Raw genomic sequence first — 60,948 nt, 5'->3', positions numbered from 1 at the left:
CTGCTGTGGGTGATGAGATACTCTTCTGCAAAGAGATAGTTTGAGCAGAATCCCAAATACCTAGAGTTATCCGTATTCAAATGCAGATGTTGCAGGTGTTTAAAGCATAGTTGAAACAAATAGGAATCCCTCTTTTTGCTTTGTTATTGTTCATCTTTTCCACTAGGCTAGAAACTCCACAAGAGCAGGGACCTGGTCTGTCTTGTTAGTGTGCTTAGACTGGTGCCATGCAGAGTGGACTCTCAATGAATGCTTTTTGAATGAATGAAGGGAGCCCAGATCTATCAGAAATGGAGCGATAGCTCCTTCTTGTTTCCTCACATCACACATGGGCATCAGCTGACCTTTGTGGCAGGAAGTGGAGTTGCTGAATGGAACTTGCTATAATAAGCAACTACTCAATTAAGTGCTGTCTCAAGAAGTACTTTGAATTGATCTGCCTGGAATTCTAGCATTAAGAAGGATAAACACACATTGGCCCTGACTTGACTTAACCCCTTGGTTCCAGGAAATCCACACATTCCTGAGTTTATCTTTCAGATAAACTAAGTAATCTGAGATGTAGAGCCTATGGCAATGGTCTTGGATGAATGAGTAATGCAACAAGTTACAAAGTTCTTAAAAGAAAGTTTGAGGATATGTCCTTATTCTCTTGGGCTTCTCCAGCCTCTATTCATTGCATATGGTGGGGGGCGGGGGGGGAGGAAGGATTTATATAAAGCAATAATCAGTTATTCTTTTTTTCCTTTGTTCCTACCCCTCTCACTTTATTTTTTGAGAGAAAGAATGAAGAGCATAGGACTGGAGAGGTGGCAGATTTCTAATGAAATCACAATTCTTTTCTAAAAGAAAATGATAACACTACAACCATAAGGCAAACCAGTAGGGGGTATTAAAGATAAAATTACCACTCAGAAGTCAATGGAAATGTAGTTATAGGCAATTATTGCATGTTCTCTGTGTCCTTTGTAAGCGAATTGACCTTTAAAAATAAAATTGCTCTTGATTGTGTTTTATAAATCTCATTTTCTGTGCTTCTGAGATTGTTTCCAACTGTTATCTGTATATTTTTTAAATCTCCAAATATACTGTTATAAATAATAGTAACCAAAATTTCTTGGATTATTAACTTTCCCTTATATTTTTAAAATATTCATGTTGTATATCTCACCATGAATAAGCAAATCATGCTATTGCCATAAAATGGAATATTATGTAGCCATTAAATAGTACTTTTAAAGAAAATTTTAAGATATATGGTAATGTTCATTATATAATCTTATATTAAAAAACAGGATAGAAAACTGCATATAGAGAATGTTCTTCATCTGTGTTTTGTTTAAAATAGTGATTGTGGGATTATGAGTGTGATTATGGGTGAGTTTTATTTTCTTAATTATATAACTATTTCTCTGTAATTTCCATATTCTGTTCGATAAATGTCACTCTTATAATCAGAAAAAAAATTATTAAAATGCTCAGATATCTTTTCAATAGAATTTAATTTGTCTTTAAAGTATCTTTAGAGGTAGATAGGGAATAGATACAATTTTTCTATTTTAAAATGGATATACTGAGGTGTCATGAAGTGCCCTGCTTCAAATCACAAAATTCATGACAGAGAACTGGAATCTAAAAGAGAAGCCAGGACTTCCCTGGTGGCGCAGTTTAAGAATCCGCCTGCCAATGCAGGGGACACGGGATTGATCCCTTGTCCGGGAGGATTCCACATGCCACAGAGCAGCTAAGCCCGTGCGCCACAACTACTGAAGCCCACGCGCTCTAGGGCCCATGTTCTGCAACTACTGAGCCCACATGCTGCAGCTACTGAAGCCCGCACTCCTAGAGCCCGAGCTCCAAAACAAGAGAAGCCACCGCAAGTGAGAAGCGCGCTCACCACAGCGAAGAGTAGCCCCCGCTCGCTGCAACTATAGAAAACCTGCACGCAGCAACGAAGACCTAACGCAGCCAAAAAAATTTTTTTAATTAAAAAAATAACAAGAGAAGCCAACCTCTTGGGTTTGTATAAGCTCCAGGGCTGGTCTCTCCGCGGAGCCTCTTGGTGGCTGGCTCTCGGGGACTGCCTTCCTCTCTGCACTGACAGCACCTGGAGGAGACCCCGAGGCTGAGCAGAGGCTCTCCTTCCCTGGGTCAGCCCTCTCCAGCCTTTTGCCAAGGGAAGGGAAGAATCCGGAAATGTATCTCTGGATTACCACAATTTCCAAATAACTGGATCTACGTGGTTGAGATCACTTCAGATAGAAATGCTATCATCAGCAAAGGCCAACATTCCATGTTGTAAATTACTGGAAGCCTAACTTTTGAATCATCGTGCTCTTCTCACCTTGAACACCTCTTAAGAACAGGGACTGTGTGTATTCCTTTCCAGAGTCTCCTAGGCAAATTCCTCATACAGTGATATTACACTTGCCGTGGAATCTTTCTAAATACTCATTAACTCATTGACCATCAGCCTTAGAACATTGTACCTTGAGGGCACTAGATCACATTCAGACTTGGTGGACGGTAGGTGCAATACGCAATGTCTTATTACCATGTGTGATGACTCATTCATCAGTGTGGGATCTCTAAATTTCCACTTGGAGAAGCAATAAATTTTATGATTTGCTTTCAGGTGGCTCTTTTTTTTTTTTTTTTTTTTGAAGTGCCAAATGACAGCTATTTCTTTCCTTTGGTCATGGCTCTTGATAAACAAACAAAAAATATTGATGACCTGGGCTCACCTATAAAGATTTGGCTTCAACTGGGTGCCAGCGGGAGCCCAGGCACTGGTTTGTTTGTTTGTTTGTTTGTTTTTTAAATCTTCCTTGATAATTCTAATGCTTATCCAGGGTTGAGAACTACTAATTTAAACTCTGAATCTTTGCCTCTATGACATATTTAGTATCTCTGATTTATCTGATGCCAAGACTTTGGTCAAGAATGCAACATCCAATTAGAACACAGATTCCATGGGTAAGATCAGACTTAGGACTTTCCATGTGGTTTCCAGAAATGTACTGCAGCAACAACCAAGTAATTCTGGATATTTTATATTTGTCTAACACCCCAGTACCTTCCAAAGAAGCACCTAGGAGAGGCGTGTTTTCTTAAATCTATAGCTCAGTTTAGGGAGAATGACTTCTTTGCAATAGTGAGTCTTCCAATCCATGAACATTATTTATTCCTGCATTTATTTAGGTCTTGTTATCAGTCAGGGTCCAGTGAATTGCTGAAAACCAGACCAGTACTTTGAACAGACAAATTTTAATATAAAAAATCTTTTACAACTAGTAAAAAGGTGAGTAACTATTCAAAAGGGTAGAAGATGCCTCTAAGGGGTACAGAAGGAGCCACTGCAGAGAGCAGCTGTGACCTCTGGGGCAGACGGATAGCGAATGTGAAGACACTTGGAAACTTCAAAGGACCCCCTTAAAAGGGCCTGAGATTCAGACTTCTTTGGAGGTGTGGCTGCCATAGAAACATGCAGTCCACCAGTGATGGAAAAACAGGAGGGTGTGAGCTACAGCTGAGTTGTAGGAATAGCCTGCCACTGAGTGGAGGGGGAAGTTGCTAGAGGCATGGGCTGAACAGCTGGTCTCAGGACTTCTGTTATGATGGTAGAAGTGGTGATAATGGGTAACAGTCACTCATTCCCAGCCTTAGGGTGAAAATGTTCAATATTTCACCAGATCTGTTTTCTTGATGTTTTTAGAGGCTGTGGGCAACACCCAGGCAAAATCACAATATGGTTCTACGAGAAAAAGGCAACCTTTTATTATCAGTGGGGTATGATTTATGGGAAGAAGGGCAGCTTTAAATAGGAAAATAAGGTTACCAAAGAAATCTCTGACCCCTGCATTGAAAAAGGTAGGAATTTTGCTGCTATACCAGCAACTCTTGCCCTCAGGGCACTGGGGCTTATAGGTCCCACCAGCCCCCCTGCAAAAGGATCTAAAATCAGTACTTCACTGTCCACCACCACTATTCCAAAGTGCGCGGATCTGATTTTCTGTACATTAAGCATGATCCAGATGCGGGTAGATGGAGTTCTTCTGATTAGAATTTTCAGAGGAGCCAGGAGGAGAGGCTGCTCTGTGGAAAGGCAGGGCTGTGGGTAGCTGGATGCTGTAGCAGCAGAGAGAGAAACAAGAGTGGGCGAAGGAACAAGGAGATCTGAGACACTGTCCATTTGGCAAGAAACAGGAGAGTAAAGAGACAATAATGCCTCAGAGGCTGTAAAATATTAGTGATTCTAGATCAATATCAAAAGAGCCCTATCAGACAGAAACTAGTTTTGAAGAGGAAATTGGAGCTTAACTGCTTCAGGACAGGATATGGTGGATGAAATAATCTTATGGCACCTTTTCAAATTTAGGCAAGTGCCCCTTTATTGGATTAAGAAAAGAGATCTGAGCCAGGCCAAGGAAGCAGAAGGGAGCCTGCTGGGAGTTGGACCAGGCTACTGGAGGCGGCTCTGGCTGCCTCAGACTCCCCCCTCGGCCTCCACTATCTGCCCAAGCCTTACCCCAGCTCCACTCCCAGGCCCTTGCCCCCATGCTACTGCCCTCCATGTTCTCTTCAGCATGCTCCTCCATCAGTTGGCAGAAGGAAGAGAAAAGTCTGAGGATGTTGGAGCCAAGATGGCCATGGAGTGGAGCTTGTCACCCAGCAGCTCGACGAAACCCCATACAGGTGTGATGCAGAGTCCAGGAAACTGTCATTGGACAGAGAGCAGGCTTCCCGGGAAAGGAGTTAGAGGAGTCTCGTCCTGAGCCTGGGACCCCTGCAAGAGATTTTAATTTAATTTTACCTTGACACCATTCAAGGCTTCCTTGAATTCTCTCAAATTCAAAACAATAGTGTGCATATTTGTCTGTGTGTGTGTGTGTGTGTCTGTGTGTGTGTGTGTGTATTCAGACGTAGCTCCACTGAGACATGAGTGAAAAGAGGTCGAGCGAGATTTTTAAGATGAAACTATATGAGTACCCGGAGCATCATGGAAAATTCTATTTTCAAAAAGCTGATCCTTTAAATTGCATGTTTTGGATAACCTTCAGTTCTTGGTTTGGAAGCAAAACATCTCTGTCCTTAAGTAGATGTTTCCGAGTTGTCCTAAAGCTAAGGAGACAGCACGGTGTAGTGGAAAGAGAAGGGGCTGGGGTCTCGATTTGACATTAAGCAGGTGGTTTGTGACCCTGGGAAAAGCACATGCAGCCTCACAGACTCAATTCCTCTGTAAAAGAGGAGAGCAGACTAGGTTATCTGTAGTGTAGAATTCTCATTTCATAAGCTCAGTGTCCCTTGTAAAACCCAAACTGCCTGCGAGCGAGATTTCTGTCCAATGCAGAGCTCCCCTCCCAACTCAAGCATCCCGTGCTGCCTGACCATGGCTCCTAATTGTACTCAGTGCTAGACATTTCAGATACAGGGAAACAGACTTGAAGGAAAGTACAAGGACTTGCTCAAGACCACCCAAGTTCCCGGCATTCTGTTTCCTTTTATATCTTGTCCTTGCTAACCGTCCTGCTTGACACCAGCTCTGCTGTGCACGAAAACAGAAGGTGAGGGGGCTTCCCTGGTGGCGCAGTGGTTGAGAATCTGCCTGCCAGTGCAGGGGACACAGGTTCGAGCCCTGGTCTGGGAAGATCCCACATGCCGTGGAGCGGCTGGGCCCGTGAACCACAATTACTGAGCCTGCGCGTCTGGAGCCTGTGCTCCGCAACAAGAGAGGCCGCGATAATGATAGGCCCGCGCACCGCGATGAAGAATGGCCCCCGCTCGCCGCAACTAGAGAGAGCCCTGGCGCAGAGGCGAGGACCCAACACAGCCAAAAATAAATAAATTAATTTAAAAACAAAACAAAACAAAAAAAAAACAGAAGGTGAGGCTGCGAGTTGTATGCAAAGCTAGTGACTCTTTTCCTGGCATGCGGGCATCTCAGGTCAGGGAACGGGACGGCAACCCCATTCGTGCTGCTTGATGGTGCCTCCCTTTGGGGAACAGGAGTGGCTGGCAACCGTGAAGCCTGCTGAGAAGGGCAGGGCATGGCATCCAACCCATAGATGGACACCTGATATTCCTCCCAGGCTGCCCACCCCTCTTTCCACTATTTGAGGAGTTGGAGACACTCAGCCTCCTGAATCCTCTAAGAGAGCAAGGTGATTTCAGTCATACGTATTTCTATCACGTGGATGTCCAAACAGGAAGACAAAGAAAACTGGCTTTTCATTTTTTGTTTTTTTAAGGCAGCATATGACCAGGAATGGATGAGACCAACATGACTGCTTTCATTCTAAATGTCTGCATTTAGAATCTACCTAAGAAATCTACCATGCATTGAGGTAACCTGATAGAAAACTGCTTTCGCTCTTCAGGAATTAAGGTTTCTGTATTGTGCATGGACCACGAGCTTGCCTTTAGAAGTCAATGCAAGACTTCAGCTGACACTTCCATACCTGTCAGGAGCCACTGATGAGAACCAGGTGGGCTACTTCAAGCAGAATTCAATTACCCAGATGGCAACTGTTTCTTAATGCAAAACTTTAACATCACCTTTTTTTTTTTTTTCTTCCATTATGAAAAAAGCAAAGGGGGAAGAGAATACATTGAGTTTGAGCACTCTGGTTGATGAGGTTAAAGGCATGAGAGGGAAGTGGATCCCTGGGCCCCCCTAGCTCCCTGCAGCTCCAGCCTGCCGCGTGGTGCCTGACAGACTCAGCTGCTTTTTCCGGGATCGGGAGTGATGGCCCCGAAACACAGCATTCTCTTGGGCCTGTTCTTAGGAAGAGGACGAACTCTCCCTTGCCAATTAGCAACTGCATTAGCAGATGGTATCTTTCTTTCTTTCTTTCTTTTGTTTTGTTTTTTGTTTTTTTAAGTAAAAAGGAAAAAATAAGAAAAGGCTTTGATGGTTTTAAGTTGCACTTGGAGACAATGCTTTCTTTTTCCCAAGGAGGTTGTGCTGTATCAACCCCTGCAGTCCAGAACATGGATAGTCAAGCTTCTTATTCTGAAGGTGAAAATTTCTCCATGAGGCCAGTGCTGCAATGCTTTAGTGCAGGACTTATTTCCCTGGTTCTCACCTGTGGTTTGGTGATAACTAGACCAGTTCAGATAGGTGGAGTGTTGCCTTACCCTTGCTCACCTAGCTCCTGCACTCTGTACTCTGCTTTCTGCTACAAGCTGGCTGTGTATCCGCAGACAGGCCCGCTGTTGGATACAGGAGGTTGGTGAGGGGGGAGAGGAAAGCCAGCAAAAAGCAGACTCTGTTCTCACTCCCTCCTCCTCTAGACAAATTTTTCATGGATGCCTTCATCCTTCCTTGAACCTTGTTTGTCCCAGGCTGAGTAGGAATTTGAAATCAAGACAAGATCATTCCTTACACTTTTTGAACAGTTACTATGCGACAGGCGTGATGTTTCCTTAAGAGTGTCATGTCAATTGACTCTCACAGCAGCCTGGTGATATGGTTACAGATAAAATAGACTCAGAAGCTTCATGTGAGGAGGAAGATGCAATTGCTTGAAGGAATTATTCGATTGGGATCCTGTTATTGGATCAACTGTTTTGGGTCCACCCCCTTTAGCATCATTGCCGCCCCTCCCCACCACCTCCGTCATCACCACCCCACCAGCATCTCCACCCTGCCTCTACTGCCATGCCCACTACCAGACACGAAGTGTCAAATCAACAGAGTTGTCAAAGAAATAAAGAGCTGAAATTTGTTGACACAGGGACATCTTTTATTTGAACTGTCTTGACCACGGAAGCCAAATTATTCACTCATTTGGCCTCTTACTCTATCGTCACTATCCTTGAGATTCCTGGTCCTTATATGTGAGATGGGGACCCAGGCAGCTTAAATTTTCTTTAGTCAGTGGAACTGCATCAAGAACTGGTCTCTGGGAGAAGTGGAAGCCAACAAAGTCCTTGGTCTATTTGGAATTCGGCATAGCAAAAAAATATTAGGAAAACTGGGTAAACTGCCGGTACCGTCCCTGCAAATTGAACCATCTTCCAAGGTCAGAGACTTGTATACTAGCAGATTGTTAAAATTATGTCCAAATCCCAGTTTTCCACCATGTCCAGCCACTTGAAATCCTCTGTTTGGGAGAAGCGGTGCATGATTGGGATTATAATGGGGATCAAGACACGCATGTGTGTACACAAAAGAGGAAGAAAATAAAATTAACATGCCATCTCAAAGCTATATGGGGCAACGTGGATGTCTTGAGATTCTGAAATCAATAATACCATCAGAAGAGCTTTGGTAAATGCAGATTGTGAAAGCTTATCCCACGGTTCTGGTACTACCAGCGGAATATTTCCAAAGCACAAATCTGATCATGCCACCTCCCTGCTTAAAATCCTGCAGTGTCTCCCTGTGGCCTACAGGATAAAGTCCAAGTCCTTAGAATGGGCATCCAAGTGCTCCACAATCTGGACCCTGCTCACCTCTCCAGGCTTATCTCCTGCTGCGTTCTCTCTCACAGCCTACGCTCTAGCGATTTTAAACTACCGGCCAGTCTTCCAACAGACTAAGTTTGTTTAGGTGCTGAGGGTCTTAACCATGCTGCTGCTTTTGCTTGCAACCGACCTCCGCTACACAAACACATACACACATGCGCCCGCACGAGGCTCCACTTAATGAACTCCCATCCGTCTTTCAAGATCCAGCCAAGGGAGCCTTTCCAGCTCCGCAGGCAGAACTGACCACTTCTTCCTTTATGCCCCCATGATACGCTGCATAGATATAGCACCTCTCACTGTGCTGCTAACATCTCTTTGCCTGTCTTTCTCTATGCCAAATGGTGAACTCTTTGAGGGTAGAGAATGCGTCTTAGTTGTCATTTTATGCCAGCACCAAACACCACGTTAGGCTCAGAGTAGATGCCCAGTAATGGCTATTCTTGGGGTTTTTCTGTTTTGTTTTGTTTTTTGTTTTGTTTGTTTTTTGCATGAACTAGCTCTTACTTCTGTTAAACAGTGTAGAGTGCCAGAGGTAGGGGTTGGAGAAGGGAAGAAAGAGAGGGGACTTTCTTAGGGGCTTATCAGTAAGAGTTCACATGTAGAGGTTACCCATCAACCAAATGGCAGACTCCAGAGTAAAACCTAAGCTGTTAAAAATGAATTGAGCTGGTTACTATTTTTGTACCTGACCTACTTTTGTGTTACTTTCTACAAAAACTCCCAGACTCTTGTAAATGAACCAAACCACTTTTGGATGGTTTTGTATTCTCTCCTATTATGGTGGCTTTTCACTCCGCTGAAGGGAAAATCTGCACAGTCCCTGAAACCCAATTTTAGTGCAAAGTCATCTATGGAAGAGTGCTGTTCTCAGTGGAACCAGCTTTCACAGAACTTTCTCGATTGTTTTTCCATGCAAGATTTAAAGGCCAAGAATAGCAAATCTATCTATCCCAATGGTAGCACTCATTTCCTTAGTGCTCATGCTGTATTCCCCTGAGAACAAGAAGAGTTCGATGACAGTTATCTGCTGCCTCTTCTCTGCCTTCAGCTTGCCCATGCTGGCTTGTAAGCCTGTCTGAGGCCACGTCTCTACTGCCTGGGTGCAGATAGGACTCTGGCAATAGACTATTTTAAGTTCCAGATCCCTTGTTTGTTGCCATTTAATTTTTGTTTGCAATGCCCCAGTGGTTGTTGATTTATAGAGAACAAGGGATGAGTTTTTACATGAGTTTTACAAGGGATGAGTTTTTACATTCCAGGATATTGTAACATTTAATAATGTTTTGAACTGGGGTGAGGGGAGTAGCAGTGTACTGTGGGGAGAGTGCTAGAAAAGAAGACTCAACCTGACTCTGAATTTCAGGACTCAGTGTAAAACACCTGGGGAACAACTTTATAATTGTTTCATTTACAAAGACTGCTATTAATAAGAGCAAATTATTTAAGTGGCAGTTGTATTAAAGGAATGCTGAGGAAAAGACTGAGGACTTGACTCTGTGTGTTTAATAACAGCCTCCAAGACAGGGACCAAGAAAACGTTGACTTTTCTAAATATCCAGAGGCAAAACCTAAGGGCTTCAAAAATCATTAACAGAAGAAAATATGTTTACAAGCATACTAAAGAGCTTTTATAGGGAGTTAAGAGATGACTGGAAAACGGAGTCGGAGGAAAAGTTTCAGGGGTCAGAATTCTTTAGCTGACGGATTTCTGATGGTCAGTGGTCTGCCTAGAACTGTGCTTTTAAAGCAGGAGGTAATATGTCTGCTGCTAGACAGGAAAAAAGAGATTTGCAATGGCGGGATAGACATTGGCTAGGAGGAACTTTGGAATGGTGACAAGGGTTGGCTTTAATACAGTGATAGTGGCAGCCAAGTGGCTTCCTGGGGTACCAAGGGAATGGTAAAAGATAAAGATGCATGCTTAAGATTGTTTCCATGAAACCTTTAGTGCAAGCTGGGCCAAAGAGACTTCTGTCCTTCCAGATCCCTAGCTCATTGATCTCGCAAATGTTTGCTTCCAGTGGAAAATGCTAACTTCATGTAGGTTCCAACTCTTATTCTAAAGCCCTTAATTGCAATGGCATGTTTATTCATTTCAGCAAGTACTTACTCAAAGTGCTAGCACACTTGGCTCAAAATACTGACTTGCATCATATTTTTCAGACATCTGCTGACTATTCACAATGACTGGGCCAGCCCTCCGTGGTGTGTCAAATCCTCCTCAAAGCCATCCACACTTGGCAGCCTTGAGGGCTGTAAATGCTGAGTCTCTGGACCAATCAGTTTAATTGTTTCCCAAGCTAGGAGCTTAATAAGAGCTGATAGAATAAGAGGTAGATAGAATAGAGAGGCAGAATTTGCCCCACCTTCTCTTCTGGAAGTTTCTTTTATCCTCAGCACTGCTCTGGGAGTTTGAAAAGATGCACAATCGTTCTGCCAGTGTCCTGGGACTATCCAGTACCAATCACTCCCTGGGCCTCAGTTTCTTCATGTCAAATAAGGGGAATGTTTGCTCTCCAAGGTTCCATTCAGAAACCTCTCCCAAGAGGAGGAAAGAAGCCTGTCCCCCAAAAAGGATATTTCCCCCTTTGGTCACCTATGTCCCAAAGCATCTCTCTCACATCTGAGACTTCTGCACCTCAATTCTGGCCACAATGTCCCTTTGTCTTAATTTTATAGGCGTGTTCAGGGCTCCAGAGTACAACTCGGCAGGCGTTCTTTACATCATTCTTTCCCATAAAAAGTTTTCAGCTCCTGCTTCCTTATCATGTTTTTTCCCTTCACCTCTTAAAATTTGTCCTCAACACCTGGCAATAAACTTTACCCCTAAAAACACCCCTGAAAATTGCCCAGAAGTGCCTAGGCCATAACACTTGGCTGTAGCATTTGTAGAAACATCAACTTTAGAGGAGTAATAGCAAGGCCCTTTCTGACATTCTGACCCGTTTTTGTCGAATTATGTTTCTTTCAACAGGACTGCAATGAAAAATGGATTATCAAATGACTTGAAAATGGAATGCGATTTGCCTCTAGAGGTGGGATCAGGTGGGCCAGAACAGTGGTGGAGGAGTGTTTGTTGATCTGTATCAGTCATTTTTATAAAAGAAATGGTTCTCTGCCTCATGTTGATGCACACGGTAGACTGATGAAGAGTAGGAATAGGCAGAAAAGGCTCTTGCCGAGAGGAGAGGCACATGGAAACCCTCTCTCTGTATTTGTGAGGACAGCCATGTTGAAAGCAATTAGTGTTCTTCCACCAAAACTTCCTTGGTGCTATGCTCAGAGACCACATTTTACAAGCAGGAAGATGGGTTCCCATCTTGCAATTTTGAGGCCAGGCTCCCCCATTGCTAGCTGAGTGGCCTTGTTAGAAGAAAGTCCTCAAACCTCCAGTTTCCCACGCTGGAAAATGCGGCTAAAGCCCTTTACCTTTCGGACTTGTGAGAATTCTAGCGGATTTTATATGTACAAGTGCTATGTGGAGGCGAAAGCAAACTTTGGATTTTAATATTTATTTTTATGCCTTTTCCCCTCTCTGGCATATAGCTAGAACTTTGAGGTCCTCCTGAAAGGACCTTCGGTAATCTTCAGCTACCAAATGAACAGCTGTAGAGACCAAGGGAAATGCCTTGATTTATCAGGTTTATGTTGTTGAATGGGAAAAAAAATGATAATTTTACTTATGAACGGAGGAAAAGGTGATCCGCTAGCAGGAGAAACCTACATTGTTCAGACTTTTGCTTTCTACATTTTGTTGTTGTTCTTGCTGTGCTTTTTCCATTCAGACCAGGGCCCAGGGGATAATGAATCTCAAATAAGCTGAGAGATCTTTAGCAAGCAAAAGCCTCCTACAGGTTAGCGGTAATGGTGGATGTAGGGCATGTAAATAAAGCATTTCCTAGACCCTTGGAGACAGAGCCCTGATAACTCTTCTTCATAAATTCCTTCTGTTGAATAAGCAGCATTGGGAACTCTGTTCTGGATTTGGGGGTTCTTTCCCCAGCAGTCACGAATTTGAATTCAGTTGGCAATTCCTCTGGTCTTCAGCCCGCACTGATTTAACCAAGCTTGAAGGTCGCTGGAGGAGGCACCAGCCCTTAATGCATTCTTGGGCAAGAGGAAAGAAACAGTTTCTTCTAAGAAGGAACAAGACTTAGGCTAATGGTCTAACTGATAACACAGTTGCTACTTTTTCCCCCTTTGTTTTTCTTTCTTCCTCCCTCCTTCCCGTTTCTTTCAAGTTTCACATCTTCACTCATGTTAAATTAATACTTGGAGTTGATAGGGCCGGTTTTAACTTGCTTAGGAAGTTAATGTTTTCCTTGTTTCTAGTCGGAATTCCCAGAGACATGGAGTGACTTTCTCCTGCAAATCGTGCTTTCCCAGAGTATGCTTGACTTCCCCAAAACATTGTTAATAATACTTCGCTTTTTAACTGTAGGAGACCTTCAGCCATTGCAGCCTCTGCAGAAGCTGTAATGGGAGAAAGCCACACAGCGCAGCCAGGCCAGGGCCCTCTGGGGGGTTCCTGGACTCCTCACCACACTCCAGGCCCAGGTCCCTCACAGCACCAAAGGCTGCGGTGAAAGAGGCCCTGCTGTGCCAGGTGGGGGGCAAGGAGAGGCATGAGACAGGCCCTCAAACATCTCCTCGGAGGAGGAGCCCCTTTTGCTAAGGATATGCATTCCCTGAGGTTTCAGTTATTCCTCCCCCCCAAAAATGATCCCCCAAACTGGAAAAGCAGCTTTCATTCACACAGTAGCGTGAATGAATTCACAGCAGGCCCTTTGGATTATCATTTGGGGGTCTTGAAGCAAAGGAGGGAGAAGGCACTTGGGACCTCCGGCAAGGCCAGCTCAGGCCCTGTGGGGATATGGATAACGGGGATCCCAAGACCACAGGAGGCATTCGGGAGGGCACCAAGAGGCTGGCCGGGGACGCCATCGCAGGTGGGCGCGGGGGCCTGGACTCCGCAGCGGGGCGCAGTCCCTCCTGCGGGCGCTGGCTGCAGGCACATCCGACCCCTCACCCCCATCCCGGTGCTCCCCTTAGTCCCAGAAGAGCTTTCCGATGCCCAGAAAGGCCCCTCCCCGCAAGGTTTCTGCCCCGGGTCCGCGGAGATTCGGGGACCCAGTTCCGTGGACGTCCCCGCACCCACTGAGGACCTTGCGTGCCCTCCAAAGCAGGCCGGCCACGCAGGGCGGCGGGAGGGGGGCGCGGGAGCTGCATGGCCGCCGAGTCCCCGCTGCCCAGCCAGCCGGCGCGCCCGGGAGTGGCGCGGCCTCGGCCTCCCGGGACGTGGGCACGCGCGCCCCAGGGCCCGGCGCCCTCCTGCCGGGAGCCGCGACCGGCCGCAGCCGGCGCGGCCCCGGCCTGGGGGTGGGGCTTGGGGCGGGGGCGGAGCCAGGCCCGCGGCCGGTGTCAGGTTGCTCCGGTAACGGTGACGTGCCGCGGCGTGGGCGGGGCTAGCACGCAGGTTGCATATTTTAGGAAGTGAGGAGGAGGCGCGGGCTCGAGCTGCGGCGGGGTCTGGGGCTCAGAGCAGCGGCGGGAGGAGGCGGACACGTGGCAGCAGCAGCGGTAGCAGCCCCGGCAGCGGCGGCAGAAAAGGCATCGGCCCGAGCCGCCGGCCGTCTTCCCTCCTTCCCGCCCCGCGGCAGCCCTAGCTCCCTTCTCTCCGCTCCCCCGGTCGCGCTTTCTCGGCCGGGAGCCGCTCTCTTCTTTTCTCTCTGATTCTCAAGCAACAGGACCCGGCGCGGGGCACAGACCACCGCCAGTATGGGGAAGGGGGTGAGTGTCCGGGGAGCCAGGGGAGGGGCACGGGGAGCCCTGGAGGGGAGAAGGAGGAAGAGGAGGAAGTCAGGAGGGCGACCACAGCCAGAGGGAGGCGGAGGAGGAGGAAGCGGCGGGGCGCGGAATGGGTTGGCAGAGCGGCGAGGCTTAAAAGACGACGCACTTTGGAAATGGAGGAAGCGCAGTAATGAGGGGCGGGCGGGGGAAGGGAGCGCCGGGGGGACGGAGGGCGGCAGCGCCGGGCAGCGCGCAGACCCTGGAGAGGGGCTGCGGGCCCTCGAGTCCGAGCGCGCCCGGGGTCCGGGGCTCCTGGAGGCGGCGCTCGGGAGCCGCGGGCCCAGGAGGAGGAGGGAGGACGGCTGCTGGGCGGCCCCGGCAAGGAGCGGGCCGCCGGCGGCATCCCCAGCCCGATCCTTCCCTCCCTCCCTCCGCCCGCCCGCCCTCACCTCGCGTCTCTTGCCTTCCTTTTTTTCTCCGCCCTTCTTGCCCAGAGGAAAGGCGTGCTCCTCCCCTTCCCCTGGGGCGCTCTGCTCGGCCCCTTCCCGGGCTGCCGTTCCCGCCGCGGCTCCGGCCCGGCGCTGGGGGGCTTGCGACGCGGGGGCGGCCTTAGGGTCCCAGGCTCCTTCTGGAGGCGCCGGGCTTAGCCAGTTGCCCGCAGAGGCGGCCGCCCTCCGCTAAAGGAAAAAACTGGCTTCCCCTTACTGTGGAGCCGGTCGGGCAGGCTGGTGCCAGAAAGGGTGTGTCTTTGCCCTAGGATGGCCTTTAAGGTATACTTTTGAGAGCTTTAATGGGCCCCTTTCCATAAACATGGGATGCGCCCGGGGCAGCTGGAGCAACTGGAATGGTTATCTTAATGGTGGGGAGAGTGTGTGTAGATTTTTTGGAGGGATGAGCCAGGAAGGAGCACAGGCTGATCCACCAGGGTCTCCGGGTATTATAAACACGAAAAAGGACGGGAAGCCGGGGCAGTACGCGGTAGGAGTGCCGACCTGCGGAAGACGGGTTCCCGAAGGAACGAGAGGGTCCCCTGGGCAGGAGAGGCGAGCGCTGTGGTGATACCAGAACGACGGCTGGTTCCTGCATTTCTGTAACTTGGAGCTGTGATAACCCGTAGCCACGGCAAGAGACTGGGTGCCAGACCCCAACGGGGCCGAAGTCCAGTCGAGAAAAGTTTATACCAAAGAACAATCAGAAGTATCAGTTGATGGGATAAAATGACCAGGTCATGAGAATACTGGTAGGAGAGAATCCGCTCCATTGTGTCCAGGGCTTGCACAGTGCCTTGGCGGTTAGTAGGTCTTTGAAGGTTCTGAGGGCTCCTCGGTGTGGAGTGATGGGCGAAGAGGGACGGTGCATTCTTTGGGGACTCTGAATGGATTTTGAAGGAGGTCATTGAAAGCCTTGGACCTGGTCGAGAAAGTAAGGAGAAGTGGGAATGCACAACTTGCATCTTATAAAAGCACAAAATGTGGAGGGCTGGCTCAGATCAAGTAGCTGAAAAGAGCTGAGTGCCAGCCTCTGTACTTCCAGGATGAAAACTGGGGTAGTGGCCTGTGCTTGTACCACACCATCAAACCCTAAGTCATTCCAGTAAACAAGCTCTTTAAAGCTCATTTTTTTGTCTCTTTCCCCTCAAAAAAAGTTTATTTCTTGAGCCTCACATTACTGACTGGGGGGGGCTGTAGAGATCGTAGATATGTACCCGGGGCTTAGGAAGGTGAAGTGATTTGCTCAAGGTCAAATGGTTGGTTAGTGACACACCAGACGTCCCTGATTCGTGAACAGCCTGTGGTCTCCCAGCCTGAATACTCACTCACTCCTTAACATTGCCTGATACGCAGAACTCTCAAGTTATTTTTCCGATGAAACTGGGGTGTTTGTGAGGCTGGATTAATGGACCAGAGAGATGTTTGAATAACTAAGTTATGTCCATAGATCTATATGTCCCTTTCGTAACCACACACATGCACAGTGGTGGTAAAGCAACAACATACCTGGGTCGTGGAGGTTCAACCTAGATGCCTTATGGATTTTTAATAAAATGCCTAGTAGCTGGCAAACACAAAATTGAATTGTAACTGGTTAGCACAGGCTGATATGCTGCTTATCTGCTGGGTTGTAGTTAGTATTTTGGGTACTCTGATAAATTAAACAAGGGGGGGTGGGTGGGGTGATTCCCCTGGGATAAAGTTACCCCTTTGTCCCCAGTGACTTACCGTGATAGTCCAAATGTTCAGAAGGATATTTTATGCTCAAATGTTGGGATTTTTCCACATGGGGATTAAAATGTGGGTGGAGTGGTGACTAAAGCCCTGCTGATAATTGGTTAACCAGGAAGCCAGTGCTGGCAGCTAATTTTTAAGGTCATTGTTAATTTCTTCCCCTCCCCTTCCCATTACTGTTGGGAGCCCAGGTTTTGACGATATTTCAGGTGATTTTATTTCTCCTTAAAAATCGATCTTCTAAGCTTTTGGTAAAGAAATGGAAGAACAGCTCCTGCTGAATCATTCCTGGATGAAATAGGATTTTGTCCTTTTTTTCATACTGGTTGTTTTTGCCAGTCACTTGGCTTAAATCCACAGCTAGGCCTACCACCCACAATCCTTTAGCTCCCCAAAGGTACGCAAGAAACTTTCTTTTTTCTCAAGTTTACGAAAGATGAGGGGAGGGGGGATGTCACCTGGTCTTTCATTGCAGTTCTCCATTGTTTGAACATTAACTTAGTTACCTAGAAAAGAAACCATAACTTATGGGTAGTGATTTAAAGAGGAGCCTGGAAAAAGGTGCAGGTGAAGGTTGCACAAGGGATACAGATGTCAGCAGAAATCCTGGTTGTATGGTAGCACTATCAGCTGCCCTTTGGGAGCTCAGCTCGAAAGTGTGACTAAATTCCCTCTGGCTGCTATAAAGCTAGTACTTTAGACTGAAAACATCGCACGGCAGCGTCCTCGGAGTGGAAGGTTGCCCAGGCCTGGCCCGAGCAAGTGGAGTGGTTACGGGAGGAACTGGTGACTAGCCCTAGGGACAGAGAAGAAGGTCGGGGATGCATCACACCGTTTGCCCCCATCAAGTGTTCAGTGTATGAGTGACGAACACCCCCCCACCCCCCTCGCCTTTCTGTACCCTGCTCTGAGGGTGTATTCTCTTTGGGTAACTTACTGTTTGTTAATTCGTAGTTTTCTCTGCCAGTAAGTTTGTAACACTCTGGTGACTCACCTTTGGGTGGGAGGGTAGGAAAGGGGGAGGTCTGCATCATAAGTCTGAGAAGATTGAGAGTAGGCTAAGCCTGACAACCCCCGGCCCCAAAAGAGGGCGAGGAATTTTTAAACATCCAGTGAAATGTTTATTCAGGTGAGGAATAAAACTTAAAATATGCAGACCCCTGGAAGTGTTATTCCTAAATTGCACTTAAAAAGTGAATTCAACATTATAAAGCCCAATAGACTGGGTACCCATCCATTCTCCATCCCAGAACCCTTCTAAAGCATTGTTTTCTGATTATTTTAGCAACAAATGAACAGATAAGTGACTTTCTGTTCAGTCAGGCTATGTTCCATTTTTTTTTTTTTTTTTTTTTTTTTTGGCTGCATTGAGTCTTCGTTGCTGCGCGGGGTCTTTCTCTAGCTCCGGCGAGCGGGGGCTACTCTTCGTGCCGGTGCGCGGGCTTCTCATTGTGGTGGCTTCTCTTGCTGTGGAGCACGGGCTGTAGGCATGCGGGCTTCAGTAGTTGTGGCGCACAGGCTCAGTAGTTGTGGCTCGCGGGCTCTATAGAGCACAGGCTCAGTTGTTGTGGTGCACGGGCTTAATTGCTCCGTGGCACGTGGGATCTTCCCGGACCAGGGCTTGAACCCGTGTCTCCAGACGGATTCTTAACCGCTGCCACCAGCGAAGTCCAGGCTATGTTCTTTCACATAGTATATCCAAACTTAAGAATGAAAGAGGCTTTAAGGAAAATAGGTTTCGAAGGATTTTGTATGGAAAAGTAAGTAAAATTAGTTTCTTTAATAAACGGAAAGTTTTTTAAAGCCCTGAAGTGTCAGTTTCTCATCTGGCCCTTAGGTAGAATACTCACCCACGTGAAAGTCACCTGTGTTCCGTTTAGAGAGGGTACAGGGCAAGTGTGAGTGGCAGCTGTTGTTGGGGTTTTAAAGCATTTGGCGTTGAGAGATCTAATCTTTATAAACTATGGGTTTTTGCTGTTCGTCCGCCTTAAGTCTTTTCAAAACTAGAGAACGGTTTTTCTTTCACCTGAAAAAAAAATACTGAAGATTGAAAAGAATGGGAAATATTGAATACTATGAATTACCCTCCAAAGGGAAGCTGAGTGGAAGTGTCACTGGACACTGCTGGGATGCTATTGAACGGCATCTTCGAGTTCTCATTTACTTTCACTTTCCAAGTAAAAGGCTTTACATTTTTAGAGTCTTGGTCAAAGTCTTGCGAAATAAAATGGGCTTTTCAGCCCTCTATGAGGGACAGGAGGGTGAACATTTGTGCTGTGGTGCCTTCTTCTAGTCGCCCAGGGCGCTCTGCCAGCCAGCAGGCCAGAAGAAGAAACACGAGTGTCAGATCAGATGGGCTCACGGTAATCAGAGTTGCTGCTTTTGGCCAGCAAAACACTGGGCAGAATGTTTCCCCACCCCTGCCAGAGCTGTCCAATTCTGGATTCCGCTGAAATTACGTGTCCAGTAAGTGATAATGTGAAGGACAGAGAATTTTAAAATCCACTATTTTTTTTAAAACTCTCCTTCGTTTATATATTTTTGGAAAAGGAGCCATAACCAAGTCAGGTCTGAACTTTCTCACGTTGCTATGAATCGAATGTGTGTGAGAGGAAGTGTATTCTTTGGCTGTAGTCATAGAGAGACTGTTCTTTGCATATGAGTCACCTCCTTAGTTGTGCTTAAATCTGTTGTCAGGAATCCACAAGCAGTTCTTCACATTTATTTGACTAATGTTTCAGATAGCAGATTCTGTCAGTGAGAATAGAAGCACCCCACTCTACCCCCCCAACCCACCCTGCAGTTTTTCTCTCTGGTTTCATTTGGATCCTGAGCCAAGGGAATTTTGGCCAGTGGACCCCATTCCTTAGTTCCTTTGTGACTTTACAATGGATTATACCTGAACATTAGTTATCTCTGTACCTGGTTTTATTCAAACCCTGTTCAGTAACAGCTGTTAGATGTTTTTGGTTGGTGATCTGAAAAGTTGATCCTTGACAGCTTGTGTTTTTGTCTTTGGGACCTGTATTGTTTGGGGGCCTGATAATCAGTATGTTAAGGTTTTGTGGATCATTGGGACTTGGTGCTTGGTTTATCTTTCCAGTTTGTCATCATGGTGAGAGCAGGGCCTCACGCACTTTGGGGTGTTATCTTCTTGTGTTTTTCCTTTATCCGCCACATGATGCTTCCATGGTGCCATATTGGTTTTACTGGTTTCAACTCAGGTGGCATTCCTGTAGGGCCTGTCACTGCCTTTGTCCTCTTCAGCCCTGCAGCTGTTTTACTTCCCACCCTAGGCTTCAAGGTACCAATTGAGGAGTGATCAGGACTTACTGGAAATTGATTCAGTCCCCTTTTAATGCTTGTGCTGGTTATCTAGCCAGAGTCTCTCAAACCAACAACTTCTTTTGAGTAGCACTAGCTAAAAGAGTGGTCTGACAAAATGAAAAAAGGCATGAGGAGGGCAGCAAGTGGGGGGAAACAGGCAGAACATTTTAACTCTTCATACCAAGGTACCTAATGTAGAGGTAGAAAACCCCATTGAAAAGACAAGTTTTTTTTATTTTAGATAACTGAAAAAGCACATTTTTAAAGAGGTCGTACATCTGAAGTATATTGATTATTTAGATGTTTTAGAATCGTTTTGAATGGTTACGGATGTATACTGACTATCGCAGGTAGGGTGGGCTGGCAGGCCCGTTGAAATTTCACATGCAGGCAGATTGGGGAGGAAGGTTAAGCCTTGTTCATTTTGGGCTGAGGGAACCCGCTGGCTAGAGCTGGAGCTGTTTTCTTTGCCCCCTGCTGGCTGATGGGCTGCAGCCCAAGTTTGGAGGGACTGAGCTGGGCTCACAAAGAGACCCACTGCTTTGGCCTGGCTACTTGATATTCCCCAGCTCGCGGCAGGTTTAGGTGAGTGAGAGAAGGACTGTGAAGGCCAGGTGTCTGTCCCTCGGGTCACGTCCTCTTCCTTCTCTGCCCTAAACGCTGCTCTGGGCTGCAGAGCCCTGCAGTGTCACGGCAGTGCCGTCCTCTTTCAGCCCCAGCCGTCTCCAGCCTCAGCTCCCTGGCTGGAAAATCCCTTGTACATAAACTAAACTACTTAATCATTTAGGAGCCATCGGAGGTGTGATGAACTGGGATTGGTCATGTCTTATATCTTTATAAGTTTCAATTGACGATGAAATAAAAAATGCCCCAAACGAGGTGTGTTTTTTTTTTTAAATTCATAAGGAGTTTTCATAGTAAGTGACGAGTGGCAGTGATTTACATGTTCATTAAAACCAAGTTATAATAACCTTTGTGTAGTGCTTTGCAGAGTACCTTCACATACACATTTGTATTTGATAATGATTAATAATATATCATCCCAGGGAGACTGGAAAGCCTACCCGCGCCCCCCTTTTTACGTAAAGGAAAGATGTAGCCCAGACTGGGCAGTGCCTCTAGGCAACCAGTGAGGATCGGAGACCATCCCTCCAACCTCCTGCTAACGTGGAATTTGCCAAATTGGGTTCAGAGGTATCCTTTCTCCAACCCTCTTGGCCAGCTTTGAAATGCACTGCATTGGGGGCAGTTACTTTTACCCTCCTTCTGGCCCCTCTTGATAGTCCAAAGCTTTGTCAGTTTTGGAAACAGTGCTGTTTTTAGCTGTTTTGTTTTTGGATTTGATGGCAGCCCCTTGATTCATCTGACTATCAGAATGCCTCTCTAGAGTCTTTAGTAGTTAACACCAAGTGTTATTCCCATTTTAGGCAATGAGGAAACTGAGGCTGACTGTTCAGGGTCGTCTAGCTGGCACATGGCAGAGCTAGAATGACTTGGGAGTGACTTAAAAGTACCATCCCTAGTCTTGTCCAAAGGGTGTGGACATCTCTGCTTCCAGGTACCCTCCAGACGTTATCAGCAGCAGTTTCTGAAGTCTGAAGACCTCTGACCTCCCGGCTGGCCACAGGGCATTGTGCTGATGTGGTGGGAACCGTGGCCAGACATCACACTGCACAGTTGAGAAAGCCTCTAAGGTCTGATGGGGGCCAGTTGAGATGGGTCCGAAGGCCTCAGGGTAGCTTCAGCTTATGCAGACGTCAAGTGACTCACCTCTAGGATGGAAGCTTGTCTCCTAAACTCATTGCACCTTCTTTGTAAAAATTTTTGGGATGTTTCTCTGCACCTGTCATACCCGCTTCCCACTCCACCCCCTTTAAATTGTTAATTGCTGAAGAAGAGGAAGGAGCATCTCCAGCCCTAGCAGGCCTTGCTCATTGTAAGGGTTTGGTCTATGTTTTTAAAAAAGTGAACGTTGGAGCCTCAACCCTGGGGGCTGAGGGTGGGCGCCCTCCCGACGCTGCACACCAGGCCCACTCTGTGCGTAAATTCACAGACAAACGTGAATGGATGACAACAGAAAATAGCGTTAGAATAGTGGGAATCAGCAATTTTGCACAGGAAGCTTTGGGAGATGTTTACTGACTGTAGTCTCCCTGAAGTTGGGACAGAATTGAACAAATGAGTTCGGTGCTTTGGAAAGTGAAAAAGCTGCTAGTGAACTCTTATTCTCCTCTATCAGGAGAAGTCACTGAAATGAATGAAGCTTTTGCAGAAAATCCAGGGCTTGTCAACAGCTCTTGTTATGAAGATGGTTGGCTGATCAAGATGACACTCAGTAACCCTTCAGAACTAGATGAACTCATGAGTGAAGAAGCATCTGAGAAATGCATAAAATCCATTGAGGAGTGACAATGGAACCCCTAAATAAACTAGTTTGAAACAACTTAAAAAAATAAATAATAAACAAGCGCACCTTGCTCCAGGTTTCAACCTTGGTTCCTCCTGTCAAGAATTTTCTCACCCCGTCTCCTGAGCACCCTTTCCCTCTACCCAGACCAACTGGGGGCAAAACTCATAGTGAACCGTCGAGAGGATGAAATCCCCAGGAAGCACAGGGCGAAGTAATGACACTCTTTATTTTAGGCTGTGTCACACTGGGCAAGCCCCTGCCCTTGTTGTGACCTCCCACTTCCTAAATTAGAATGGGAGAAACAAATGTTCACAAGTGGCCCTTTTGGGGGGGGGTGGTATGACAGTGGCCTTGAGCCTCCATCGTACCCTTCCTCAGAGACGGCACAGCGGTGCCCAAGGGTGCTGTCGCAGGGAGTCTGGTCACTGCCCGTCTTCCATGGAGGAAGGAGAACTGACCTGCATTTCCTAATGGGAACGGTGGGAATTGTGTGCCCAGTGCCCAGAGGAGTGGGCAGGTCATCACAGTAGATTCGGGAGACCATATTATCATTGCCCTTTTCATGACCTTTGTTTTTCCCTGATGCTTTTAAAAGAAATAAAGAAAATGCTGTCTGCCCAATTTTAGGTTGTTCCCTGTCCTACCCTGTACCACCGCACCCCACCCCAAACACACACACGGTTTTTTTTTCTGCTTTGAAACTAGTAATTGAGATTGGTAGGGACTTGAGTAATATTTGGTTCCCATCAAGATAAGCTAGTACTATTGTTTTACTTGTAGGGAAGCACTGAATTGCATAAGCTGCCTGGTCTTCTGGACATTGCTTAGTGAAACAATTAAAATCTTGAAGGAGAAGAAATATCACTTGTTAGCACTTCCCCTGTCTCTTTCACAGATGTCCTGTTTTAAACCACCACCCCTTTTATGCCGTGAAGGGATGAAGAATGGGGAGGGTTATTAGGGAATCTTGATTTCCAGCTACCTTAACCATTGGTAACTGAGAAGCTTCAGGCAGGAGATCTGTTTTGTAAATGGGGATAAAACTCTGGAACATGTCCAAGGTCTAGCCTGCTCCAATAATTCTCTCCCCCTCTTTTGGAGTGGAAAATATTGAAAGTAGGAGAATAATCAAAGCCTACAGATGGTGAGGCAGAGGGCTTTTAACTCGGATTTTCATATATTGAAATTAAATATGTTTTAATGATACTCAACTTGCTTAACGAGAATTTGTGAACTGGATTTAAAAAAATCAATACAAACGCTCCGTGCGAGTCTTTTAGAGATCCCTAGTCAATGTCTTTAACATGAGTTTTCAGTGTTGTGCTTCCTTATTAAATATATGAAGGAAGTCCCACTTTAGTTCCTCTCTGGTGGGAGCCCCGTCCTTTGTTTTGTTTGTCTGTTTGCTTCCAGTGTGTGTGATGATTTTAAGTCTGGCCCCAGGGCTCTCCCAGAGAGGCTCTCACCAACGTGGTTGCTCCATAGTGGAGAGAATGTGGAGAATGTTGACTATCTTTAGACTTGCTTCATTCGTAGCAGATAAGATACAGAAACTAAAGAACACTCTGAAAAAGTTAATGGGCAGGGAACACTGTAAAATGTGACCACACAAGTTGAGCAATGTGAATACTGTACACGTCTCTATGTTTTGGCAACACTAACTAACCTGGGGCCAGGATCGCTTTAGAGTCTTAAGAAGGTATTTTCAAATTCAAGTGAATATAGTATTTATTTGCAACCATATCAGCTGTGACTGAAAGACACCTATATGCTTTGATATTTTAAATTTATTTTATATTCAGCACAGTACAATTTTTTTTTTAAATTTCATTTATTTATTTATTTATGGTTGTGTTGGGTCTTCGTTTCTGTGCGAGGGCTTTCTCCAGTTGCGGCAAGCGGGGGCAAGCGGGGGCCACTCACTGTCTCGGCCTCTCTTGTTGCGGAGCACAGGCTCCAGACGCGCAGGCTCAGTAATTGTGGCTCACGGGCCTAGTTGCTCTGCGGCATGCGGGATCTTCCCAGACCAGGGCTCGAACCCATGTCCCCTGCATTGGCAGGCAGATTCTCAACCACTGCGCCACCAGGGAAGCCCAGCACAGTACACTTTTAATCTAGACAGTGTTTCTACTTGTTGCTTTAGTAGCTGGTGAGGTACTCCTGAAAATCAGAAATTATTAAGGGAGAGCCACAAATGAATACAAATAGCACCACATAGCCTCCACTGTAAGAAAATTGCTAATATAATTGCCTTTCTTTGCCCTTCTTAGGTGATAGTGGCAGTGTGTGGGCTGGGGGCCTCTGGAGTGAGGGGTCTTCTCTCCAGGGACCACTGCCCTTGGGAGCACCAAGTTCAGGCTTTGTGTAGCTGGGCTCAGGCATTGAGCCTCAGGCATTGGAGGAGTGGAACAATCTAAATTTAAACTGTGGAATCAACGTTTTCTCTAAAAATTGTTCCAGTTTTCAAGAGGCGTAGGTGGATCCTGCAATATGTGTGATAATGCACATGCTTTTCCTACATCCTGCTTATGTCAAAACATTTCCAGGGACTTTCATTTGGGGGCTTTATTCTCAGGCTGCAGATTGGGGTGGGGACTCCGTTTTTTGTCTTTCACTTGAAGAATTTGAAGGATCCTTGGGCTGACTTTTTTTTAATAAGATGAAAAGGTCAGTGCTCTTAAGGCAAACCCTAAAGATATTTAAAGTTGATACATAATGACGTCTTTGCAAAGATAAGAATTTAAACATCATAATAAAAGTCATTCGAATTTAGGTGTATATATCATTTAATCCTCTCAAACCTCTAAGGAGGTAGGCGCCATTATCTCCATTCTAGGGAAGAGAACTGAAGAATTTCAGAATTAGTGACTTGCCCAAGGACACACAGCTATTAAGTGGTGGAGCCCAGGGTATGAACCTGTCTGATTCAGAATCCAAGTGCATAAGTACTATACTGTACTCTTAAGTTAGTGATGTGAAGATAGTTTCATTCTTTCAGTGGGGAAGATGGAGGGCCATGGCACGGAAATGTTGACAACACAACCCTCTCCCCCCCATTTACCCCAAATGGAAGCAACGGGCAGGGCCATTCTGAGGCCTGACAGGACTTTCCCATTGGTCTTAGTGCCCTAGGATGCAGATGGCCTGACCTGAGCTAATGATGGCAGTATTAATCCTAGACTGCTGTTGAGTATGCAGCATTAGAACATATATTTCCATGGATATTAGCCCAGTGACTGTTCAAAATGATGGCTCTCCTAAAACTGCTGAAAATCCTTTCTCCACAATCTTGAGTTTCGAAATGCTGTTCCGAATTCACAACCGCACATTTCCCACATTCCTCTATAGGTTGGACGTGATAAATATGAACCCGCAGCTGTTTCAGAGCATGGCGACAAAAAGAAGGCCAAGAAAGAGAGGGATATGGACGAGCTGAAGAAAGAAGTTTCTATGGTAAGTACTAGGAGGAAGGTTGCTCTTTGTTCGTCTTAAAAATTAATTGTATCTTACATCTTTTGAGTGTATGGTACCCCTCCCCCCAGTCATCCTTCAGTCAGAGACTTGCTTCGTTTTCAAAGTAAAGAGATTATAGCAGTCATACAGATTTTACTGAATTGTAGAGGTTGCTATGGAAAAATTTCATTATAAAAGCCATTAGAGGGTTGGACAAGTTACTCAACACTCTGGCATAACCAAAGGTCCACAGAGGAACTGTGGTTGATATTATCGTGGGCCATTGCTTTTGTGTTTCTGCATCCTACTGAACACGGGGAACTTCCAACCTCTGCAGGCTGCGGAGGCGTCCACAGATGCAACCTGTCTATAGTCTGCCTGGTCATCAGAGAAGGTAGATGAGGTCTAGTAGGTCTCTAAGACTGCTGGGTTTCTCTGACGATAGGTGGCAGGCAGTCGGGCTCCCGTCACACAGCTTGGGCCATTCTCCAGTGAAGACCATTCAGTAGGTGGCTGTGTGGTTGCCAAGCCATTGGGCAATGGTGAAAGTATACTAACTTGTGCACTGAAGAAAAACTTGTCTTCTGAGCCTAATGATAGTGAGGAGTAGTGATATTGATGCTTTTTTAAATCTTTCTTTTTTTTTTTTTTTTTAATGGTACAGTGTTTAATTCTCTTCCTTCTGTTTTCCCTTAGGATGACCATAAACTTAGCCTTGATGAGCTTCATCGCAAATACGGAACGGACTTGAGCCGAGTATGTTCTAATTTGTTGTATAGAATCCTGATTTCCCCTATCCCGTTTTCCCCAGTATCACAGGCCTAACCTTAGGGACTCAAGGAGAACAATGAGAGCCACCATCTGAGTGTCTGCTACATGATGTGCACAAAGCTTGGGCCCTTTTTTTTTAAAGATTTTTCATGTGGACCAATTTTTTTCTTTTTTAAGTCTTAATTGAATTTGTTACAACATTGCTTCTGTTTTACGTTTTGGTTTTTTGGCCGCAAGGCATGTAGGGTCTTAGCTCTCCGACCAGAGCTCAAACCCATACCCCCTGCATTGGAAGGCCAAGTCTTAACCACTGGACCACCAGGGAAGTCCCAGAGCCTGGGCTCTTATATGCTGTTTTACTATTTTGTTTCCCTTGAAACTTTTTGGAAGTACACGTTATTTTCCCCATCTTGTAGCAGGTGACAGCCCATAGGTGGGAGTCCCAGGATTTGAAACTGAAAAGCTCCAAAGCCATGCTCATCCCCTGACCTTGTGATTACAAATCTTCCCTTTATTCTTCTACATTTGTTAAATTGAGTTGATTATTTCAACTAGTTGAATCTTGAACGATTCAGATTTTTGCACTTTTATCAGCTAGCTCATTGCTGTATGTCAGAGCCTTTGGTTTATTCTATCATTTATTTGAAGCTTGTTTTCTAAACAGCTCAAAGAAACCTTTAAATAAAGTATGTATTGTGTATCCTTGTTATCGAGGGGATTTTGATACTAACTTTGCCACAAACAATATAAAAGTAAACAGTCAGGCGCAGGGGTGGAGTTTGTTATTTTCTAGACAGTCACTAAAAAGTCTGAGGAATGACTAGAGTGCCAGCTAACATATACCTATTGTTTCAATAAATTATCAAGAAGTTCTGAGAAGTCTGGGGGCCTTAAGCTCTGAGAGGAGGCCTGACTCTAAGACCCAGCAGGTAGTTCCTCTCTGAGCACATCACACGGGTTATCTCACTGAAGTTTTCACTAGATTCCTATGAAGTATGCTCTTTGGGACCCTAAGTTACTTATTCAAATGCTGTGGGTCTGTTTTCTTACTTGTAAAACGGGTTGTGGTGAGAATTAAACAATTATTGGAAGCACTGGATCAATTCAGTGCTCAACAAGTAGAGACAGCTCAGATGGCTGGTGGTGGTGGTGGTGGTTATTCTGTCCAGGGATCACATCACGAACTTGAGGCAGAGGAGGGTCCTAAATAAGTCCTTATTTTCCTTGAACCATTTGATGTTCTTTATCCCTTTCCCTATACTCCCTAGTTAACTACAATATTAAAAATAACATGAAAACAAAATATATATACACACTTCAGGCAAAAATGTGTTTTCTGTCTTTTTTATGAGTTGGTATTCTATGATGAAAGTAATCACATTTTCCCTTCATGGCCGGAGCCTCGTGTCTCTTGTCTGCTGTCATTGCATCTTGGTTTTAAGGCCCATTAGAAAACAGCAGGGCCCAAGTACAGTGGATGCTTCTTCCAGTGAATACTTTTCAACTGACAGGTGTCCAGGGGGTTAGCTCAAATATGCACATGTGTGAACCCTTCCCTGCCAGACAAGTATTTTAATTGCCATCCATAGAATAAAGTTCTATACTGAAGCTTGGCAAGTTAACCCAATAACAGGTTGGATTCTGACAGAGATTTTTTTTTTCCTCCTTTGATATTTATAGAGTGATTTTTTTTCCCCTCCCCCTTCCCTGACAGATTCAATACATAGGAAACTCTTAAGCTCTTAATTTGCAAAACTGAATCGATTAGTTAAGATTGATATCTTTTTGGTAAAAATGCAGTTTGACATGAATCCCTTATCTAAAACTCGGAAGAGACCAGACCAGATTCCAGTCTGTCCGTTTATCAATTTTAAAAGAATTTTAGTTTGGGTGTTGTAGGTTCCTCAGGAAACTTAGGCTGTTGTTTGCCTGAACTGTTGGCGGACATGGGCGGGGGTTAGGCGGGGAATCATCAGAATTTTCCAGCTTCTACATTGCCCTGGGACATTTAGTTTTCTCCCCAACTCTTTTATTGCAGCTTCCCAGCTGTCTGGTGGCTGTATTAGCTTGTAAGTCCTGAAGCAGTTTGTCTTATTTATGTTGCTCTATTTCTCAGGGCTTAACAACTGCCCGAGCTGCTGAGATCCTGGCTCGAGACGGTCCCAATGCCCTCACTCCCCCACCCACGACCCCCGAATGGGTCAAGTTCTGTCGGCAGCTGTTCGGGGGGTTCTCAATGTTACTGTGGATTGGAGCAATTCTTTGTTTCTTGGCCTATGGCATCCAAGCTGCTACAGAAGAGGAACCTCAAAATGATAATGTGAGTGCCATAGTTCCTAATTTGGATTATTAGGTATGCATAAAGTATCCTCTGTCTTTGCCACCTACTTATTTTCAGTTACCACTGGTTACTTGATGGTTTTAAACACTGGGAAAAAGTAGCATCAGCAACGATTGCCTTCAAGGCCCATCCGTTCTTCCTTCTTCGTTTCAAGTTCTCTCTCCCATCTCCTGCCCTGTGTGTAGATGTTCTTCCAAGCTGGGCATGTGCCCTGCATGTTGTTGCTGTGAACAAGCAGCTCTGCTCAGGCCCTGGCTCAGGTCTTGCTGCCACTGAGTGGCAGAGCACAGCTTTTAATATTGGAACATTACACACGTCCAGAAACGTTCGGTAGCCATTCTTCAGAAGTCACAAGTTGTTTTGAAAATATCTTTCTTTAATAAAGCAGGAGAAACTGATTCATGTAGAATATTTCCCAAAGTCTGTCAAGCTAGTGACCAAGTGTCAGTGTGACTCCATTTCTGACACTCTTGTACACCGTCTCTTGGAAGAGAAACATGAAGACATGAGTTTTGTATTTCTGAAGCCTTGATCTCTGTTAAAAGTCTGGTTTTTATTCAGTCGAAAATTAACTGAATGTTCCCAATTCTTTACTAAGAACCATGCATCCTAACTTGTTTGTTCTGTCCCAGCTGTATCTTGGTGTGGTGCTGTCCGCCGTCGTCATCATAACTGGGTGTTTCTCCTACTATCAAGAAGCTAAAAGCTCAAAGATCATGGAGTCCTTCAAAAACATGGTTCCTCAGGTACCTGCCACTTTGTCCTTCCCCATCAGGTGACTTGACAGCCCCAAGAATGTGAGCTGGTGTGAAGCTGAGGTTTTCCAAATATTCAGTGGCTCCATCAGAGAGAGGGGGGGATGCCTTCTCCCCACAACCAAAACCAGATCTGTTTTTCTTATACCCCAAAAAGTGAGTGTCTTCCCTCTGGACGTACACAGCACGATGGCAACATGCGGACTGCCTCTTAGATAACTTGAGCAAGCTTTTGTAACTTGTATAAGTAAACAGATTAATATCTTTGCTATACATTCAGATAATTAGGATTACAGATCATTTGGTAATTTTGACACTACCTTCTTGCTGTTATTCGTTTTTATCTGATGGAATGGTGTAAACTGTATTCTCCTTCCAAAGCAAGCCCTTGTGATTCGAAATGGTGAAAAAATGAGCATAAATGCAGAAGAAGTTGTCGTTGGGGATCTGGTGGAAGTGAAAGGAGGGGATCGAATCCCTGCTGATCTCAGAATCATCTCTGCGAACGGCTGCAAGGTAGGTTTAAACAGAGTCTCCGTAGCTCCGGACAGAGTGGGTTGAGTGGTCCAGTAGCCCGGGACAAGGCTTGTGCTGCTCACGTGGCGCGTCTTACTTTTCTCACGGGCAGGTGGATAACTCCTCACTCACTGGAGAATCAGAACCGCAGACCAGGTCTCCGGATTTCACCAATGAAAACCCGCTGGAGACAAGGAACATTGCCTTTTTTTCAACCAACTGCGTTGAAGGTAGACCGTTTTGAAGCACTCTTCAGCACGGCGTGGCATTTATCTTGGGCATTAACAACCACCACCAAAAAAACCCACGGCCACAATTTCTCTTTTTGTCTTACTGGCCCCATTTCTGACCACTTCAGTTAGGCACAGGGCAGAAGCAATTGACTTGCTGGCAGGAAGACCCAGGAAGCCTCGGGGCTGTTTTTTCCCTCTTCCCTCCACCTCCTGCGTGCCTCTTCTGTTGGCAGTGCTAAGCTAGCATGGGGTTTGGAGCTGCTGTCCTGCTAATGGAGAGAAATCCCTGTGCCAAAGTCCCTATAGTTTAAAACAGACAGCGTATACCACCAAGGAGCTGGCCCTTAAAAACATGTGTATTTCTGTCTCTTTTTTTTAAACCCTGCCAGGTAATTGTGCAGAGTCTGTGGCTTCATTGGTAAAATTTAGTACAATTCCCCCTCCTCCTCCTTTTAAGGTACTGCACGTGGCATTGTCGTGTACACGGGGGATCGCACCGTGATGGGCAGAATCGCCACGCTCGCTTCTGGGCTGGAAGGGGGCCAGACTCCCATCGCTGCGGAAATTGAACACTTTATCCACATCATCACGGGTGTGGCCGTGTTCCTGGGCATGTCGTTCTTCATCCTTTCTCTGATCCTCGAGTACACCTGGCTTGAGGCCGTCATCTTCCTCATCGGCATCATCGTAGCCAACGTGCCAGAGGGTTTGCTGGCCACCGTCACGGTAAGAGGCTTGGGGAAGGCGATGCTCGCTCACTCTTGACGGCCTGCCTGATTGTGAGACTCATCCGCTACCCTTTCCTCAGGGACTGCGGGGGCTGCCGACTTCGGTTTTTTTTTGCATGTGTTTGTACGTGGGTTTTCTTCAGAGCCACCTGGTGGGGTTAGACAGTGAAAAGACCTCAGCATGTTTTCATACGGAAGATAGTAACCCAGAAGCATACTTTTTTTTTTCCTTGAATTTTATCACATGGTCCAGAACAGTGTAGCACAGAAAGGAGAAGAACTTGGGGGTAAGTAGGGAAAACAGACTATGGTAAATCCTGGCTATTTTCACTTTTCTTAATAGTCTGCTTTTTGGAGGGGGGTGGGGGAAGCCCCATATACACGTTACCATTATTATTTCCTCCAACTTCAGAGGAAGCTTGGAGAGATGTAGTTTTAGACAAATTGCTCCCATGTTAGGGGGTAGCCAGAGTTAGTATGGAATGGCCCGCCTGGTTGAGTTTGAAGTAATCTGGCTCCAACGCTTTAGGTGTGCCTGACCCTGACCGCCAAGCGCATGGCCAGGAAGAACTGCTTAGTGAAGAACCTGGAGGCTGTGGAGACCTTGGGGTCCACGTCTACCATCTGCTCAGACAAAACCGGAACTCTGACCCAGAACCGGATGACGGTGGCCCACATGTGGTTCGACAATCAAATCCACGAGGCCGACACGACGGAGAATCAGAGTGGTAAGACCAGGGCCCGGCCCACACCTGAGCCTCACCTGCTTGCTTGCATTTTATCATTTGGTAAAGAGGGTTTTAGATGGTTTGGGTTTTTTGTCTTTTGGGGTTTTGTTTGCATGTCAGTACACACATAGCTGGAAAATGCCGAAAACCTGACTGGTTGCATTCATTGGGAAATGAGGCGTGTCACCTCACATTTCTGTGGGCCCTTAGTACAAAGCTAGCTCATTATTTTCCTCTCTTTTTGCTTCCACCAGGTGTCTCATTCGACAAGACCTCGGCCACCTGGCTCGCTCTGTCCAGAATTGCAGGGCTTTGTAACAGGGCCGTGTTTCAGGCTAACCAGGACAACCTGCCTATCCTGAAGGTAGGCTCAGCAGTTCTGTTAAGGTTGCCTTCGAGGTGTGCAGATGCCACCCAAGAACCACCACCTGAGGGTTCTCTTTAAATAGCACGTGGCCTTTGGGGGCTGTAGAGTAACTGGGACACTTGGAATGGTCCATGGAATGCTTTGCTATGTGTAACTTGAGTTGTGTCGCCTGTAGACCCCAAACTACTTTCAGTACCCTGCGGTCAATATAGGTCAGTAAAGGGGGAATATACAGTAAAAACTGACCAAAGAGGAGTTGGGGGAGGTGGGAGGCAATCTTTACTGGTGAAAAACCTAATTAGTAAAATCCAGCTTTACTACTCTTGAGTTTACGTGGTGATCGCCTAACCTAGCAGACAGTGAGGGCTACTTTTGTGACTTAATAATCGCATTTGCCTATTAGGATACAGCAGATTCCAGTCAATCCCTTAAGCCATTTATTTTCTTAAAATAACAACTCAGCTATTTCTCTTATCTTATTTGTTCTTAGTTGGCTACTAATGACGCAGAAATAAGCTAAGCGTAGCCTCGTGGAATTTGCATGAAATTTGAAATGACTGAGAGATTTTTCTGTGTGGCCCAGTAAAGACTTGGTCCCAGAAAGGTCACGAGCTGCACAAGGTCCTTGCGGACAAGAGGAGCTGCACGGGGCCCTCTGGGCGACTCCCTCTCCCCGAAGCTGCCTATGGTGGTTCTGGGTAGAAACTGGGTTGTCGAAGACCATGTGCCTCCGATGGAACCGAGATGGCTTCTGTTGTGAAGATAGGATTCCTTTATTCTTTAAAGGAGATTCTCTTGGCATTTGAATTGATGTTGTTTTGAGGAAGATGTTGTTGATCTTGGGATAAAACTTGAGATGCCAGCTTCATCGTTTTTCTTACCTCAAAGTGGAAATTTTCTAGGCTTTGAGAACAGGGACTCATAAGTATCCAGTCTTCGCTCATTTCAAAGCTCCAGAAAGGTAGCATGAGAAGTTATTTCAGGGGGTTGGGGCCATGTTATATTAATGGCATTATCAAAAATTTAAAAAAAGGCATGCAGCCCAATTCTGCTTTAGTAACTGGCCTTTATTAAAGTGATCCCACTTATTTCATGCTTCTTACCAAACCTGGCCACATTTCTTATTAAACAGGGCTACTGTATTTGTAAGTGAGCATTAACTTGCTATCTGCACGTGCGGCCTGGCATGCCAAAGTTCTAAAATGTTTATCTGTGTAAGAGTTGGCTGTAGCCGAAAATGTTTTTAGTATGTCAAAATCTAAGTGTAACAGTGTATCACACAAAATATATGTATTACCGAAAATGTATGCATTAACTACAATGGTGGCTGATTACATTACCGTTGGAGCTAATAATAGCTTTCAGTTTGCATCATTCAGGCCCAGACAATCCTGCACAATTGAATTAGTTTAGAATGTAAAGTCCTGTTTTGCCCTTGACACAGACAGCTTGCCCTCTGTATTGAGAACGCAAGGCGTTTTCTTTTTTAAATTGCAGGGCAGTGAAGGGGACCGTAACTATTTACATTCTCACTCTGTATTTTCAGATTCATAACTAGAAATAGGTGGTTGGGAATGGTTGGCTTTGAGACTTCTCAGCAGGCCCAGGGAAGGTAAAAAAGGCCAGAGTAGGTTGGAAGAGTGTCTTGTGCTTCTTCCAAGCGTAGGTGACGCCTTCTCGCACCGGTTTCGGGGGCGGGGGGTGGCCTCTGGGTGGGGTGGGAGGCCAGGAGGCCGGCAAGGAAGAGGTTGGAGTTTAGGGGCTATGACGCCGTGGTCACTTGCCACAACTGTGCTCCTCCTCGCCCAGCTCCCCTCTCCTCCTGACGGGTGGGAAGACATTCTGAGTCTTCTCTGGCTTTCAGCGATGCCTGGGTAGAGCGCTTTCAGGGTGACTAACAGAGGCGTCTCTGTTCGCAGCGGGCCGTTGCAGGCGATGCGTCCGAGTCCGCGCTCCTGAAGTGCATTGAGCTGTGCTGCGGTTCTGTGAAGGAGATGAGAGAGAGATACACCAAGATCGTCGAGATACCCTTCAACTCCACCAACAAGTACCAGGTCTGAGGGTCTGGGGACCTTGTGGGGGGCCCGAGGGGACAGAAGAGAAGGACATACTCTGGAAAAAGATCCATCATCCCTTTTGGAATTTTCCACGCTGAAATGCTTTCTAAAAACGAATGAGTCACACTCTTTTATGAATGCTTTTAACTTTACATCTTACCCTGACTCCGTATCGAAAATCTGAATTTATTTGACTATTAGTAGGATAAATGAAGCCTCTTCTAATATGTTGTCTGGGCCCTTTTGAATTCTCATTTGTCGGTTGGAGTGGGTGTGGGCGTTTGGAGAGGGGGCTGGGTAGGGCTGCAGGTGCACACATGTGTGCCAGTCCCTTTTCTGAATTTTCTTCGGGAAAACTGTGTACATGAACACGTGTCAGGGATGTATGAGCACCTCACCACGTTTGTTTCTTCTGTAGCATTCAAAGTGTGTCACAACGTGCGAGACACTTCAGAGTTCAGAAATAGGGGCTCTTGGATATTTTTGAAAACAACTACTAGGGACTTAACCTGGTGGTCCAGTGGTTAGGACTCCACCCTTTCACTAACGAGGGCCTGGGTTCCGTCCCTGGTCGGGGAACTAAGATCCCACAAGCTGCGCGACGCGGCCCAAAAAAAGAAAAAAATTCCCTCCCTGGGCTGCCCGTCCCAAGCCATCCAACGTTTGCATCTCCACCATCCTTCACAGTTGTCCATCCACAAGAACCTCAACACGGCTGAGCCCCGGCACCTGCTGGTGATGAAAGGTGCTCCCGAAAGGATCCTGGACCGCTGCAGCTCCATCCTCATCCACGGCAAGGAGCAGCCCCTGGACGAGGAGCTGAAGGACGCCTTTCAGAACGCCTACCTGGAGCTGGGTGGCCTCGGAGAGCGCGTGCTGGGTAGGCAGATAGCCTGGCAACAGGGCCGCAGACAAGTCCGGGAGACGATTGCAACTTACTGGGTTAACCTCTGTTTCTCCTTAACGTCCCTTTATTTGCCCCCTATTGTTTTGAAAACAATAAGCGCTGGAGACACTGGACGGCAACATGCTGCTGGTTTGCTTCTGACTCGGACTTTGACCTTTGGTCTCATGCTGGTCAGTTCTGTTTGCTCAAAAAAAAGAGGGGAAAAGAGTTTTATTATCTGGCTTTTGTTGCTGTGCCCATGATCTGTAAACTTAACGAAATGAAAATTAATTCCTTAGGGCATCTAGAATAAAGCCACTTCCTGACTGCCACAGAATGGCTGTGAACTTACACGGGCACTTGTGCCGCCAGCTCATAAATTAGATGAACGGTAAACTCGGGGCCCAGGATGCCACCTGTCCTTCCTGCTCTGTCAGCCACCTCGGATTAGAAGTACCTTGACCCACTGTGTCACTGAGAAAGTGGCATTTATAATCTTGTAGGTTGGCAGATAAAAATTCATTATTGATATAATTCTTCTCTTCTTAGTTTGGATAACTTAGAAGTGGTCCCTTACTCATGTTCTTACCTGCTCTCGTCTAACTTGAGGTGTCTTAGGTCTCTATCCAACTGGAAGGTCGCTCTTAAGTGATGTTTGTTTCTGCACCTCCCACCCCAAAGTAGAAGCAGCCTCTCTTATATGAACTCCACTTGATACCACTTTAAAGTCCACTGTAACCCTCACACAACATTGAAAGAAATATCTTAAATATCATGATTCTTGTGTGAACAATAATACTAGATATAAACCCCTTGGGCAGAACGTGTCTGATCTGCATTTATCCTCAAAGAAGCTGGCCCGATGGCCCACGTGGGTGCTCAGCAGTATACTTTGGTTAGATGAACAGTGAGCAGAGATGTGGCCTTGATTTTTCCCAGAGACGGAAGTGGAGACAAATACTTACACGATGTGCCACGTCTCAGTAACTGAGTGGGCAGGTCTAGGAGCCGGAAACCATGGTGCCCGAGTCGGTCTGCTCTACATTGAACAAAGCCTCTTCCTCTGAGGCTTAGTGATGGATTCTGTCTTTTGCACAGTTTTTCTTCTAGGCATTCTGTGTCATTCATAAACGTTCGATAAAACTCACTTGGTTATAAAAGTAGACTTTAAAAAACCTTCCAAGCTGAGTGAATAATAAGCCGCTGTCCTGCTGCTGCCTCTGTCACTGGAAGTCCTCACAGGCTCCCTGCCCTCCTGCAGGTTTCTGCCACCTTTTCCTGCCAGATGAACAGTTTCCCGAAGGCTTCCAGTTTGACACCGATGATGTGAATTTCCCTGTTGATAATCTCTGCTTCGTGGGGCTCATCTCCATGATCGACCCACCACGGGCTGCCGTCCCTGATGCCGTGGGCAAATGTCGAAGTGCTGGAATTAAGGTAATGCCCCGCCCCCCTTTTTGGCATCACCTCTCAGCAGCTCGGGGCGCCCTACTTAGTGACGTTGCCTTGTGGGGTCCATGTGGCAGCTGGTGTTTCTCACCCAGAGTATCAATTTCTCATCTCCAAAGCTTTTTAGTTACCACCAGAGAAGACCAAATGTTATTAAGATGTTGGTGTAAACTGCAGATGAGGGATTGAAAAAAAAAAAAAAAATCAACTTTTTAAGGGAAATGTAATGTAGCAAATTAAAAAGAGCAGAAGACTTGGTAAGTTTTTTTTTTTTTTAATAAATAAATTTATTTTAAAAGTAGTATGGTTTAACAAATTCAACAAAGTATATTGGCACTTTTTTTTTTTTAACATCTTTATTGGAGTATAATTGCTTTACAATGGTGTGTTAGTTTCTGCTTTATAACAAAGTGAATCAGCTATACATATACATATATCCCCATATCCCCTCCCTCTTGCATCTCCCTCCCACCCTCCCTACCCCACCCCTCTAGGTGGTCACAAAGCACCGAGCTGATCTCCCTGTGCTCTGCGGCTGCTTCCCACTAGCTGTCTATTTTACATTTGGTAGTGTATATATGTCCATGCCACTCTCTCACTTCGTCTCAGCTTACCCTCCCCCCTCCCCGTGTCCTCAAGTCCATTCTCTATGTGTCTTTATTCCTGTCCTGCCCCTAGGTTCTTCAGAACCTTTTTTTTTTTTTAGATTCCATATATATGTGTTAGCCTACGGTATTTGTTTTTCTCTTTCTGACTCACTTCACTCTGTATGATAGACTCTAGGTCCGTGCACCTCACTACAAATAACTCAATTTCGTTTCTTTTCATGGCTGAGTAATATTCCATTGTATATATGTACCACATCGTCTTTATCCATTCATCTGTCGACGGACACTTAGGATGCTTCCATGTCCTGGCTATTGTAAATAGAGCTGCAGTGAACATTGTGGTACATGACTCTTTTTGAATTATGGTTTTCTCAGGGTATATGCCCAGTAATGGGATTGCTGGGTAGTATGGTAGTTCTATTTTTAGTTTTTTAAGGAACCTCCATACTGTTCTCCATAGTGGCTGTATCAATTTACATTCCCACCAGCAGTGCAGGAGGGTCCCCTTTTCTCGACACCCTCTCCAGCATTTATTGTTTGTAGATGTTTTGATGATGGCCATTCTGACTCGTGTGAGGTGATAGCTCACTGTAGTTTTGATTTGCATTTCTCTAATGATTAGTGATGTTGAGCATCCTTTCATGTTTTGTTGGCCATCTGTATGTCTTCTTTGGAGAAATGTCTGTTTAGGTCTTCTGCCCATTTTTGGATTGGGTTGTTTGTTTTTTTGATATTGAGCTGCACAGAGCTGCTTGTATATTTTGGAGATTAATCCTCTGTCAGTTGCTTCGTTTGCAAATATTTTCTCCCATTCTGAGGGTTGTCTTTTTGTCTTGTTTATGATTTCCTTTGCTGTGCAAAAGCTTTTAAGTTTTATTAGGTCCCATTTGTTTATTTTTGTTTTTATTTCCATTTCTCTAGGAGGTGGGTCAAAAAGGATCTTGCTGTGATTTATGTCATAGTGTTATTTTGAAATATTTGCCTTGTTCTAAATTAATACGCTTCATGCAGTGAATGGCATGTATTCTGTGTTTTCAGTGAACTGGTTTTGGAAGGAATGTTTGGCATACTCTGTATTGGTCTTAAGTTGCAGAGTATTGTTCAGGTACGCTGATACAGTGTGGTTCAGTGTAGTTCGTGTAGTCTCCCTTGTTGCTGGCTGTTTGATTCTCCGCTTTCTCATTCTCATGAGTACTACTGCCCTGAAAAGCTTTGTAAAAATTATTCTCCTACCACCTCGACTGTATTCTAAATATAATCTGGGGTCAAAAAGAGCAGTGACTGATTTGAATTCTTGTTACTTACTGCTTTCCCTCCAAATTGGGCCAGTTTCAGGATGCTGACCCTTTACTCACCAGCATCAGATTTTTATCATTTTTTTTGTTGGTTTCAGTAAATTTAAGTATTTTTCTGTGATGGTGTAAAAGGAAAAAGATATTGTTTATTCTGTGTGATTGTGTGCCAAGATAAAAACTGGGTATTGCTTTGTGTCTTCTGTGAACTCATGTCTGTATTTTGGGCTAGTTCATGTTTATCGGTTTTATATTTGCATTTCTTTCCCTTTGATATTCCAAGCCGAGTCATCCTTGACACTTACTCTTGCGTACTTGTAAGACTTCTCAAGGTCATTTGCTTGGCTGCTGCGTTCAATAAATTGTCCTCTTCCTTGTCACAGGTCATCATGGTCACCGGAGACCATCCAATCACAGCCAAAGCCATTGCCAAAGGTGTGGGCATCATCTCGGAAGGAAACGAGACCGTAGAAGACATCGCTGCCCGCCTTAACATCCCCGTGAGCCAGGTGAACCCCAGGTAAGGCAGGAAGGTCAGAGCACTGTTGCCTTGAATGTGCAGATGCTGGTAGTTGGGCATCTTCAGCTTGGTGTTCTACACAGTTCTCTTCTAGGCTTGCTCCGGGTTAGGGATGCCCCTCCAGTGCCAGAAAACAGCCTTGTCGTTCCTAGGGAGGGTTTTCAATAAGAGCGGTCACCATAAGCCACACTTAGATGGTGCCTACCGCTCTAAGCACTTGCTACAGTACCCACGAAGGCAGGTGATACTCCCACCTTGCAGAGCAGGGAGGCTGAGGCCGAGTCACGCCGTACACTCGGCAGTGTAGCTTCTGAGTTCACGCTGTTAACCACTGCGCCATACTGCCCATTACCCAAGCACCTTGTCGTTTTCAGGTCCACACTAACAAAATAAAATGGGCAAGGCACAATTGTCCAGGTAGCTCAGGCCAGAAAGGGAGATTTTGGTAATAAAGTAAAGTAGATAACTTGAGACAACTTTGTTTTTAATGTTTTGTTAAGGTTGAGGGCCACCCCCCCCCCCCCCAGCCAAACCCTACTTTGGGTTTGGTTTTTCATCAGCTCCGTCACCGCCTAAAACTTAGTTATGTTATTTCAATGCGTCTTACAAAGATGGGGAAAGGAGGATGAGAGACAGGCCTGCCCAGTGATTATTGCGAGTCTTGAATGAGATATATGAAAATGCTTTGTAACCTGTGAAACACTGCACAGATAACACATAATGGGGACAGTTCCCCCTGGCTCTGTGGTGTTTACGCAGTGTTCTGCGTAGCGTGGCAACATTCCTTCTTGGGGATGAGCATCGTGCTGGTGAAGTGATGGGTGACTTGTCTTTCGGTCCTAATGGTAGGGATGCCAAGGCCTGCGTGGTACATGGCAGTGATCTGAAGGACATGACTTCCGAGCAGCTGGATGACATTCTGAAGTACCACACGGAGATCGTGTTTGCCAGGACCTCTCCGCAGCAGAAGCTCATCATTGTGGAGGGCTGCCAGAGACAGGTCAGCGCACAGCCGGGGCCGGGCTCTTTCAGGTGCTTCTGACCTCGGTGATGGCAGTTCCAGTAAAAACAAAAAGCAACAGTGGTGGAAACATGAGCCCGTTTCTCTCAGTCTCAGTATACACGTGCCAGTAAGACGCTCCAGGCATAGAGAGAAGGGTGGTGACTGGATCACGGTTCAGCCGAGACACGTACTCCACTGTACAGGTCTTCGCTGTGGCCCAGAGTCGGAGCTTCGGCACTCGCCTGGAATAGCAGAGCAGGGTCCTAATGTGTACACCGGAGATGTGAATGTCCAGGAGACTCGCATCCCATACCTGGGAAAGACCTGGGGGTGGGGGGATGCATAAAGGAACGGGGCTTTCCAAAGTGCCACTCGCCCAAGTCATGACTTTGAGTAGCCCTTGTGAACAAGGTGGGGGACACGTTTGTTGTCACTCCTGGATTCTGGCTGTGGCTGTGTGCATTCCCGGCTGTGACGGTTCCGCGTCTCTATAGAGTCTCAGTGGGAAAGGAGCAGTGTCTGTCCTGAGAGGCGACTGGAGGCCGCACCTCCCTTATACCCATCGCTAGACTACACGATTCCTAACCCGCATCCCTCCTTTTTCTGGCAGGGCGCCATCGTGGCTGTAACTGGCGACGGTGTCAATGACTCTCCGGCTTTGAAGAAGGCTGACATCGGGGTTGCCATGGGGATTGCTGGCTCAGACGTGTCTAAGCAAGCTGCCGACATGATTCTCCTGGATGACAACTTTGCCTCAATTGTGACTGGAGTAGAGGAAGGTGAGAGTGCTGCATGTAAAGCGACCACCAAAACCTCATTCAGATGCTGCCGAGCCGTGTCAGTTTCTGTACGCTTAAGGGATGTGTGCAGTATCTGGTCCCTCTCATTAAGCTCTACAGTAAAAGCAACCTTTTGCTTTCATAGGTCGTCTGATTTTTGATAACTTGAAGAAATCCATTGCCTACACCCTCACCAGTAACATTCCAGAGATCACCCCCTTCCTGATATTTATTATTGCAAACATTCCACTACCCCTGGGGACTGTCACCATCCTCTGCATCGACTTGGGGACAGACATGGTGAGTGACTGTCACGGCTTCCACACACCACAGTGTTAAGGTGTGGCATTAGCACTCACCGCTGTGCTTCTCTGGGTCCCCGTGGCCACTGTAAGGAAAAGAAATGCTCGGTAGTGACATTTCCGATGTGTGGCAGCCTCAGCATCAAAGACTGAGTGTTATCATTCCTCGAGACAGCTGACAACATCTATTTATCAGATAGAAGCCTTCCCTTTCGTATAACTTTGCCCCTTTTGTTTTTGAAAGTGGGACTCGTAATATCTCATGTTATGAAAAACATTTTTTAAAGGGAGGGCAAGAATTTTAAAACAAAAGGTTCACAACATCAGCTTGCTGGTTTCTGATAACTTGAAATCCCTTCTCGCCCCTCCTCCCCAGGTTCCTGCCATCTCCCTGGCTTATGAGCAGGCTGAGAGCGACATCATGAAGAGACAGCCCAGAAACCCCCAAACGGACAAACTCGTCAACGAGCGGCTGATCAGCATGGCCTACGGACAGATTGGTGAGCCGGCAGGTTTAAAGTATCTGTAGGGGGTGGTGTCTGCCTTCTGAGACTTCAAATGTTGGGTGACTTTCAAATCTAGGATGAGCCATGACCTAGGGTGAGACTGGGGATGTTTTTTAGATTCCCTTCCAAGTGGGAATAAATCTTTTGCTGTCTGCCAAGAAACCGTAGTTCTTTAGACTGGGCACCTGCGACTGAGCCCGTCTGCCTTAGAACCGAGGGCGCCCCTGCTCACAGAGCCTTTCCAGTGCCAGGCACAGTTCCTGGGAGCTGCCCTGTTAACTCATAGGCGGCTTTTCCTGGGGAAACCTAGTGTCTGTCACTCATTTGGCTCTGCAAACCCTAACTCACTGTCCAGAGTTTGCAGGTTTGGCTGATAGGTCACCGCCAAGTGGCTCCTCTGCACGCCCACTCTCCCCACCCCCAGTGCTTGATTTCTGTTCCACCAGTGGCGCATGACCAGCTAACACATGGTCTCGGTGGTGGGCAGTGATCCTAAATCCTCTGCCTTTAGGAAAACTTGGTGAAGCCACCATCAGCAACTTGTTCTTCTGGAGTAATGGGTTGCATCACTGCGAACACTTGGGTAAAATGGGACAGATTAGTACATTACGGAGATATGGAAAAGATTGATTTGACAGTTGGCTGACAACAAAGTGATTGATTGGCTGATGGCCAGAAAGACCTCTAATTTTGACCAGAAGGAAGACTACGTCCAGAGCGTGGGATGAAATCCCACCCCAAGAAGTTGAGGGCACAGTGATTGGATTGGATCCTGGGCAGAACGATCCTGAAAGTGGGGGAGGAGAAGGATGGGGTCAGAAAGTGCCACATTCATGATTTCCACAGTGGCTGGCAGAAAGGCGATGTGTAAAAGTTTTGAGACATGGGAGGGAAAGTCATAATATTTCAGAAATTAAAATGTAGGGAAATGGATTTTTACCCCCAAGGGTCGTGCCCTGATAGAAGCAGATGATCGAGTAATAGAGATGGGTGCTTAAGGGCAAGGCCCGGGCACCGTCTTTTAAGCTCTAAAAAGTGACTCACAGTGGAGCAGGCGTGAGCAAGGAGTGTGTCCCGGGTCGTCCGTCCCACCGGTCATAGCCTGTGAGTGATCAAGACCTTCCTCCAGGCCCTGGCGTTCAAGTTGTCTTTCCAACCTCTCAGGTATGATCCAGGCCCTGGGGGGCTTCTTCACTTACTTTGTGATTATGGCTGAGAACGGCTTCCTCCCGACTCACCTGCTGGGCGTCCGAGTAGACTGGGATGACCGCTGGATCAACGACGTGGAAGATAGCTACGGGCAGCAGTGGGTGAGTGAGGGCTGCCCGCCTGACCAGTGCTGGACGGAGCTCCTCCAGCCCCAGGGGATGGGGCCACACGGCCTCCGGACACGCGGGCTCATCTGTCTGCCTTATGCATTTCAGACCTACGAACAGAGGAAGATCGTGGAGTTCACCTGCCACACAGCCTTCTTTGTCAGCATCGTGGTGGTGCAGTGGGCCGACTTGGTCATCTGCAAGACGAGGAGGAATTCTGTCTTCCAGCAGGGAATGAAGTGAGTAGGGCACAGTCAGGGGTCCTGGCTTAAAGAAGGGGTCGGGTGACGTCTAAACCCTTTGCCAAAAGCCCAGCACCTGACACACAGGGCAGAGTTTCTGGAAACTTATTTGCGGAGCAAATTGAGGAAGCAAAATGTTTTCTAGGTTTTTTTCATCTGACCTCAATCAAGAAGTTCCTAAGTACAACTAATAATACATAAAGACATCGACCTGCCATTTGACACATAGCATTAGAAGATACACTTCTGTTTGTGTTTTTTTAACTTTTCCCCACTCCTTGTTTTTTTAGGAACAAGATCTTAATATTTGGCCTCTTCGAAGAGACGGCCCTTGCTGCTTTCCTTTCCTACTGCCCTGGAATGGGTGTTGCCCTGAGGATGTACCCGCTCAAGTAAGTCCATCCTCTTCTAGCTCCAGAAAGTGGGAAATAGTAAGTGTGGCTTTTCCTCTCATGACACACGTTAGTAGCTGTTATTGTGGGAACTCTTGGGTGATGTGTACAAGAGTTCCTCTGGATTGGAACGTGAGGAAAGGCTGACTCAGTAATGCAGACCAGCAAATCCACAGACTGTGCTTAGGATTTGCCGTCACTAGGGCCAGCCAGGCTCTGGCCCTTGGGCTTGCTCGCCAGCCAACTGCACTGAGCACTCAGGTCCCCCATGGCCACGGCCCCGTCGTCTTGAGGCCAGCGGGCGATATCCTGGAGTTTGGGGACACAGGTTCCAGTCTTGATTGGCTCACCCAGTCACTGCATCGCATGGCAAGCGGCTCACCTCTGTGGGCCTCTGACTCTTCTGCTCTCGAAGGACAATGGTGAAGCAGATCTGAGGTCCTTTTACTTTCCAGTCGAGCACGGGTAGTGTTAGGAGATCATGGGCGGAGGACCGGAGGAGGCTGACCGCTAGTCTTTGGCCAGAACCAGACTGGCCTTAAACATGGTGAATGACTGCACTTTGGATAGACGTGAATTTTCACATATAGGATTTGCCACAAACTCCAGTAGTGTTTTGAAGCATTGAGTGTGTTTGTGGTGTCTGCTAACTGGTTGAGGTTAGGCAGCTGCAACCTGTTAAAATATGCTAAACCACAGAAAACGGGACCCTACGAGTCAAGCTTTTGATCTAAACATCAGTCTTCCCGTGCTCGCTCAGACCCATCTGGACTCTCTCGACTAGCCTGTTGCCCTTCACCTCCTCTCACTGATCTCATCCCAAAAGTAACCAAACCCTGTTGGCTTCCCTGACGGCCCATCTGTGGTGCAAGGGGAGCCTGGCATCCAGGGTCTTGTTACTGTGCCAGCCTGTCTTCCTAGCCTTATACCCATCCAGACTTATGTTGGGTGAATTCAGTACTTCTCTTCTGCCTACATATTTGGGAAGGCTGTTCCCTTCTCACCCCATCAGTCCCGATAGTTCCTCAAGGTTGGTTTTCTCAGGGCTTGTCCCCATGTGATCTCACCCTCCTGGGCGTGTGCAGCTGCACCCCTTCTTTGCCATTGTTGTCAGTCACTTCTGCTCGCATAGATTGTTATTTTCAGAGCATGGACCACGACATCTTTTTTGACTTTGTGTCTCCAGCCCCCTGCACAGAGCTGGCACACACAGGGGCAAGTCTTATCCAAGCTGAATTCTATCATCTTGGGCCATTGTTTGTTAAGAGGAGGCTAGGAGGAACAGAGCTCTCTAAAAGGCCAAAATGGAAAATCTCTACAAAATCTCAGCCTACAACAGGCTGGTGGTGCCTCAGGACATCTTTTGCTATGACTAGAGAACTTGTTCCCAATAGGTTCTATCCAGTGTGGAAGGTGGCTTAGTTACAAGGGTCCCCAGGTCAAACGAGGTCATCTTCTAGCATGTGGAGGACACACGAGACAGGAAGAGGAGGAGGAGAGATGCCAGAGCTCTGTCCTGGGACAGTCTTCCTCCAGTGGTTGCTGCGGGAAGCTGGTAGTCAAGAAAGCGTCAGCCTCCTTTGGAGGCCGCCTAGGGAGCCTGTCTCCAGGCTGGGGACTGTGACAGCAGCCCCTGGGCCCCCAAAGCCCTCGGATCTCTGCTAGGGTTCAGCTTCTTATTCCCCAGGTCTGGGACTCAATGCACTCCTGACTGTCCCAAGCCCCACTGTCAGAGACCACATTCAGGGCATGATTAAACTGGTTGTGACCCACACTGGCAGTTCTTTATCTTCAGATGCCAGGACATCAGACAGATAAACTTGAGTGAGCTTCTTAAATACTTTAGAAACAGAAGAAAGAAAATGTCCAGTCGCTCTGGAATCATCAACACACACAAAAAAATCTAAGCTGACCTACAAACCAATTCTCAAGGAAAACCCAACTGAAGGTGGCAGTCCACTTTCTTCTGCCTCTCCAGGCCCTGAGCACACAGCAGCGGGCTGTTTTTATCATGTGTTCTGTGTTAATGCTCGGCCAGCTACCCATGACTGTACTTGGCTTCTCCTTTCAGGCTGATTATTTCATTATCACTATGCTGATGTGCAGTTTCTTTTCCCTTTGAGTTGTGCATACGCGTATAAATTGTCACTTGATTCTATTTCCAGACCTACCTGGTGGTTCTGTGCCTTCCCCTACTCTCTTCTCATCTTCGTGTATGACGAAGTCCGAAAGCTCATCATCAGGCGACGCCCTGGCGGTAAGTACAGGCATTTTTAGTTGGGGGTGCGGGCTGCGGAGGGGCGCCTGTGGGTCTACTGGCTTTTGCTCTGTTTCCTTTGAAGTGTTTGGGCTCCTCCACAATCAGTCTGCTTGGCTAAATAAGTCCATTGGAAGCCAACTGTAAACTGACTTGAGTCACAGCCCATCCTCAGAATGGAGATCTCAGTTGAGGTTTCAGAACTGACCAAATACAAACCAAATAGGATGCAGTGGAAACTTGGTCAGAAATCTAAACCATCTTTCCAATTAACACGTTACTCTTAAAAGCATTTAAATAAATACAGTTGCGGGCCCAGATTGAATTTGGGTTAAACACCCCACCCCACCCCCCATTGGCTGTGTTCCCCTGAGGTCCATTCTTTCTGTCTTTCCCTCTGCCCCCTCCCGAGGAGGAAGACTCACTGTCACTTATCTCTGTCTCTCTCTGTGGCCCCCAGGCTGGGTAGAGAAGGAGACCTACTACTAGACCCCCTCCTGCACGCCGGGGAGCGTCACGCCGCACACTCTGCACCCACCACCCACCCCCTCTTTGTGTACTTCAGTCTCGGAATTCGGAATTCTACCCTGGTAGGAAAGCACCAAAGCATGTGGGGAAGCGAGATGTCCCGGAATGAAGCATGTAGCTATATGGGGGGGGAGGGGGGAGGGCTGCCCGAGAAACATCCGTCTGTGGGAACAACATCGGGAAAGGTTTTTATGTGCCTTTTTGTTTTTGTAAAAAGGAAAACTCGGAAAGACTGAAAGAATACATTTTATATCTGGATTTTTACAAATAAAGATGGCTATTATAATGGAATTGGTCTCATGCCCTCATCACTTCCACGGTCCAGATTTTCTTGTGTGTGATCGGTCTGGAGCCGTGGTTCCCAGCGCACGAGTCCCTGGCCAGGAGCTTCATCGGCATCACTTGCAACTTGTTAGCACAGCAAAGCCAGGGCCACTGAACCAGAAGCTAACCAGCAATCGGTTTAATAAGTCTCCAGGTGATTCTGATTCACATTCAAGTTTAAGGACCACAGATTAAGGGGAAACTTTCTGCCCGTGCTTTTGTGGTCTGAGTGGGTGAGCTTACCTCCCCATTTTCCCGTGGGCTGCTGCGGGTGGTATGGCTGGAACTCCCCGTGCTGCCTTCACATCTGCTTCTTGAAGGACACACCTGTCATGAGAAGGATTTTCAGACCCTCAGGGGAGAGCCTCCTCTTCCCGTCCTGGTCACAGCCCCACCTGTGGTCTCTCAGATCATCACCGCCACCACGACAGCCTCAAGTGTCTCTAGACCAAGATTTGTCTGAGAAACAGAAACCCACCTATACACAGTCTGTTGGGACATCACAAAGTGCTTCCCTTCCACGTAACTTGTTCCTAATTTAGCATCGAATAGCTCCATTTCAGAGAGTGGTTATGTTCCAGAAGCTACTTGAGAAAAAAGGTGAAAGATCTGTTCACTTCAAGGTCAAGTATACCTCCGGCTTTCAAAGAGTTAGTGTAAAAGGCCCCCTCAAGTCCCATCGCTCAGTAATCCATCCTGCGTGCTGTTAACCACCTGTACTTCAAGGCTGTCCTTGCTTCAAGCCAGTGCAATGAGGAGTACTTCTGGCACCAATGATCATGATCTGCCAGGTGATCATAGATATTGGGTTCGAGTATTTTTTCTCTGAAAAGCTGAATTCATTGCTCATGCCTCTTGTGCTGCTCACTTCCAAGCTGTGCAGATGGGAAGGGAACGGGTGATGCCCACATACCAGCCAGTCATTACCCCCAGCCTCTCCTGCTAGGGGCACTGGGAGGGCCAGGTGGTCTGTGCCTTCTTAGTCCAACCCACCAGTCTTCCTTTCTTTCTCGGGGCACTTTCTTCCAGGATGATCTCTATGCCTGTAGGCAAGTCATTTTTAAAGAGACACTTGTTCAGCCCAACATAAGGAAACTAGGATAAAGCTAAGAACCAACAGAGATCTCAGGCTCAGGGCTGGTGGTTACTGGGTCCTCCCTGAGGACATAGCTCTGAGGGCAAGAATGAGGCTGCCCCACGTGCTTAGACTGGCACAGCCTTGTCAGAGGCTTGCTGGCCTCTCTACTCCCTACACGTCTGTTTCCTGGCACGCCTGACAGCTGACGAGTGAACATACCCCTGATGAAGGTCATGGGTATTCCCTACTTAGAGGCATTTGAAGCAGCCTGAGACCGTAGACTCTGGAGGTGACCCCGGATAGCTTTCTGGCCAGGCCTCTGTGCAGCCCTGGACTTCTGGGAACACGGCGGGGAAGGCAGAACAGGACAAGGGCAGAGTGGAACCTCCCGCCTTCTTTCCACCCGAATACCTCTGCCCTTTCTCTGTTTGACAATCCCTTGAATAAAAAGTTTTACAGCCGAACGTTTGATCTAGAGACCGCAGATAAGCAGCAGGCAAAGCTGGCACCAAAGCCAGGCCTCCCAAAGGGCCAGATTTTTCCAAGCTTCCTACAGGCAGCAAGAGTAAGTGCCCGGGCCTCATCATACCCCTTTACATTCACCCACTAACTTTAGCCCTGTCAGGAGGAGCTAAAATTTGCTCCAGAACAATGGAAACAGTCTACCCCACAAATCTGCAGCTGAGCCCCCTTGAATCCCACCCTCCCCTCCCCTGCAATGCCCTCCAGACATCCCCAGGGTAATGCCCTCTTGGTCACCCTCTGTGATGCCCTCCTGACACTTTGACCACCTGCCCCTTTGGCCACGTCGATATCTGAGCTCTTGCCATTTTCAGCGTCCTTACTGCTTCCTTATCTCTTTAGCTCTCACCCTCCTTCCTTTGATGGACAAGCTTCTAAGGAGAGTGCCCATCACTTCTTCATCCCTCTGCCTCCTCCTGCCGGCTCCCATTAACACTGGTCCACCAAAGTTGTCCTGGTTGAGGTCACTGATCTGATTGTTAATCCACTGGGCACTCCCCGGTCCTTCCTTGGCCTCTGCATCACCTATGACTCCATCACACGCCTCCTGAAACAGCCGCCGTGTCTTTCCGACATCACCTCTGCCCTCTCCTCACCTTTCCCCTCATCTCCACCTGCCCCTTGGCTGCTCGTTTCTTCAGGGAGGTCCTCACCCACTCCCGCCTCATATTCTTCCTGGGGTTTCACAACAGATCACCTACATGATGCTTTCCAACTCTCCAATCTGGTCCTCTCTCCTGAGCCTCAGACCCATAAATGCAGTTGTCTCCTGGACATCTGTATTTTTTCAGAAAGAGCACAGCACACTATAGAGTCTTAACCCCAGTGACAAACCCGAGTCTGAGGTCCCTCACAATGAACATGCTCTAGGCAAAGACATCTGTGGCCCTGTTGCCACTTCAGAACCCTGGAAGTCATGTGAGGCTTCTCTCCCCTACCTTGCTGTGGCCCTGCCACCCTGCCCATCACCAACCACTGCTGGTTCCAGTTTGGTGGCTGAGAGCATGGGCTTTGTGTCTTAAGACCCTGGACACAGTGGCCCTGTCACTGACTGACCACAGGCACGGAATTTAGTCTCTTTGTGCTTCATTTACTCTAGAATAAGGGTGGTGTTTCAGAGTTGTTAAAAGGATTATGTGAGATTATATGTAAAGGTATTAGCACAGTGGCTGGCACTATAAATCCTTTCCTCTGCCACCACTGCCTTTCACATCTGGGCATCAGCAACAGCCTCCTGGCTGGTCTCCTTACTTTCTGCCTTCCTCTAATTCAGCAGCTCTCAAAGTGTCATCTCTAGGCCAGCATCACCTGGGAACTTGTTAGAAAGTGCGTTCTAATTCAGACCTACTGAATCAGAAACTCTGGGGAGTGGGGAGAGAACCAGTGATCTGTTTTAATAAGCCTTCCAGGTGATTCTGATGCATGTCAAAATCTAAGAACCATTGCTCTACGCCATCTTCCAAACTCCACTTGGCTGCCTCTCACCATGCATGTCTTCACCCTTGATCTCAGCACAGAAACCCATCTCCGCTCAGCCATCCAAACTCCTGGGCAGTACAAATGTGCTCCACACTGCTTCCCCTGCCGTCCTACAAGTCCCCTTGGCATCCCCCTTGCAACCCAACCTTGGCCCAACCTGCATTCTCCTGGCTAATGACTCACCTTTCCAGATACTATTCAGGCCTTTGTTCCTTGGGAAATGTTCAATGGGCCCTCGTTTTTGCACACCTTACTGTTAGCCCCCTAGGCCTCTGTTTATTGGTTTGTTCCCTTATCAGGGAACTAGAGTTCCTGAGTGTGTGGATCAGGCCACACCCGCCCCAACATCTGGCACAATCGGTGCTTGTTGAATGAATTAAAGCATGCTCATTACCAGGCTTTTTTTCTGCTGCCCAAGCAGCCATATTTTTAACATTTCACCCTCATCTCTTGAGTCTCTGTTTTTGGATCAGAACTGATACCACCCAAAGGAAATCCATGCCCAGGCTTGCCAGAGATCTATGAGTTAGGGTCTCTCCCCATCTCTCAAGACTCTGAAGTTGGAAATCAGAGAGTATTAAGAACGAGTCATGGAGGGAATTAGGATGGCCAGAAATGGACTAGGAGACCACAGCAAGTGACACAAGGAGGTAAACAAGGTGAGGAGATCTACACACAGACACTGAAAGAGACACAGGTCCTCGGACCTGCCTGGGTTCCAGAGCTTTCAAATCCCTGTCCTGAGCCTCAAATAATCTCACAAGAAACCCTTCCCACCCTCCAACTAGGTTGGAATCTCCTATTAGGTAGTTGATTAGTACTCTGCTTCTTCATAGAACTCACAGTTCTAAACATTTATTACTCAATTATGTAATAATTAATCTAACATCCATTTTTGCCTGCTAACCTATAAGCCCTATGAGGTCTGGGAGCTGGTCTGTTCTTTTCCATTTTATCCCTGGTGCTCAGTTCAGTACCTTAAAAAGAGAAGTTGGCACTTAGTACAGTGGCCAACACTCCCTATTTAAAGAGAAGGGCGGTTTCCGGCTCAAGAGGACAACGTAGGAAGATCCTGAATTCGCCTCCTCCCACGGACATGCCGAACCTACAGCTACATATGGAACCATTTCCTCTGAAAAAAACCCCTAAAAACTAGCTGAGCAACTCCTACACATCAGGCAAAGCACATTGAAGCAGAGAGGAAAGGCCGAGACACAATCTGGCCGTAAACTCTACCCTCAGTGTGATGACCCACCATCAGGAAGGAATCTAAAATCCAGAGCTTCTCCCTGAGGAGCAAAGGCACCGGCACCCCAACTTTAAGACCTGCATCTGAGAGACAAGCCCGCAAAACGTCTAGCTTGGAAAACCAACGGGGCTTGCGTCCACAAGACTCACAGGCTATAGTGAATGGAGAAACAGCTCTTAAAGGGCTCATATGTTTGGACTCATTTACCCCAGAGAACAGCGTGGAGCTGATTGAGTGGCATCCAGGTTATGTGAAAGAGGCTTATTTGCTTGCCTTAAAGCATCAGCCTGAGGGCAGACATCTAATTTAACACACACCTAAGGGCCTGCAGGGTTCTTTCTAGGGATGAAGGCTGCTGGCAGGCACCATCTGCGCTCCTCCTCTGCCTCGCTCCAGCTTGCTAGTATCTCCCGGGAAGGAACTTGTACCCTCCTCCAACACCCTGATTTTTGTGGCTGCCACCCAAGGAACACCTTTAGACCACCTGGCTCTGGTGGCCATTGAGACTTATGCTCACGGGTCCCACAAAACTGTAACCAAGGGAGAAAGAGTTTATTTAAACAGCCACCACCTCTGGGACACGGCATGAGGCAACAGTCCAAGGAGCCCAGTCTTCCTATGAAAGAGGCCTATAGGCTGTCGCCTGAGGGTTCTAATTAGACACACATCTAAGGTCCTACAGAAATCCTTTCCAGAGATCTCAGAAGATGGGCACTGGCTTTACACTCTCCATCTGCATACTTTAGAGCATCAGTATCTCCTGGAGGGGAGCTTTTGCACATGACGGGTGCCCCAGGTTTTAGGTCTGGTGCCCAGGGGACACTCCTTGATTGCCTGGCTCTCATGGCCAGAAGGGCTTGCATCCTTGAGCCCCACAGGCCTATAACAATCATAGAGAATGTGTTTGGCTGGCTACCACCCCAGGGTACAGCACAAACAGCAGACTGAAATATACACCCAATCGCTCTGAGGAAGAGACCTATTTTCTTGTCCTGGAGCTTTAGCCTGAGAAGCAGACTTCTGGTCTGGCACACATCTAGGAGCCCACTAAGGTGCATTTGAGGGACGATGGAGGCCATCTTTGTGCTCTCCCTCTGCCTTGTTCCAGGTAACTGGTTTCTCCCAGAAAGGAACTTATACAATCATCTAGCACCCCCATTTTTGCAACAGCTACCCAGAGGACATATCCACATCGCCTGGCTCTAATGGCCAGTGGGACTTATGTTTGTAGTCCCACAGGACTGTATAGTATTTGCATACTTTAAAAGCTGCTGCCTGAGGGTCTGGCTTCCAGTCAGCCTGAATCTAGGTGCTGAAATCCTTTCCTTTTGGGACACTGACAGGTCTCAGCATACCCTTAACTACTGGGAGCCACTAAAAATAGACTGCTTAGGCAATCAAAAAATTTGAGAGACAACCGAGAGCTAGGGCAAGTTTGAACAATAAGGTTCATCTCCTACACAAGGCCACTCTTTCAAGACTGGGAGAGGTGGCTGTTTTATCTAATGCATAAAAGTCGACAGAAAGTCAAGGGAAATGAAGAAACAGAGGAATATGTTCCAAATGAAAGAACAAGATAAAATCCCAGAAAAAGTTCTTAAGGAAATAAAGATAAGTGATTTACCTGAAAAGAGTTCAAAATAATGGTCATAAAGATGTTCACCCAACTTGGGAGAAGAATGGATGAGCACAGTGAGAACTGCAACAAAGAGATATAAGAAAGTACCAAATAGAAGTCACAGAGTTGAAGAATACAATAACTGAACTGAAAGAAACACAAGAGGGGTTCAACAGCAGACTAGACGAAGTAAAGAAAGGATCAGTGAACTCAAAGACAGGACAGTGGAACCTACCCAATCAGAGCAGCAGATAGAAAAAAACAAAAGACAAAAAAAAAAAAGTGGCTTAAGAGACTTATAGGAAAACATCCAGTGGACTAATATTCACATTATAGAGGTCCAAGAAGGAGAAGAGAGGGAGAAAGGGGCAGAGAATGTATCTGAAGAAATAATGGCTGAAAACTTCCCTAACCTGTGGAAGGAAATAGATGTCCAAATCCTGGAAGCCCAGAGAGTTCCAAATAAGATGAACCCAAAGTGACCCACACCAAGACACATTATAATTAAAATGTCAGAGTTAAAGACAGGGAGAGAATCTTAAAAGCAGCAGGAGAAAAACAATTTGTTGGTACAAGGGAAGCTCCATAAGGCTACCAACAGATTTTTCAGCAGAAACTTTGAAGGCCAGAAGGGAGTGGCATGATATATTTGAACTGCTGAAAGAAATACTTCTAAACAAGAATACTCTTATCCAGTAAAGTTGTCATTCAGAATTGAAGGAGAGATGAAGAAGAGTTCTTTAGACAAGAAAAAGCTAAAGGAGTTCATCATCACAAAACTGGCTTACAAGACATGTTAAGGGAACTTCTTTAAGCTGAAAAGGGTACTAATTATAACAGGAAAACATATAAAAGTATAAATCTCACTAGTAAAGGTAAACATATAGTAAAAGTTAGACTAATCTAATGTAAAAAGTGTGGATTAATTACTTATAAAGCTAGTATAAAGGTTAAAAGACAAAAGTAGTAAAAATGACTATAAATACAAAAATTAGTTAAGGGATATACAGAATAAAAAGATGTAAAATGTAACATCAAAAACAAAATATAAGAGGAGGAGAGTAAAAATGTAGAGCTTTAGAATGCATTCATACTTAAATTATTATCAACTTAAAATACACTGTTATAATTTTTGTATGTAAGCTTCATGGTAACCACAAAGCAAAAACCTGTCCTAGGTACACAAAACATAAAGAGAAAGGACTTTAAGCACAGCACTGAAGGAAATCATCAAATTATAAAAGAAGAGAACAAAGAAGGAACAGAGAAACTACAAAACAGCCAGAAAACAATTAGCTGAATGGCAATAAGTACTTCCTATAAATAATTATTATAAATGCAAATGGACTAAATGCTCCAATCAAAAGACATTGAATGGCTGAATGGATTTAAAACAAAAACAAGACCCATCTGTATGCTGCCTACAAGAGACTCACTTCAGATGTAAGTGACTGAAAGTAAAGTGACGGAAAAATATATTCCATGCAAGTTTAGGTAGCTATACTTGTATCAGGCAAAATAGATTTAAAAACAAAGACTGTAATAAGAGACAAAGACATTATATATAGGGGTCAATCCAACAAAAGGACAACACATTTGTAAATATTTATGTACCCAGCATAGGAGCACCTAAATATTAACAAACCTAAAGGGAGAAATAGACAGCAATACAATAATAGTAGGGGACTTTAAATACCCAACTTTCATCAATGGCTAGATCATCCAGACATAAAATCAATAAGGAAATACTGACTTAAACAACATGTTAGATCAGAGTTAACAAATACATTCAGAACATTCCATCCAAAAGCAACTATCTTCTCAAATGCACATGTAATATTCTCCAGGATAGATCATATGTTAGGCCACAAAACAAGCCTTAATAAATTTATGAAGATTGAAGTCATATCAAGCATCTTTTCTGGCCACAATAGTATGAAACTAGAAAACAATTATAAGAAAAAAACTGTAAAATTCACAAATATGTGGAGATTAAACAACAGCCACTGAACAACCATGGGACAAAGACAAAATCAAGAGAAATTTTAAAATACCTTGAGACAAATAAAAATGGGTATGCAACATACCAAAACTTATGAGATGCAGCAAAAACAGTTTTAAAAGGGAAGTTCATAGCAATAAATCACTATATCAAGAAATAAGAAAAGTCTCAAATAAATGACCTAACTCTACACCTCAAGGAACTAGAAAAAGTAGAACAGGTCTTCCCCGGTGGCACAGTGGTTAAGAATCTGCCTGCCAATGCAGGGGACATGGGTTTGAGCCCTGGTCCAGGAAGATCCTACATGCCACAGAGCAACTAAGCCTGCGCACCACAACTACTGAGCCCACGTGCCACGACTACTGAAGCCCTCATGCCTAGAGCCCATGCTCTGCAACAAGAGAAGCCACTGCAATGAGAAACCTGCACACCACAATGAAGAATAGCCCCGCTTGCTGCAACTAGAGGAAAGCCTGCGCACAGCAACAAAGACCCAATGCAGCCAAAAAAAAAAAAAAAAAGAACAAACAAAGCCCGATGTTATTAGAAGAAAGGAAATAACAAAGATCAGAGCAGAAATAAAGGAAATAGAGACTAAAAAAAAAGATCAATGAAACTAAGAGCTGGTTACTTGAAAAGATAAAAAAAATTGGTAAACCTTTAGCTAGACTCATCAAGAGAAAAGAGAGGACTTGGATAAATAAAATCAGAAATAAAAGAGGAGATATTATAACCAATACCACAGAAATAGAAAGAATCATAAAAGACATGAACAATTATACTCCAACAAATTGGACAACCTAGAAGAAATTAATAAATTCCTAAAAATATAAACCTACCAAGACTGACACATAAAGAAACAGAAAATCTGAACAGACCGATTACTAGTAAGGACGTTGAATCAGCAATCAAACACCTCCCAATAAATGTCTAGGACCAAACAGCTTCACTGGTGAATTCTACAAAACATTTAAAGAAGAATTAATACCAATCCTTCTCAAACTCTTCCAAAAAACAGAAGAGGAGGGAATACTTCCAAACATAATTTATGAGGCCAGTGTTACCATGACACCAAAACCAGACAAGGATGCCACAAGAAAAGTACAGGTCAATAACCTTGATGAACATAGATGCAAAAGTCCTCAAAAAAATTTTAGCAAACTGAATTAAACAATACTAAAATGATCATACACCATGCTCAAGGATGATTTCTTCCAGGGATTCAAGGATGGTTCAACATCCACAAATCAATAAATGTGATACACCACATTAACAAAATGAGGGGTTAAATCAATAGATGCAGAAAAGGCATCTGACAAAATTCAACATCAATTTATGATAAAATTTCTCAGTAAAGTGGGTGTAGAGGGAATGTATCTAAACATAATAAAGGCTGTATATGACAAGCCCACAGCTAACATCATACTCAACAGTGAAAAACTGAAAGCTTTTCCTCTAAGATGAGGAACAAGACAAGGATGCCCATTCTTGCCATTTTAATTCAATATAGTATTGGAAGTTCTAGACAGAGCAATTAGGAAAAAAAAAAAAAAAGGCATCCAAATTGGAAAGGAAGAAGTAAAACTGTCACTATTTGCAGATGACATGATACTATATATAGAAAACCCTAAAGATGCCACCAAAAACTGTTAGAACTGATAAACAAATTCAATAAAGTTGCAGAATACAAAATCAACATAAAAAATTTTGTTGTGTTTATATGCACTAATAAACTATCAGAAATAGAAATTAAGAAAACAATTCCATTTACAAGGGCATCAAAAAGAATAAAATACTTAGAAATAAAATTAACTAAGAAGGTAAAAGACCTGTACATGGAAAACTATAAGACACTGATGAAAGAGATTGAAGAAGACACAAATAAATGAAAAAATATTCCATGCTCATGGATTGCAAGAATTAATACCGTTAAAATGTCCATAGTACCCAAAGCAATGAATAGTTTCAATGCAATCCCTATCAAAATTCCAATGGCATTTTTTGCAGAAATAGAACAAATAATCCTAAAATTTGCAAGAAACCACAAAAGATCTAGTATAGCCAAAGGAATCTTGAGAAAGAAGAACAAAGTTGGAGGAATCATGCGTCCTGATTTCAAACTACATTACAAAGCTATAGTAATAAAAAAACAGTATGGTATTGTCATTAAAAACAGACATATAGATCAATGAAACAGAATAGAGAGCCCAGAAATAAATCCATGCATATATGGTCAATTAATTTGCAACAAAGGAGCCAACAGTATACAGTAGGGAAAGGACAGTCTCTTCAACAAATGGTGTTGGGAAAACTGAACAGTCACATGGAAGAGAATGAAACTGGACTACTATTTTATACAACACACAAAAATTAACTAAAAATGGATTAAATATTTGAAAAAGACCTGAAACCATAAAACTCCTAAAAGAAAGCATAGGTGGTAAGCTCCTTGACATCAATCTGATTTACTGGATTTGACACCAAAAGCAGAGGCAACAAAAGCAAAAATAAACAAGTGGGACTACATCAAAGTAAAAAGCTTCTGCACAGTGAAGGAAACCATCAACAAAATGGAAAAGGGAAACTACTGAATGAGAAAATATTCACAAATCATATATCTGATAAGAAGCTAATATACAAAATATAAAAAGAACTCATACAACTCAATAGCAAAAGCACAAATGATCCAATTATAAAATGGACAGAGGACCTGACTAGACGTTTTTCCAAAGAAGACATACAGATGGCCAATATGTACTATTAAAGGTACTCAGCATCACTGATCATCAAGGAAACGCAAATCAAAACCACAATAAGTTATCACCTCACACCTTTTAGAATGGCTATTATCAAAAAGATAAGAAATAGCAAGTGTTGGCAAGGATGTGGAGAAAAGGGAACCCTTGTGCATTGTTGGTGGGAATGTAAATTAGTGCAGCCATTATGCAAAACAGTGTGGAGTTTCCTCAAAAAATTAAAAATAGAACTACCATATGATTCAGCAATTCCACTCCTGGGTATTTATCCAAAGAAAATGAAAACACTAACTTGAAAAGATAAATGCATAACCTTGTTCACTGCAGCACCACATTTGACCCTTGAACAACATGGGGTTTGGGGTGACAACTCTCCACACAGTTGAAAACCCGAATAAAACTTCACAGTTCCTCCTCTGTATCCAAGGCTCTACATCCATGGATTCAACCACCCACAGATGGTATAGTACTGTACACATATTTAGCAAAAAAAATCCACATGTCAGTGGACCCACTCAGTTAGTTCAAACCCATATTGTTCAAGGATCAACTTAGTAGGTAATATATGGAAACAACCTAAGCGTCCTTTGATATACACACATACATATGCACAAGCATACACACACACACACACACAGTGGAATATGCCTCAGACATAAAGAAGAGTGGAATCTTGACATTTGCAACAACATACATGGACCTTGAGGGCATTATGCTACGTGAAATGACTCAAAGACAAATGATCTCACTTAAATGTGGAATCTGCAAACCAAAACAAAACAGTTAATAGAGCTCATAGAGAATAGATTAGTGGTTGCCAGAGGTGGGGGGGGGGCAGTGAAATGGGTGAAAGGGGTCAAAAGGTACGAACTTCCAGTTATAAAAGAAATGTCATGGCAATTATAGTCAATAATATTGTAGACCATGTTTGAAAGTTGCTAATCATTTATCTTAAAAGTTCTCATCACAAGAAAAAAAAATTTGTAACTATGTAAGTCTAAATAAACTAGACTTATTGTGGTGATCATTTCACAATACATACAAATACTGAACCATTATGTTGTACACCTGAAACTAATAATATATGTTTATTATACCTCAATAAAAAATAAATAAAATAAAATCATTTGATGTATCATAAATAAAGAGAAGGTCAGAGAGGCAGAGAGACTTGCCATGATCTCGTGTAGCTGAGAAGAAGAGGCAAGGCTTAGCTGGTGGGTCTCCTGCTCCCTGCCCTCCTGGAGGCCGACCCGGGCATGCAGAGTTGCAGAGGTGAAGAGCCTCCTGGGTGGGCTTGCGCTTGATTGTGGGGCTGCCTGGCCTCTGGGCTCAGAGAGTTTCAGGAGCTGGGTTTCTTTTCTTTCTTTTTTCTGTTTTGTTTGTTTGGGTTTTTTTTAATTAATTAATTTTATTTTTGGCTGTGTTTGGGCCTTTGTTGCTGTGCGTAGTCTTTCTCTAGTTGCGGCGAGCGGGGGCTACTCTTCGTTGCGGTGCGCGGGCTTCTCATTGCAGTGGCTTCTCTTGTTGTGGAGCACGGGCTCTAGGCACGTGGGCTTCAGTAGTTGTGGCACTTGGGCTCAGTAGTTGTGGCACGTGGGCTCAGTAGTTGTGGCTCATGGGCTCTAGAGTGCAGGTTTCAGTAGTTGTGGCACACGGGCTTAGTTGCTCCGTGGCATGTGGGATCTTCCCGGACCAGGGCTCGAACCCGTGTCCCCTGCATTGGCAGGCAGATTCTTAACCACTGCGCCACCAGGGAAGCCTGGGTTTCTTTTTTATTCCTTGTCCCTCTCAGCCTGTGTGCCTAGAGAGAAGCGGTCTCAGCAGTGGTTTGGGAAGTCTGTTTCCTCAGCTTGTTAAATGGGAGATCTGGACAAGGAACGGACTTTCTCCAAACCTCTCTTTCTGCCTGCACAGTGGAGGCAACTGCCTCCCCTACCATATGAGGGTGCTGTGAAGATTAAATGAAAAGAGCCTGGCTCTTCTTCAGCGTTCATTAAAGGGTAACTCACTTCCCACACTCGCCCACCAGCACATCTGCACGGTAACTGTGCTCCAAGTGTCCCCTGAAGACAAACCTAGGAGAGCAGACTTGGTGTTCCCAGAATAGAAATAGCTACGTGGGCTAGGCAATGGCCCAAACTACAACCATTTTACAAATGAGAAAACGGAGGCTCAGAGACGTGGAGTAACTTGCCTGAAGTCACACAGCTAAGAAGTGGCAGAGGTGGGCGAGCCTGCCTTGAACCCAGACAGTTGAGCTCGGAGCCCAGACTCCTGAGACTTTGTACCTGGCCCATATTTAGCAAGCGCTACGGATGTGTTGGCGTTGTGACAGAAGGCTAGTGCCGGGGCCAAGAACTGGAGAAGGGCAGTTTTTATGAAAAACAAAGAATAGGGAAGGTTAGAGTTGGTGCTAAAACATAAGATCGTGGAAAGTTTCTTGGAAATTAAGCACACACTGTTGAACAGTTACTCAAATGGATTTGCCCCCAGGAGGTGCTGGGTGACTGAACCTGCAGTTTGCGTAACCGGGCAGCATGAAGGCAGGCAGCTCTAATCCCGGCCAGCTCTGTGCTGCCTCTCCCGTCAGGCTAGTGGCAGATCTGCTTCCCAGGCCGTGGCAGGACTGAGCTGAAGGATGGCGGGTCCCTTGCATCCTGCAGGCTCTGCGTTGATGACTGCTCTTCAGGGGTCAGGAGCTAACAGTGCCCTTCCCAGCTCCGCCTTCTATAGAAAGGAAGGATCCCTCCCTTCCAGCATTCCTGGCTGCCCTGGCGTGCTTAATTCGTGCGCAGGAAAGCAAAGCTGTTTAAAGAGGTTGTTGAGTAACTCAAAGAATCTTTTTGTAGTATAAATAATTGCTCCCTTTAAAACTAGTTGCAGGGTTTTAATTTTTTCCTAAAATGACAGACATGTGAGGACATTATTGCCAACAAAATACTGTCCCAGAAATATAGTTTCATCCTTTACTATAATGAGTTCTGTGAGGGTTTCTCTCCCAAAGAACAGACAGCGAAACACTCAGAGCCAGTGCTTCACTACCCATGCGTGTGCCGGGGGAGAGACCCAGAGTCTCTCGGCAGGTCACCTGTTTCAGTTCCCTTATCTCTGGTGCTAACAGGGCAGCATTTTCTAAAGGAAAGGGAACTGACGTTTATGGAACAGATACTATATGCCTACAGCACTCTTTGGGCTTTATACTAATTTCACTTAATCCTCTGAAGCAGATAGATAGATACTGTTCCCACTTTACAGAGAAGGGACACTGAGGCTTGGAGAGATCTGTCACTTGTAAAAGGTGGCTGAGGAAGGGAGCACAGGTCTGTAAGCCTTGACTCCTTCCACCACATCAGGCTGCCTTCCTCTAAGGACATAAAAGCACCCCATGTTGCCATTGGTAGTTTTTATCCGGACATACCCTGAAGCCAGGGACTCCTACACGCTCATGTCGGCTCACAGAGACTTGTGGATCCACATGTGTGGGCATCCCTCCAGGTATACTTGTTCCAGAGCAGCAGGTAGGAAGTAGTTATGGCAGCAACTCACTAGTTTTTCAGCAAACCATGCCCCCTTTCCTCCTGAGCTCCCAGTGAGACCACACTTCCCAGCCTGCCACGTGAGATGCAGCTAGGCTCCGATAGATCACTTCCAGGCCTGGCCCGTA

General features: G+C 45.8%; 1 protein-coding gene and 1 long non-coding RNA gene across 2 annotated transcripts; one reads left to right on the top strand and one right to left on the bottom strand.

Moving 5' to 3' along the window:
• Positions 1–4,365: 4,365 nt before the first annotated feature.
• Positions 4,366–16,424, bottom strand: LOC309617524. The gene is made up of 2 exons (XR_014238017.1): positions 14,712–16,424; positions 4,366–4,786 (listed from the first exon to the last, which is right to left on the bottom strand). It is a non-coding gene; the product is annotated as an uncharacterized lncRNA (long non-coding RNA).
• Positions 13,966–46,544, top strand: ATP1A1 (ATPase Na+/K+ transporting subunit alpha 1). Its single transcript, XM_082368976.1, has 23 exons — positions 13,966–14,262; positions 25,573–25,677; positions 26,374–26,433; positions 28,565–28,768; positions 29,422–29,535; positions 29,926–30,060; positions 30,173–30,290; positions 30,751–31,019; positions 31,551–31,749; positions 32,004–32,113; positions 34,036–34,170; positions 34,861–35,053; positions 36,321–36,496; positions 38,792–38,928; positions 39,778–39,928; positions 40,542–40,710; positions 40,856–41,010; positions 41,389–41,512; positions 42,683–42,828; positions 42,943–43,073; positions 43,367–43,468; positions 45,634–45,725; positions 46,186–46,544. The coding sequence occupies exons 1-23, from the start codon at positions 14,251–14,253 to the stop codon at positions 46,212–46,214; spliced, it is 3,066 nt and encodes a 1,021-aa protein (XP_082225102.1). The 5' UTR covers positions 13,966–14,250; the 3' UTR covers positions 46,215–46,544.
• The last annotated feature ends 14,404 nt before the right edge of the window (positions 46,545–60,948 follow it).

The sequence above is a fragment of the Balaenoptera borealis genome, assembly GCF_965194805.1.
Source record: "Balaenoptera borealis genome assembly, chromosome: 1".
Taxonomy (NCBI): domain Eukaryota; kingdom Metazoa; phylum Chordata; class Mammalia; order Artiodactyla; family Balaenopteridae; genus Balaenoptera; species Balaenoptera borealis.
The sequence above is the reverse complement of the archived record's forward strand: the minus strand, read 5'-3'. Positions and strand labels throughout refer to the sequence as shown.

What these genes read in the sequence shown, in the direction of transcription:
- ATP1A1 (XM_082368976.1), top strand. An exon ending in TTCAACCAACTGCGTTGAAG is followed by an intron (nt 30,291 to 30,750) that starts GTAGACCGTTTT and finishes CCTCCTTTTAAG; the next exon opens with GTACTGCACGTGGCATTGTC. An exon ending in ACAACCTGCCTATCCTGAAG is followed by an intron (nt 32,114 to 34,035) that starts GTAGGCTCAGCA and finishes CTCTGTTCGCAG; the next exon opens with CGGGCCGTTGCAGGCGATGC.